The sequence below is a fragment of the Gadus chalcogrammus genome, chromosome 10 (assembly GCF_026213295.1).
Source record: "Gadus chalcogrammus isolate NIFS_2021 chromosome 10, NIFS_Gcha_1.0, whole genome shotgun sequence".
Taxonomy (NCBI): Eukaryota; Metazoa; Chordata; class Actinopteri; order Gadiformes; family Gadidae; genus Gadus; species Gadus chalcogrammus.
Genome location: NC_079421.1, coordinates 9150978 through 9223066, shown reverse-complemented (window position 1 = coordinate 9223066; position 72089 = coordinate 9150978). Strand labels below are relative to the sequence as shown.

General features: G+C 45.2%; 2 protein-coding genes across 2 annotated transcripts in view; one reads left to right on the top strand and one right to left on the bottom strand.

The window, feature by feature from the left end:
* Window positions 1–1621, bottom strand: part of LOC130390095 (magnesium transporter protein 1-like) — a 31482-nt gene extending 29861 nt beyond the window's left edge. Inside the window, exon 1 of the mRNA XM_056599812.1 lies at window positions 1347–1621. Within this exon, the coding sequence (XP_056455787.1) occupies window positions 1347–1427 (81 nt within the window). The 5' untranslated portion in view covers window positions 1428–1621. The remainder of the gene's footprint in view (window positions 1–1346) is intronic.
* A 14983-nt stretch (window positions 1622–16604) lies between these two features.
* Window positions 16605–43817, top strand: fbxo38 (F-box protein 38). Its single transcript, XM_056601154.1, has 22 exons — window positions 16605–16730; window positions 16820–16878; window positions 18138–18299; window positions 18420–18553; window positions 19343–19506; window positions 21005–21170; window positions 21836–22111; window positions 23379–23472; window positions 23567–23697; window positions 23831–24001; window positions 24113–24255; window positions 26070–26280; window positions 26572–26814; window positions 33988–34170; window positions 34721–35395; window positions 35769–35866; window positions 37902–38004; window positions 38173–38339; window positions 39517–39662; window positions 40266–40369; window positions 41514–41627; window positions 42029–43817. The coding sequence occupies exons 3-22, from the start codon at window positions 18166–18168 to the stop codon at window positions 42205–42207; spliced, it is 3636 nt and encodes a 1211-aa protein (XP_056457129.1). The 5' UTR covers window positions 16605–16730; window positions 16820–16878; window positions 18138–18165; the 3' UTR covers window positions 42208–43817.
* The last annotated feature ends 28272 nt before the right edge of the window (window positions 43818–72089 follow it).

Sequence of the window (72089 nt, the reverse complement as noted above, 5' to 3'; positions counted from 1 at the left end):
TGTTGACTAATGTAGGATAGTAAGCATAATTGGCCCTTAACACTAATATTCAGAAACAACACTGCCTCAAAAGGCTATTGGCCTAAGCAACACCAGTAGAGGCATATCATTTTCCCTGAAATTTTAAACATTGCAAACGTGCAAAAACATACATTTATTTATGTGGCATTCAGTCCAACGCTTAAAATATATCTGTTGCATTCAGTAGGCCAATGCTGTGGTAAAGTGTGTAAAGTATGAACAAGTGTTTCTTTCTGTTCAATAGATAGAACTTCATCAATCCCCTGTAGGAGAAATTTGTTATTGTTTGTCCCTATGAAACAATACGGTATGACGGTAACTCTAAAGTCAAACCGTCCAATCTGAAGGCTCTACTTAACCACTCCCCCTACTCACTTCCAACAATGCAAAGTGAACAGAACTGAGTAGGGGAGGGTGTAGCCTCACTAGTTTGTGAACGACCCAGAGAAACGCAACGCAAATTCAATGTGAACGAACATGCATGAGGCTTTGTAATGAAATCCAGTACGATTTTGAAATTCCTCCCGGACACTTTTTTTTAAAAAAAATGTCACAAAAAGAGGGCTTGTCCGGGCAAAAGAGGACGTCTGGTTACCCTACGTACGGGGAATCCATTTGATTCCTACCTGTTCCACTGTTAAATGGCGGCGCAAATTGGTGGGCGCTATACTGGCAATTTTTCTGCGTGAGAAATACGAAGTGTGGCGTGCGAGCGTGTGCATGGGTTGAATTGCATGTGTCTCACGCCGAATGCGTGAGACTTGAGAGCCCTGCATAATATGTGTAGCCTAACTGTCTTATTAGAAAACTGAATATAAATGGTGACCTTCAACCATATGAAAATCCGGGGAAATTAAATGTATCTAGCCTGACAAGTGAAGTGTCCCACAACGGTACCCGTCGCTAATGCACATTCAAAACCTGGGTAAAGTCGGCCTAGCGTCATGCCTCACCTGGAATGAACATTAATGGTAACCTTACGTAAAAACACATCTTCATATCACCAAGGATAGGGCTAAATGATTCAAAACCTGTTTTGCATTCCTCAGAATGTGTGTATCAATAATCTAGGCTCGGACTCGAGTAGATCAAATATAAACTGCGAGTTAGACCACTAAATATACAGATAGGTCCGTGTTATCTGAACACAAACATGAAGTTGACTTGAATTCCATAACTAAGGATATTATAGATTATATATTAACTACACTCGGTCGCGCTCTGATGTGCAGTAGTTGGAAGTAATCTATATCCGGAATATGTAATCGAATTCGCTGGGTTACGATTGAACGTTTCGAATTCATTACAAAAAAAGTAAACCTTACCTCTTTTTTCTTCTGCGCATCAGAAGGCATATCATAAAAACTAAAGAGCAAAAGCAATGGAAATACAAAACTAGGAAACATCTTCACCGCCGTCGGTCAAACAGCACACAGATAGATTATAAGCAGAGATTCCTGTCACATTTCCATTGGTCTCCTCGTTCTTCTTCACGTTATGCTACAACCACCAAAAAGGTGCCGTACCTCCCCCTACTGGTCTGAAGTTGCAGTACCTCCATCTACTGGGATAAAATCAGGCCCCCAGGATAGGCGCTTACTTCCGCAATCCACCAGTGCTCAGAGGCCAAGCCTGAGCTGTGTTCGAAATCGTTCCCTATCATGGATGTAGTGCACTAAATAGGGTGCACGCCATTTTGTAGGGTGTTCGAATTCTCAGTGGTCCACTATATAGGGCACTATATAGTGGACTTAAAATAGGGTACATACGATGTTCCCTACATGTTACTCCCGTATACCACAATGCAATGCGGTCGTGTTTTTCCGGAGGAGAAGAAGAAGCTGAATAACCGCGAAAACTAATACATTTAATGATGGAGTCTCCGGCTTTCGTTTAGAAATGTCAACAATTTATTTGGGATTTAACATAGAATATTTAACATTCAAAATTAATAAAAAAATACTTGAACAAGGAAATGTAACATTCAACATCAATACAACCTCCAGCTTTCCTCGTGAGTGCCTGGTATGTTTACATGATGTGGGCGCATCTGTCTGCGTCACACAAATACCCGGCGCATTTACTGACGCAAATGACGTTTAGAAATGTTCAGCGTAGTGTCCGAATTCTCGTTCCCTATTCCCTATATAGTGCACTAAATCATGTACACTATATAGGGAATAGGGAACGATTTCGAACACGGCTCTGGTATTGCAGCTGTTTAAGCTGGCAGTGGACGGGGGTCCGTCATTTCATGTGGCCCAGAAGTAGATATCGCCGTCCACTCCAATACAAGTGGGGAACAGGATTGTGTCTCCGCAAAAAATGTCTGGATATCAATCAAAGGCTCATAATTATCTTTCTACCCTGTTCTAAAAAAATGTAAGTTTTTTCTTTTCAAAACGCCTCCACAAGCGTTTTATTAGCAGTTGATGTTGGGTGGGCAGCTGAAAGGAGTCGTACTGAAACAAACGGCTCCTTGCTATGGACCTATTTTGAAGTGCACGGCTCCATTAACTTCCGAATTAAATTAAATTCCGAATTAACTTCCATTAACTCCATTAACTTCCAAAGTCAGAGATTTGTCCTTTTACTTAACATGAATGGTGTTGAACACGGATATATAACACACATATCATTGAAATAGCTGTAACAGGCACGGACGTATTGATTACCTGAATGATTATGGGAGACCTACGTCATTTTCATAATATTGTTAATTGTCTAATATTAACATTTCAGTTGCGTTGGTAGGTATTTCATTTTCATTTGCTTGTTTAGCTATGTATGACAGGGTTATGGTTAGCTATGTATGACAGTTGACAATGTTGGTGTATTACAATTCATTATTTGGGTAGGCTACTCCAACTTCGTTGCTGGTCGATATGTAAACATTTACTTTTATATAAATTATTGAATGCATTTTTCGTAAATAGTTAGTTGGAAGGAATCTGTTTCTTAAGCAATAACATTGAACTGAATTTTTTAGGCCTACATACGTTTACTATGATATGTTAGTTATGTTAGGGTTAAGTTAGATAATCTTTTTTGTTTCCTCATCAGATCCCAGTCCATCATGCTCCTCTACTTGTCTGCCGTGCCACCATCATGCCTCATGCATCACCTCTCAGCGCCTACCCAGCTGCATCTTATTCCATTTCGAAAAAGCGAGCATCTCACCAAGCAAAGTTTTGCTAATGCCTGCTCAAGTTATTTAAATACTTCATTCTATGGATATCTGAAAATATTTACAGATGGTTCTAAAGATCCCAAAGGACAATGTGGTATTGGAATATATATTCCAGAATTTGAAAAAGGATATGGATATAGAGTGGGTGACTTTATCAGTATACTCAATCGAGATGGCCACAATAATAACCGCTCTTAGATGGGTTGTTTTATAACAGATAATTCAATACGTGAAGATTTGGTGATAGAGGTAAAGCATCTTCTTTTAAATATTATAAGCCTTGGTTTAGTTATTCAGTTCTGTTGGATTCCAGCCCACCATGGAATATATGGCAATGAAATTGCTGATAAATTAGCTAAAAGATACTAACCTAATTAGAAGAATTTAACCTTAAGTATATATATATATATATATATTTTTTTTTTTTATTCATTTCTTTTGTTAGTTTGTTTTATTTTGTTTCGTTAGTTTGTTTTTTTCTTTGAATTTATTTTTATGATTTAAAGTATCATTTGCCAACGTCCTTGTCACAAACTCCTGTGTAGTAGTCAAGTAGGTGGCGGTATATGGGGAAAAACTATGATCCACCACTAAACTAGAAGAAGAAGAAGATCTCTGCATCCTGTACGTCACGGAATAGGTCACGTGTCTTGGCCCCATAACGCGGAAGCAAATCGCTCCTGTATGTTGCCCCATAGACATCATATAGGATGTCACATAGACATCATCATCCTATATGATGTCTATGTGTTGCCCTGCGCCACTGAGCAGTTTGCATAGGAATGAATGGGCGGCCATTTTCGGTCTGTGGTCCATCCTTTAATATGTCCATGGATAAAATGGACAACGGATTAAAAATGGCGCCTATTCATTCCTATGTAAACCATGGGAGAGAATCCCTCATCCTCATCCTGATCCTCATCGTCATCCGCCTATCCGGGGTCGGGTTGCGGGGGGAGCAGCTCAAGCAGGGGGCCCCAGACTTCCCTTTCCCGGGCCACATTGACCAGCTCTGACGGGGGGATCCCGAGGCGTTCCCAGGCCAGTGTTGAGATATAATCTCTCCACCTAGTCCTGGGTCTTCCCCGAGGTCTCCTCCCCACTGGACGTGCCTGAAACACCTCCCAAGGAAGGCGCCCAGTGGGCATCCTTACCAGATGCCCGAACCACCTCAGCTGACTCCTTTCTAAGTAAAGGAGCAGCGGCTCTAATCCGAGTTCCTCACGGATGGCTGAGCTTCTCACCCTATCCCTAAGGGAGACGCCAGCCACCCTTCTGAGAAAACTCATCTCGGCCGATTGTACCCGCGATCTCGTCCTTTCGCTCATCACCCAGCCCTCATGACCATAGGTGAGGATAGGAACGAAGATCGACCGGTAGATCGAGAGCTTTGCCTTGCGGCTCAGCTCTCTTTTCGTTACAACGGTGCGGTAAAGCGAACGCAATACCGCCCCCGCTGCTCCGATTCTCCGGCCAATCTCACGCTCCATAGTACCCTCACTCGCGAACAAGACCCCGAGGTACTTGAACTCCTTCACTTGGGCTAAGGACTCATTTCCTACCCGGAGTAAGCAATCCACCGGTTTCCTGCTAAGAGTCATGGCCTCAGATTTAGCGGTGCTGATCCTCATCCCAGCCGCTTCACACTCGGCCGCCAGCCGATCCAGTGAGTGCTGAAGGTCACAGGCCGATGATTCAATGAGGACCACATCATCTGCAAAAAGCAGTGACGAGATCCTCAGACCACCGAACTGCAACCCCTCCCCACCACGACTACGCCTCGATATCCTGTCCATGTATATCACAAACAGGATTGGTGACAAGGCGCAGCCCTGGCGGAGACCAGCACCCACTGAGAACGAAACTGACTGGCTGCCGAGAACACGAACACAGCTCTCGCTTTGGGAGTACAAAGATTGGATGGCCCTGAGGATAGACCCCCTTACCCCATACTCCCGCAGCACCTCCCACAGTTTCTCCCGGGGGACCCGGTCATACGCCTTCTCCAGATCCACAAAACACATGTAGACCGGATGGGCATACTCCCAGGCCCCCTCCAGGATCCTTGCGAGAGTGAAGAGCTGGTTCGTAGTTCCACGTCCGGGGCGAAAACCGCATTGTTCCTCTTCAATCTGAGGTTCGACGTTCGGCCGAACCCTCCTTTCCAGCACCTTGGAGTAGACTTTACCAGGGAGGCTGAGAAGTGTGATACCCCGGTAATTGGCACACACTCTCTGGTCCCCCTTTTTGAACAGGGGAACCACCACCCCGGTTTGCCACTCCTTTGGCACTGTACCCGACCCCCACGCGATGTTGAATAGGCGTGTCAACCATGACAGCCCCTCAACACCAAGAGCCTTTAGCATTTCTGGCTGGATCTCATCAATCCCTGGGGCTTTCCCACTGCGGAGATGTTTGACTACCTCAGTGACCTCCACCAGGGAAATTGACGACGAAACACCATCAACCTCGAGCTCTGCCTCCAACATAGAGGGCGTGTTATTCGGATTCAGGAGTTCCTCAAAGTGTTCCTTCCAACGTCCGACGACCTCCTCAGTTGAGGTCAACAGAGTCCCATCCTTACTGTGCACAGCTTGGATGGTTCCCCGTTTCCCCCTCCTGAGGTGCCGGATAGTCTTCCAGAAACACTTTGGTGCCGACCGAAAGTCCTTCTCCATGGCCTCTCCGAACTTCTCCCACACCCGCTGCTTAGCCTCCGACACAGCAGCTGCTGCAGCCCTTCGAGCCTGTCGGTACCCTGCAACCGAGTCAGGAGTCCTCCAGGATAACATATCCCGGAAGGCCTCCTTCTTCAGTCGGACGGCTTCCCTGACCACCGGTGTCCACCACGGTGTCCGAGGGTTACCGCCCCTTGAGGAGCCTAAGACCCTGAGGCCACAGCTAGCCACCGCAGCTTCAGCAATGGAGGCTTTGAACACCGCCCACTCCGGCTCAATGCCCCCAACCTCCACAGGAATGCCAGAAAAGCTCCGCCGGAGGTGTGAGTTGAAGATACCTAGGACGGGGGCCTCCTCCAGACGTTCCCAGTTCACCCGCACTACTCGTTTGGGCTTACCAGATCTGTCCGGAAATTTCCCCCATTCCCTGATCCAACTCGCAACCAGATGGTGGTCGGTTGACAGTTCCGCCCCTCTCTTTACCCGAGTGTCCAAAACATGCGGCCTCAGATCAGATGACACGATCACGAAATCGATCTTCGGCCTAGGGTACTCTGGTACCAGGTACACTTATGAGCACCCTTATGTTCGAACATGGTGTTTGTTATGGATAATCCATGACTAGCACAGAAGTCCAATAACAAACGACCGCTCGGGTTTAGATCAGGGAGGCCGTTCCTCCCCACCACGCCTCTCCAGGTGTCTCCATCGTTGCCCACGTGGGCGTTGAAGTCTCCCAGCAGAACTACGGAGTCCCCTACTGGAGCCCCATACAGGACTCCATTCAGGGTCTCCAAGAAGGCCGAGTACTCTGAGCTGCTGTTTGGTGCATACGCACAAACAACAGTCAGAGTTTTCCCCCCTACAACCCTTAGGCGCAGGGAGGCGACCCTCTCGTCTACCGGGGTAAACTCCAACACCGCGGCGCTCAGCCGGGGATTTATGAGTATCCCCACACCCGCCCGGCGCCTCACGCCCTCGGCAACTCTGGAGAAGAATAGAGTCCCTTATCCAGGAGTACGGTACCAGAGCTGAGACTGTGCGTGGAGGTAAGCCCCACCAGATCTAACTGATAGCGCTCCACCTCCCTCACAAGCTCCGGTTCCTTTCCCCACAGTGAGGTGACTTTCCACGTCCCCAGAGCCAGCTTCTGCCGCCCGGGTCTGGTCCGTCGAGACCCCTGACCTTCGCTGCCACCCATGTGGCTGCGCACCCGACCCCAACGGGTCTTCCCACAGGTGGTGGGCCCATGGGATGAAGAGAGGGGGGGTGCCACGTAGTTTGTTCGGGCTGTGCCCGACCGGGCTCCGTGGCAAACCCGGCCACCAGGCGCTCGCCATCGAGCCCTCCGTCTGGGCCTGGCTCCAGACGGGGGCCCCGGGCTTCCTCCGGGCCGGGTCACATCTCCTCTTTTTCCGTTATTCATTGGAGTTTTTTGAACCATTCTTAGTCTGGCCCCTCACCTGAGACCACTCTGCCATGAGAGACCCTACCAGGAGCACAAGGCTCCAGACAACACGGCTCTCAGGTTCACAGGGACACGCAAACCTCTCCACCACGATAAGGTGACGGTTCCAGGAGAGGGAGAGAATCCCAACGAGCCGTTTCTAGGCAGCTCGGTAACAGTGATTTGCGGTAGTCATTTACTCCCCCTTGTGGGAATTTTATGGTATTGTAACTTTGCCAACCATTTATATACCCCAAAACATATGTAAAGCGCAATAGGAGAAGGAAAAAACCGAAAAGCATAAAGGACCCCTTTAAAGTAACATTTAAAGGTTGGGTATGGAATTTGCTTTTTTGGCCATTTTTGCAAAATTACTTGAAATCCTTATCATAACCCGCTTACAGCCACTGAGTTAGAAGTACTGACATGAAAATTAAACAAGTCAATCATCTGTGGAACGGGCAGGGCTCGAAAAACTCAAGCCAATCATTTGGATTGCCACCTCGTTGCATTGGACAGTAAGTACGTCAATCAACGGTCGTACTGCACTCCCCCTCCCCCGCGCCCCGCGCGCGCAGTACTCGTGACCCAGAGCTCGTGACCCAGAGCAACTAGTTAATCCACATTTGGACCTAGCAGTAGAAGACAATTTCCATGGCAGACAAGACGCCACCATCCCCACCACCACCACCACCACCAGCAAAGAGAAGGAAAACTCTTTTTCAGAGAGTAATTGATAATAAAAACGCTGAAAGAGAAAAACTGAAATCAAGAATAATCCTAGGCGCTGCTTTCGAACGTTGGCGGCCACTGAAGGACGAGAAGGGTCTAAAAACGATGCTTGTGTGGCGGTTGACCTAGTTTCAAAGTTTATACCGTTTATACTCGGTAATACCGGTGTTGAGACGAGTGTATTACTCGTTGTGAAAATGTCCACACCGCAGAAACCCTAGTGAAAACCAGGACTTCCAATACAATTATATGAAACAAACATACATTTTCTAAAAATAGTAATGATTTATGTGACCGTTTAATGTTTATAACATCTGGTGCAACCATAGCCGCGAGAACGTATTCTCAGCAGGGGGTGCTGGAAAAAAAATAACTCAGCCTGCACTAGACTCGCAACTCGTTACATTGATAAAAAAGATATATAGCAGCCCAGCTCAATTACACCAGTGCATTCGCGCACAGTTGAAAATCGATCGTTGTGTTCACTTCCTTCACACCATGGTTCACATCCAGCTGCTCACAGAACAAGTTTAGCGCACCACCGCTACCCTCACACTTTTTCATATAACCTTTTTTCAGCACTAGGTCATCCTCATCCTCATCCTCATCGTCATCCGCTTATCCGGGGTCGGGTCGCGGGGGGAGCAGCTCAAGCAGGGGGCCCCAGACTTCCCTTTCCCGGGCCACATTGACCAGCTCTGACGGGGGGATCCCGAGGCGTTCCCAGGCCAGTGTTGAGATATAATCTCTCCACCTAGTCCTGGGTCTTCCCCGAGGTCTCCTCCCCACTGGACGTGCCTGAAACACCTCCCAAGGAAGGCGCCCAGTGGGCATCCTTACCAGATGCCCGAACCACCTCAGCTGACTCCTTTCTAAGTAAAGGAGCAGCGGCTCTAATCCGAGTTCCTCACGGATGGCTGAGCTTCTCACCCTATCCCTAAGGGAGACGCCAGCCACCCTTCTGAGAAAACTCATCTCGGCCGCTTGTACCCGCGATCTCGTCCTTTCGGTCATCACCCAGCCCTCATGACCATAGGTGAGGATAGGAACGAAGATCGACCGGTAGATCGAGAGCTTTGCCTTGCGGCTCAGCTCTCTTTTCGTTACAACGGTGCGGTAAAGCGAACGCAATACCGCCCCCGCTGCTCCGATTCTCCGGCCAATCTCACGCTCCATAGTACCCTCACTCCCGAACAAGACCCCGAGGTACTTGAACTCCTTCACTTGGGCTAAGGACTCATTTCCTACCCGGAGTAAGCAATCCACCGGTTTCCTGCTAAAAGTCATGGCCTCAGATTTAGCGGTGCTGATCCTCATCCCAGCCGCTTCACACTCGGCCGCCAGCCGATCCAGTGAGTGCTGAAGGTCACAGGCCGATGATCCAATGAGGACCACATCATCTGCAAAAAGCAGTGACGAGATCCTCAGACCACCGAACTGCAACCCCTCCCCACCACGACTACGCCTCGATATCCTGTCCATGTATATCACAAACAGGATTGGTGACAAGGCGCAGCCCTGGCGGAGACCAGCACCCACTGAGAACGAAACTGACTGGCTGCCGAGAACACGAACACAGCTCTCGCTTTGGGAGTACAAAGATTGGATGGCCCTGAGGATAGACCCCCTTACCCCATACTCCCGCAGCACCTCCCACAGTTTCTCCCGGGGGACCCGGTCATACGCCTTCTCCAGATCCACAAAACACATGTAGACCGGATGGGCATACTCCCAGGCCCCCTCCAGGATCCTTGCGAGAGTAAAGAGCTGGTCCGTAGTTCCACGTCCGGGGCGAAAACCGCATTGTTCCTCTTCAATCTGAGGTTCGACGATCGGCCGAACCCTCCTTTCCAGCACCTTGGAGTAGACTTTACCAGGGAGGCTGAGAAGTGTGATACCCCGATAATTGGCACACACTCTCTGGTCCCCCTTTTTGAACAGGGGAACCACCACCCCGGTTTGCCACTCCTTTGGCACTGTACCCGACTCCCACGCGATGTTGAATAGGCGTGTCAACCATGACAGCCCCTCAACACCCAGAGCCTTTAGCATTTCTGGCTGGATCTCATCAATCCCTGGGGCTTTGCCACTGCGGAGATGTTTGACTACCTCAGTGACCTCCACCAGGGAAATTGACGACGAAACACCATCAACCTCGAGCTCTGCCTCCAACATAGAGGGCGTGTTATTCGGATTCAGGAGTTCCTCAAAGTGTTCCTTCCAACGTCCGACGACCTCCTCAGTTGAGGTCAACAGAGTCCCATCCTTACTGTACACAGCTTGGATGGTTCCCCGTTTCCCCCTCCTGAGGTGCCGGATAGTCTTCCAGAAACACTTTGGTGCCGACCGAAAGTCCTTCTCCATGGCCTCTCCGAACTTCTCCCACACCCGCTGCTTAGCCTCCGACACGGCAGCCACTGCAGCCCTTCGAGCCTGTCGGTACCCTGCAACCGAGTCAGGAGTCCTCCAGGATATCATATCCCGGAAGGCCTCCTTCTTCAGTCGGACGGCTTCCCTGACCACCGGTGTCCACCACGGTGTCCGAGGGTTACCGCCCCTTGAGGAGCCTAAGACCCTGAGGCCACAGCTAGCCACCGCAGCTTCAGCAATGGAGGCTTTGAACACCGCCCACTCCGGCTCAATGCCCCCAACCTCCACAGGAATGCCAGAAAAGCTCCGCCGGAGGTGTGAGTTGAAGATACCTAGGACGGGGGCCTCCTCCAGACGTTCCCAGTTCACCCGCACTACTCGTTTGGGCTTACCAGGTCTATCCGGAAATTTCCCCCATTCCCTGATCCAACTCACAACCAGATGGTGGTCGGTTGACAGTTCCGCCCCTCTCTTTACCCGAGTGTCCAAAACATGCGGCCTCAGATCAGATGACACGATCACGAAATCGATCATCGATCTTCGGCCTAGGGTACTCTGGTACCAGGTACACTTATGAGCACCCTTATGTTCGAACATGGTGTTTGTTATGGATAATCCATGACTAGCACAGAAATCCAATAACAAACGACCGCTCGGGTTTAGATCAGGGAGGCCGTTCCTCCCCACCACGCCTCTCCAGGTGTCTCCATCGTTGCCCACGTGGGCGCTGAAGTCTCCCAGCAGAACTACGGAGTCCCCTACTGGAGCCCCATACAGGACTCCATTCAGGGTCTCCAAGAAGGCCGAGTACTCTGAGCTGCTGTTTGGTGCATACGCACAAACAACAGTCAGAGTTTTCCCCCCTACAACCCTTAGGCGCAGGGAGGCGACCCTCTCGTCTACCGGGGTAAACTCCAACACCGCGGCGCTCAGCCGGGGATTTATGAGTATCCCCACACCCGCCCGGCGCCTCACGCCCTCGGCAACTCCGGAGAAAAATAGAGTCCAACCCTTATCCAGGAGTACGGTACCAGAGCTGAGACTGTGCGTGGAGGTAAGCCCCACCAGATCTAACTGATAGCGCTCCACCTCCCTCACAAGCTCCGGTTCCTTTCCCCACAGCGAGGTGACGTTCCACGTCCCCAGAGCCAGCTTCTGCCGCCCGGGTCTGGTCCGTCGAGACCCCTGACCTTCGCTGCCACCCATGTGGCTGCGCACCCGACCCCAACGGGTCTTCCCATAGGTGGTGGGCCCATGGGATGAAGAGAGGGGGGGTGCCACGTAGTTTGTTCGGGCTGTACCCGACCGGGCTCCGTGGCAAACCCGGCCACCAGGCGCTCGCCATCGAGCCCTCCGTCTGGGCCTGGCTCCAGACGGGGGCCCCGGGCTTGCTCCGGGCCGGGTCACATCTCCTCTTTTTACGTTATTCATTGGAGTTTTTTGAACCATTCTTAGTCTGGCCCCTCACCTGAGACCACTCTGCCATGAGAGACCCTACCAGGAGCACAAGGCTCCAGACAACACAGCTCTCAGGTTCACAGGGACACGCAAACCTCTCCACCACGATAAGGTGACGGTTCCAGGAGAGGTCATATGAGCATTAAATAAATGCTGCGTCTCAAAATGCCTTGGACAGCAGCGAGGATGACTCGCTTTGCCACGGGCCGAAACAGTTCGGAGCGACCACAGCCAGAGCGAACACAGCGGGGCAGAGGAGTGTCAGGAATAGTCTTTGGTGTACACATCAGTACGGCATATTTTCACTACTGTTTAGTGGCAATGCAGTGTTTTATTCTATGCCTTTTTATTTTCGTGTATTATTTCAATGAATACAATTTATTTATTCATAAAAACAAGATCTGGTCTTCAAATCTTTTTTCCAAATATAGGTCGTCTTACAATGGGGTTTGTGTTTATATTCGGACCAATACGGTACAGCGGGCGCTCACATGACGTTAAGCATTTCCTGGTGCATAATGTGACGCTTCAGAACCTAAAATCCCGTTTCTCCCCGTTGACACGACAACACATAACCGGCGTTTTCAGAAATCTCCACTTTGGCCGGAGTTTTTAGAAATGATCGTTTTCTGTGATAAGACAGGGCTAGGGCCGGATCTACCATTAGGGCACACACGGCACTGTGCCCAGGGGCCCCAACCATTCCCAGCCAGTGGGGGGGCACCACACGAAAGAAACTTTTATTTTTTTTTATTTTTTTTATGAATATTTGTACTCTTAAAATAGTTATACATGGTATTATTAAATAGGGTATTCATTTAAAATTCATTATTAAAACGAATGTCATAAGAACAGCAATATAATGATTCTGAACAATATAGTGGCCTAATGTGACAGTTAACCCCCCTCCCATAACCTGTCAATTGAGCCAGTCCACCTATGGTGAAAAAAAAAAAACGCGGTAGAGATGAAAAATTGATGAAAAATTGACAGTCACAGACATGATGAGGCATCAACTGAGTGGTTTCGCTTTTTTCCTGATTTTTTTCGGGGAGGGGGGGGCTTCAGACATTTGTTCCCAGGGGCCTATGATTTGTTAATCCGGCCCTGGACAGGGCCTCGGACAGGGGGTGTTGCAGCACCCCCAAAACCCCTACTTCCCGTGGTACTGGGTGCAACTTACAGCTGAATGTAGTGCCATGTTGTTAAACGAAAACCTACGCTAGCCTGGCTCGCTCTCGCGCATCTCTGTTCGCGCTCGTGCATGATTGCGCGTCCAGGTACTTGGAATGGGTGGAGTCAGAGTCAGCGTTGAAGGAGAGGGGGTAGGACCATTTGAGTTGTGTATTTTCAAAATCTGCTGGCGTTTCGCAAATCGCATACCCAACCTTTAATAGCAAATAATTTGGAACACTGAACACATTTGAACAGAAAGAATACTATTAAAGTATAGCTAAATAAATAAATAAATAACCAAAGATTGCAGTTGGAGGATGCTTGCAGGTAGGCAAAAACCCTCAACAAGTTTGGTTGGTTTAGTCAAATATCCTATTAGTGCTTCTTATTAGGCTATGTAGCTTAAATAATGACATAATCAGGCCGTATAGAATGCAACATGTTTAATAGCCTAACTTTAAATAGATGGAAAAAAACATGAACGTCGCAATAACGAGGCATGTGTTACGAGCAGCGTATGCTTGTGCACGAGAATGGCAGTGTGCGTGTGTGTGTGTGTGAGTGACGTCAGCGAGTGAGTGGACGAGCGAGGAGAGCGAGCGGTAGCGTGAGTGGACGAGCGAGGAGATTTGCGTCAGTAAATGCGCCTGGCATTTGTGTGACGTGATGCGCCGACATCATCTAAACAAACCGGGCTGGAGGTTGTATTGATGTTGAATGTTACATTTCCTTGTTCAAGTTTTTTTAAATTAATTTTCAATGTTAAATATTCTATGTTAAATCCCAAATAAATTGATGACATTTCTAAACACAAGCCGGAGACTCCATCATTAAATGTATTCGTTTTCGCGGTTATTCAGCTTCTTCTCCCCTGGAAAAATATAACCGCATTGAATTGTGGTATACGGGAGTAACATGTAGGGAACATCGTATGTACCCTATTCCACTATATAGTGCCCTATATAGTGGACCACTGAGAATTCGAACACCCTACAAAATGGCGTGCACCCTATTTAGTGCACTACATCCATGATAGGGAACGATTTCGAACACAGCTATGTGTCTACCTCCATGGTGTCTAAAGCGAACGAGTCCGGTAGAATAAAGTATCCATCCTGTCAATAATCGGTCATCATTCCGAACTATAAGCAGACCAACTGCCGGTCAAATCACACAAAACAATAGAGACGGAGCACAAGGCATAGTTTAATAGTGCATTTATTTTTGAACAGCACATCCGATCAGTGACCTCTGTATTTTTTGTACATTCAGGGTGCACTCACACTAGGCCATCTGGCCGTTGGCCGTTTTCACACCCAACCGTGCTCAAATGGCCCCATTGTTCTCTGGCCTGCACTCTCACACTAGGCCATCTGGCCGTGGCCGTTGGCTATGGAAAGCCGAGAAGGCCACTAACTGGCCCTAGAATGGCGCGGTAAAAGTGCAAAACCGCACGGAATCCGCACGGAGTAAGGATTCCGTGCGGTTTGGCGTACGGTTTCCGTGCGGTTTGGCGTACGGTTTCCGTACGGATTCCGTACGGTTTTTGAATGACTAATAGCCGCGGCTATAAGTTATTCACTCCGGCTGTTGGTTATTCGCTCCGGCTATTAGGTATGCAGAACGAGCCCCTCCCTCTTCTTTGCTTGACCACTAAGTTTGAAGGCTGTCTAACCAATCTGTGTGTGTGTGTGTGTGTGTGTGTGTGTGTGTGTGTGTGTGTGTGTGTGTGTGTGTGTGTGTGTGTGTGTGTTTTCATGTAGGCTATAGATATAGATTGATTGTCTTGGCTTGCTTGCATCCATGAAATATTGTAATGTTATGGCCTAGCTGGCTACTGCATATCGAGAACAATCTGGGGATGAGGACATCCCCGAATATTGACGGGTATTTCGCACACTGCCAGCTCAATATATAGCCTAACACAGGGGTCTCAAACTCGCGGCCCGGGGGCCAATTGAGGCCCGCGGGATGATATTTTGTGGCCCCCTACTTGACCCCAAAGTTTAGTGCTAGTACGGCCCGCGCGTTGTTGTCAAACGCACATTTTTGCTGAGTCGCTTGCCACGCTTTTTTATCACTTGTGATAGGGTGACCAGATGTCCCGGTTTTGCCGGTATAGTCCCAATTTTGAGTTGCTTGTCCTGAGTCCAGACAAAAGCCAAAGGACGCTAAAATGTCCCGGTTTTCCACCAACCACTATGAAATGTCCCCTGTTGTCAGCGATGACATAGCCAACGTGATCTTATTATAGCCCGATCATTAACTTAGATTGGGTCAGTTGTGCTACCTTTTTTTGTGGAATACTTGAAGTGGCCCAGCCTGGCCCAGACTCTACTTCCAGTGGCCCCCAGGTAAGTTGAGTTTGAGACCCCTGGCCTAACATATACAAATATATCACTGTACTAGACACAAATGTATTTTCCACTAGCTAGTGGTGGTCATTACATTGTAGTGAAACTAGTAAAGACAACACAGCTTTATGTTACGGCGAAACATGGAGGCACTGCAGCTCTCGACAATGCGTGACAGGTTTAAGTTAGAAAATCTTTGTTTCCTCATCAAATCCCAGTCCATCATGCTTCTGTACTTGTCTGCCGTGCCACCATCATGCCTCATGCATCACCTCTCAGCGCCCTGCCCAGCTGCATCTTATTCCGTTACTCCAGCTCTTTCCAGCTCCTTCACATAAGTGACACACGCTCCACCCAAGTGTTTTTAATACTTCATTGGTAACCCTTCCTTTTACAGTCCCCTAATTACTAGGTATTTACCCGGTACATGCATGGTAAATCATAGTGTATTACTGGGTAATTACCACTGGTAAATACAGAGGTAGTTACCCAGCAAATACATGATAAATCATAGTGTATTACTGGGTAATTACCACTGGTAATAAGAAGGTAAATACAGAGGAATTATCCGGTAAATTATAGTGTATTACTGTGTAATTACCACTGGTAATAAGAAGGTAAATACAGAGGAATTACAGCTGAAGTACTAAGTAAAACCTTTTCACAAAACATGGAAGTACCTGGCAGGCCAAACTCCTCACCGATCTCTTTCCAAGCCTGGTTGGTTTTGTTTTTATCTCTGTATATGTCGATCCTCATGTTCCAAAGTACCGGTCTTCTAAAAACGGCCATTATCATACGCTCCCCCATCTTTTGTCCGTAAATAAATTCATGTCCGTACTTAAAACACTAGCGACTCCTTCCGTAAATTTACGGAAGCACGGATATGAAAAACATACGTATGTGGAAACGAGGCGTGAGTCCATGAGCCGAACACATCTGGTACTCACACCTGCTCAACCGTTAGAGCACATTTTACGTCACAATATCTTATTGAATGTTTAATTGAATAAAAAAACTTTTTTGACTTTAGGACTATCAATCGTTATCTTTCCAATATTAAATATGTGTATTATTTAAAGTACAAAGCTGCAGATAGCTGTATTCTATCAGTATTACTGCGTGTGGCCGGTAGGTAGAGCTATATCCCCGCCAGAGGGATATAGTGCTGTAGATAGAGTGCTGTAGTAAACAGCCGATGATCACTTTGCAGGGTTTCGACTTTATGTGCAGAGTTGCATTCTTTGTTTGTGGAGTATGACCGCTCATTAAATCCTTGACTGGACACGCAGCATGGATTAAAGGTAATACTAAAAACATTCACACTTCTAAAAAAAATGCCAGATTTGATTTGGGACTGGTTTAACTTGGGTCTTTTGCTGGTTATTTACAGGCTATCTAACGTAATGTTGGCTCATTAAGGTGTCCCTGCTGGACCGACTCGTTTATCAGGTATGAGGGGACGTGTCAGGTTGAGCATTTGGCCGGAGATGCTTGTGTTCCAGTCCTCAACTAGTTGACTGATGTAGTTAACTAGTAGTTTGGTGAACACTGCTACGCTAACAGAGTAGAGCTAGCATTGAAACGTCAGTTCTGCGATGAGAACAAATCTCTGGATCCGGAACAATCAAACCGGTTCACTGTCACACATGATGTGGTTCTAAACCACTTGGATGATATTCGTCTCTGATTCAATGGAGTATTGGACTCAAGCTTCTTAGCTCGGCGGGTTAGCTAGTCAGGAAGACTACTGTCTTCAATGCCTTTGTGTCGTGAAAGGCTCTCTAGGCTTTTATGTCTTCCCTTTACCTTTTTATATCTCATATCTTGCATTACCTTCTGTAAATCGATGTTAAATCTTATCGACCACTATTGTATTTAGCATGGCATCATGAGACAATCCCCATCTAGCCTCACTATATAATAGGTGGCTAGATTTGTATTTTGTATATATTTTTAAAACCAAGTGTTCTTTGTATGTATGTATGTATACATATGTATGTATGTATGTATACATATGTATGTATGTATGTATGTATACATATGTATGTATGTATGTATGTATGTATGTATGTATGTATGTATGTATGTATGTATGTATGTATACATACGTATGTATGTATGCATATGTATGTATACATACGTATGTATTGTATGCATACGTATGTATGCATACATATGTATGTATGCATACATATGAATGTATGCATACATATGTATGTATGCATACATATGAATGTATGCATACATATGAATGTATGCATACATATGAATGTATGTATGTATGTACGTACGTGTTATTATAAGACCTACCCAGTACCATTGCATTTATTTGTCATTATTGCTGCTATGTGCTATCAATTGCTGTTCTGGTTTACGCTGAAGCAATACTGTACAACCCATGGCGATCAGTTGTCACAAGTTGCCACTACTTTTGAATTATAAGCCAACTCTACTTCCTCTGCTGCTCGCATTGTGGTTTGATTTGAGCAGTCATGAAGTTACTTTGGCTCAAATGGAACCTGGGGATAGGACGGCCATAGTGCAGACTTTTAGTATGTTTAGTAGTATGTTGTAATTGTAGGTAAATACAAATCTGGGGCAATGTTTAAATTATAATGAAGAATATAAATTATGAGACTTTGAGAGACATTGGCCCTATTCACATTTATATCTGTCTAACCTTCAATCCACTTGTTTTATGTTTACAGTGTGATTTACGTCCTCTATCCAAAGGGGATGGGTCCACGGAGAAAGTCGACTAAGACTCAGCCTGTTGGCTCAAGCAATGCTCGTGAGCTGTTCCTCAGACAAGATGAGCCTAAAGACTACATCAACGAGCTGTCGCATGAGGTCCTCTGTCACGTCTTTAGGTACATTTTCAGAATCTGATCATAGGCCTTCTATAATATTCTGAATTATTCTATTTTGTTTACCTGTAGCATCTTTGTATCATTAATTTTTGCTCCCTATCGCTTTACTTATGTGTGTAGGTACCTCCCCATGAAAGACATAATGTGCATGGAGTGTCTGTCCAGAAAGCTCAGAGAGGCAGTCACTCTGTACCTCCGTGTGGTCAAAGTGATGGACCTCTGTGCCAGCCACTGGTGGGAGTACATGCCTTCAGGCAAGTGCTGCTAACACCTTACTAAAGCCATTATTGGCTAATACTCATCCTACCATGACACATAAGTAAATGTTTAGTTGTGGTTTCTATTTTCAAGCAGTGCTGACATCTCTTCTGCATGTGCGATGGTAGTGTTTTTATGATTCTAGTGACAAACACTGATTGTCCAGACTATATTAATGCTTTAACAATAATTGTTTCATAAATTAAATGGAGTTAGGTTGATAGGGAGGGGTTAACTTATCAAATTGATCTTTACTCGACTGACTGGACTATTTCACTCTCAGGAACCCAGATAGATTCAGCCTGTGACTCCCTTTTAAAGTACCTATATGGTCCTAAATAACGGCTGTATTGGGTCCACAATTGTCTTGATGAACATTTTATGTAAAATACAAAAAGCTTATATATATAGGTACATGTGCCACTTAACATATATATATGCATATATATATATGCATATAATCTTTTTATTTATTTTGTGCATTAATAAATATATAGCCTCAATTATAGGTATGCTAAACACAGCACACACACTCGGATCTACCTAAACTTTTAATGATTTTCTGCAGAATAATTCATAATTTTAAAGTTACAGATGATGACAACAAAATGGAAAATAAACAATCCATATCCGTCTATACATTATCAAAATAAGATATACTCTGAAAAGACTTCCTGCGGAACACTCTAGAACACTCTCATGTCTAGCAGTCAATATTTAAGAATGAAATGTTCCGTTTTATGATTTGCAGACATCTATTCAATCGTTATCTTTATCTCTTATAGGTTTCAATGACGTCAGCTTCATCTTCTTGCTAAAGAAGATGCCCGACTTGGAGCAGCTCTACGGTCTCCATCCGCGCTACCTGGAGCGGAGGCGGGTCAGAGGATACGAGGCCTTTAGTATTCCCGGGGTGTTGGAGGCCCTACAAGCCTGCCCAAACCTCCTGGTAAATACAATACAATTATATATGACATGATGGTTAAGTATGGTTTTGCTAGGCAATTAGAATAAAATAGTTGTGATATAACCAGTGGTGTAGTCTACGTGATACGCAGGTATACGCCGTATACCCACTAGGAACGCACCAGGATTTGCGTATACCCACTTAAAAATGTGCACGGATACGTATCAATGGAGTTGTGACAGATCTTTCACTTCTGTTTTTATTTTTCGCAAATACCGGTTGGGTATAACTGCAATAAAATACTCTAAGCAGGTGAAGTTATCTCCTTCACCATTCATAAAATTCCCCCTGCGCGCTCGCGCTCTGCCCTGTCTCTGTTATGAAGCGCGAAGCTGCCCCTGCATCTCTGCACGTTAGTTGGCGGGCCGAGCCCCTCCTTCTCGCGTGTGTGTGCGTGTGTGTGTCCAGTCCTCCCATATTAATGTGTAAACCACATAACAAGTAGTCAACAGAAGACAATGTTTTAATCCCACTTTATATCTCCTTGTTACTTTTAGATGAGAACCCCTGGCCAGCCTTTCGGACTGGGTGTCAGGCTAGGGAATTTAAAAACAGGCATCCTTGGTTATAGAGTGGAGGGAAAAAAAGTTAGCTAAATGTCAGCCAACATACAGTTGGTATACACAATTGAAATTCATAATGTTAATCATTATGCAAATGAGAGTATAGCTAATTCATGGTCATTTTTTAGGTGCAGTAATTTCACACTTTTACACAATTCAATTACTGTATGGTATGTTAGATAACAACAGTAAGAGCTCAAATTAGAGCAATTGAAAGAGTGAAACATTAGTCTCCTGTCATCTCCTTCTCATGCACTGGTTAGCCATGGTTGTAAACAGTTCATTAAATTATTTTGAGTAGATTTTGTCCTTGTTTAGCATGTGCTATTGCTACTATAGACATACAAAGGACAACTTTTCATTTTTGTCTTCTATTTGTTCATGCTGTTATTAAAACTGATAGACCTACTCAGCTTTCCATGATTGTTGATAATCGTTATACTCTTAAATCAGCGGGTGAGTGTGGTGCGACACCCCATAAGCGCCACACACGTACACCTACCGGTGGGACGGGTTTGTAGGAGGCTGGGAGGGAATCATCACAGTATACCCACTACAATAAAATAGACTACACCACTGGATATAACTAATGCTTTCTGTCAATGATACAGCTGCACCATTTTGAGGGGCTTGATAATTAATTAATTATTTGTCTCAATTGGCCATTGCATTACTCACATACTGATTTGCAGAAAATAGTTTAATTTCTTAATTTTCAATATTCAAGTGTTACAAGATTAGGGGGAAAATGTAGATGAAAATATAATAATCTTAAAGAATCTGAAAGAGTCTGTAGTGATATTAATAAACATACTTTATTCACATGCTTACCGATGCATCTAAATCGCTTGCTGTCAAATACAGATTTTGTTTAGGCAAATATAATGATGAATTTCTAAAATTTGGTCTTGTAATAGGGTGTAGAGACGTCCCACCTGGAGCTGGTGGAAGCCATATGGAACTACATGCCACAGGTCCACATTCTGGGAAAATTTCGCAATAGAAACGGTGCATTCCCCATTCCTGCAGAGAACAAACTGGCCATCCCAATCACTGCCAAGATCCAGACACTGCACCTAGTGGGTGAGTTGTAGAATGCAGTCCACAAGTTTGGATTCACTTATTCTTATAACAACTATTCTGATGCTTATGCAATAAGTAAGGGATAATGTAGAGAACGCCGGTCCTTTGTCGGTGTCTTGCCTCGCCCTGAAGTGGCTTATTTTCGATAATGACCGGCGACGTTCTATACATTATCCCGCTTATTACACAGCTACTTGCCTAAACGAAAAAATAACTTCATGGTGTGTCTTTTAAAAATGTATTTGTAACCAGCATTCGTAGCGTAATAGTTTGGCAAAGACGTTGACGTCGCTTAGCAACCGAAGACGCTGGGGTTGACAAGTTAGCGGACTACTTGCGGAGTGATACGATAGACGTCATTAGAGGCAAAAAATCCTTTGTGATTGACAGCGGTCAATTATACTTAGCAACAGTGAATTATAAAATATAATTCACTGCCCGAAGTTGTGAAGGGCCCATGCAAGTGAACGGAGCGTTCCACGGCATTGAGAAGAGCCATGTAATAATTATATATTATATAGACCATTTATCCAATCGGATGTTCAATAATTACATCTAGATGTAATTGATGCTTTGTGGTCAGTGATTATTTAGCAGATAAAGCTTTAGTTGGCAATGCAGCAGATAATCTTTTATTGTATTTTATTTGTCTATTTTTTTCCTAGGTGTAAACGTCCCAGAAATTCCCTGTGTGTCGATGTTGCGCCACCTCTACCTGAAATGGGTGCGTCTCACCAAACCGCAACCATTTAAAGACTTCCTCTGTGTTGGCCTTCGAACGTTTGTGATGCGTAACTGTGCGGGGCCGACCAACTCGCTGAAGTATGTCCCCCTGGTGACCGGCCTGGCCTCGGCCCGCAACCTGGAGCAGCTGGAGCTGGTCAGAGTCCCCTTCCTGGGGGGGCTTATCCAGCACGTGGTGGAGGACAGCTGGAGATCAGGTAGGGCCGGTCTGTCCTGTTTACCTTAAATATTTAAGATTCCCTTAGGGGCTTTCACACCGCGTTCCTTCCTAATTTGTTTGTTTTGTCATATGTTATGGCAGCGATGGGACTGGGCTGCATGGGACCAACGGTTCTGACTGATGTATTGTCATGTATTACAGAGAATCGGTAATGCATAATAAGACATCCAGTTTTCTTCTATATTGACGGTGAACGAACTCCCGGACAGCACAACTTTTCTGACGTAACATAATTTGCTAAGTTTGTTGTTTGTTTTTGCATTTTCCCACTTAAAAATATCACTGTGTAAACACAGGTCACTGAATTTATTTAATGAATAACCCTTAATCATTTAGAGTCACGAAGGGCTTCGGAGGCCACATTCAGGACACCCTAAGTACTACAATAGGTACTAACCCTAGGCCTTGAGTGTGTAGGGTGGAGGGTGCAATACAAACAGATCATGGGGCAGAATACCAAAGTATCACTGTCGGACTGAAACAGCAAAGAAGTTGTAATCCACAATGTAAGTGGATTTTGAAGAAGAAACATTGTGTGGCAGTTGTGTATGATGTAAGGTTGCCTCTGCACCATGCCGGTCTGCAGACCAGAATAGTTGAAAGGACATTTGAACTGTTCTTAACCTGAGTAAGCAAGAATGTAAAGAAAAATGTAGGTTGATCCTAGATTTATTAGTCATAGAGTAGTAGTACTAGTAGTACTAGTACTAGTCATAGAGTTAGATGGGAAGGTCTAGAGACAGAGAAAACGGAGGCAGCAAAGGCCCAGGGCAGGAATCAAACCCGGGTCGCTGCGGTGAGGACTGGGCCTAAATGGAATGCGCTCTACTGGTCGAACCCCCGCCACTCACCCAAATACTGATACTTTAAAGTTTAATGAATAAAAAAAGGCCCTCCAAACCGATTTCCCTGCTCCCAGCGTCGCTTCTCCATTACTCCTCCAGGTGGTGCTGAACACACGAATTAGGGAGACTGGAACCAAAGTTAACGAACCAAAGACGAGTCGCTGAAAAACCTCACTTTTGGCCGTGAATAAAGATCAAAATACAGTAATTTTGTATTCATCGCTAACCCTAACAATTTATTGATTATCACTGTATCACAATATTATGGGTATGGTGGGGGACCCTGTGATTCCTACTATTGAGTATACAACTTATTATAATTATTGTTCAGGCTATCGTGTAGTTTCCTGTGGTAGCTTGGGTACCCTGTTAACAACATAGTTTGTTTTGTACTTTCAGGGGGCTTTAGAAATCTTCACACCATAGTCTTTGGAGCTTGTAAGAATGCGCTAGAAGTAGACCTTGGCTACCTCATTATCACTGCTGCTCGCAGGTAGTAAGAACACCAATGCTACATTTCATTGCAAAATGCAGAGATTTAGATTAGCTGTTTAGTAATATTGGATCCACTGTTGAACATCCACTAGGCTTCATGAAGTGCGCATTCAGCCTTCTCTCACCAAAGACGGAGTGTTCTCCGCTCTTAAGATGGCTGAACTGGAGTTCCCCCAGTTTGAAACACTGCACCTTGGATACGTGGATGAGTTCCTCCTGCAATGTGAGTCATTTAGAAATGTATCATTACTGAATTGACCAGAAACCCTAATTAAACACCTATTTACCTTTTCATTATTTGATATGTTTAACCCCTGATTTACCATCCATGGTTCTTTTGATGAACTTTTTTTCAGGTAAAATGAACCACTCTGAGCTTGTGAAGTATGGTTTGGCTGATGTTGTCGAGAACCCCGGCATCATCACAGATATCGGCATGAAGGCGGTCAATGAAGTGTTCACCAACATCAAGTATCTGCTCATCTACAACTGCCCGCATCTGCACAACCCTCACCACTGGATCACAGGTAGGGAAGCACTAAAATGTACCACAATACACTCCCTGTTTGTTGATCATGCATTCTCTTCAAGTATACTTAGTTTCATGCACCTACGTTGTTTCTCTTATCTGACCTCAGACCAGTCGAGGTGGAGCCGGCTGGTGGATCTGACTCTGGTTCGCTGTCACGCCATTAAGTTGGATTCCTTCTCCCAGTTTATAGAATTATTACCAAGTCTGGAGTTCATCTGCCTTGACCAGATGTTCAGAGAACCTCCCAAGGTACAAACAGACAGACACACAGACACACAGACACACAGACACACAGACACACAGACACACAGACAGACACACAGACAGACACACAGACAGACAGAGTTCTGGACCCCGTTTCCCGAAAGCATCATTAGCCTAAGTGGATCGCGAAGTGCGTCGTGCGAGCATCGTACAGTTTTCACACCGTTTCCCGAAAGCATCGTTGGTGAAAATGCTCGTTGCTGACGAGGACTCCAGGGGTACACGTAGGATGCTATGCGCATCGTTAGCCTACTATAGCCTCAGTGGCGTCACCAGCGGACATTCCGTGTATTGGATGCGTTTTATTAAAACACATCCAATACCACGGAATGCCCAGCTGGCGCAAACCAAAAACAGTGGTTACTATCGACATATTACTCAAAGACTACTGTTAGATTTAAGCAGCAAAGATGGAGGCATGTTAGAAGTAGAACAACATAATTTATTGCAGCAATTTCTGTAGGCGTTTTTTGTTGCGATTGTTTGCATTAAGCACTGTAGGCGCTCCGGTGAGGCTGTGATGAAGTTCACTATTTATTGGAGACAGTAACGAACATCCCTGACCATAGTTAATCGCGTTTGTAGTCTACATTCAGACGTGAACTCATAATTGCATGCGGGTGTCTTCATTCATAAAAAAATTTAAACATTCAGGAGTTTGCAATAATACAAATTATTCTAAAAAGGTCTAGACTCCGTGTGCAGCCCCGCCTTTTCCAGTGAACCAAGAAAGCCTGCGCCTTGACGAACGGGGGATTTGACCCCCTCGGTTTTACACTGGAAACTTGAGATAAGAAGGTGATATCGCCGGGTGTGCCAAGCTGCAACCGAACTGGCTTGGCAGTGTAAAAAGACCTAGGCTATAGCCTACATCATCCTGCCCAACAATATGGGCAGGATCTAGACCAACCTCTCCTAATCGGATCAGCAATAGCCGTGTGTCAATGCCTAGCCTCTGCGTTTGAATGATAATGAATGAATGGAACGTTGCATTTTTAATGTCTACAAATATTCTAGACTAGAGAGTGCACGCCAATCAATGGAACCGGAATCATATATAGTTGGCTCTCTTTGCTGCGCAAAGCATGTTTCAGAAATCGGCACATTAAGATAAATGTAGTTGTCACACAAGCTATTTTTGATTTTTGTATTATGAAATTATTTCAGGTGGGAAAATGCCGTGAAAAAGATGTACGCACAGGGCATTCAGGATTAGGACTGATATCGGCCTAGGCCTAATCAATTGTGTTTTAATATCTTTAGCATTGATATTATTGCAGTCTATTCTTTTTGTAGGCTACTCTGCTGTTGGCCTTGATGGGGAGATATTTTAACGCTTTTTTACCCCATTTTCCTGCAACATTTCTGCGTCTCCCCCTCCTACGGAACCCATTTCAGCACCGTGTCAGTAGACAGTTACAATCCTACAAACGTCGTGAGTGCAGTGAATGCGCGTTCATGTTAAGAGGAGTTTCGGAAAACGCTCCAAAGAAATTTAAGAAATGAGAATGATCGTACGAGCGTGGGTCCATCGCTATCGGGAAACGGGGCCCTGGACTCCGCACATTTGTTTTGCTTTAAAGATGAGCCCACGTTTTGTGCGGAGACACGGTTGTGATCAGATAACAATAACAGCCCGAGTGGGGATTGTTATATGTCGACATCAATGATTTACTTTTTTTCTTATCACATGTTTGGTTATATGATGATAATTGTGTGTGTGTGTGTGTGTGTGTGTGTGTGTGTGTGTGTGTGTGTGTGTGTGTGTGTGTGTGTGTGTGTGTGTGTGTGTGTGTTAGGGTTGTGCCAGGGTGGGCCTGAGTGCAGGAACTGGTATTGGTGTTTCTTCAGCTCTCGTCAGCAATCAGAACTCCAACAATGACAACAACAACAATCATCACAACAACAACAACAACGACAACAATGATGGCCACCTTCCTCCTGCTCCTCCACCTGCCGCCAACAACAACATCTACAACCAACGAGCGCCACGCCCACACCAGCACAACGGCAAGGCGCACACTCGAGACCCGTCAGATACACAACCGTTACACAGCCGTTACATGACCGTGACATGACCGTTATATGACCATTACACGACCGTAACACATACGTTACACGACTGTTGCACAGCCGTTATCAGGCCTGGCTTCACATCTCTCCATAGACTCTAAAGACGTTCACCGCCTTTCTATTGTCAGATTGTAGAACAGTGGAATGTTCTCCTAAAGCAACAGACGAGAGGAGCCCGTCTGAAGGTTCTTCGTCTATGAATTAAAGTGTAAGATGTCTTGTCCACAGAGGGGCTGGAGGTGAATGGTTTGGTGGACGGGGAGGAGGGAGGAGAGGTGATGGAGGAGCGTGTGGAGGCGGAGGAGGGAGGAGAGGTGATGGAGGAGCGTGTGGAGGTGGGGCCCCACATGGAGCTGGGCGGGGAGGAGGAGGTGCCAATGGAGGACTTGAATATTTCTTCAGGACACACCAAAGCAGGTGACCTCACAGAAGTACCAGCAGCAGCTAGCCCTATTGACGAGGAGCAAGCAGGTATGGCGCCCGGGGTCATCGGGCAATAATGAGACCTGAGATTTCCTGATCCTCCAGACCTTAGATATCATCCAGATAGAAGCAAACCGTTTGTCTTTAACAAACGACTGTGATGGACAACCTTGTCCCTGTACATAAAGTAGGAGTTTGTCATGTGACCAGAGGGGGCCGTATGTGGTACGCAACAGTTGAAGCTTTCATTGTTGTATCATTCATGCAGCAACCACAGACTGTTGGGAGGCAAGATGAAACGGACTGATCTTGAAATGGGACTTGTTGGAACCAAACTCTTTGACTTTTTTATGTTGTAGTGACACTAAGATGCCAGTAGATGCTACATCGTACTGCACTGCTGCAAGAGTTTGCACTAAACATGCTTCTGACAGGCATTGGACAAATAGAGAAAAAAAATACACACTTTGAGTTCAACTTTGTTTTTTAGTATTGAGTACAATGCATGAGCTTGGCTACATTTTAGTTTGAGCTTTCTATGCATTAAGGATGCGTTTACATGATTACGGTCTGATCTGATTTTTGGAGGAAATCTGCGTGCATATGTTGACGCAAAAGTGTGTGGAATTCAATTGGGTATGCATGTCAGGCGGCTAGGTGGTGCTGTGATACACTCACACAACAACGCCATGTCTGAGCGAATGCGTAGAATCTTCCTACTTCTCTTATCTGCGCCGTGAAAACCAAAACATAATTACAGATCCTTCTCTGTTCAATAATACTATCTGTACATATCCCGTACATTTCGTGGAAAGACTCCTGTAAGTTTATTAGAGCTGCCAGAGCAGCTTGACGGTCCGACACATGGAAATAATCCAACACGTTTGTTTATTTCCCTGTACTGGGGCATGTTTGTGACGTAAACGTGTACGCGAAGTGAGCAGATCTGAGCAGAGTTTTGTGTCTTGGCAGTGTAGACGGAAACGCTACGGCGGAGCGTATTCAAGTTTTCCACTCTGGAGGGTGGTTTCATATTGTCACTTCCGATAAAATATTTTGTCGTTTTTACCCGAAAGTGTCCTCGTGTAAACGGGGCCGTCTTTCATTGGACTTTTGTATTGGACAGTTGTGGTCATTGTAGCACATGAATGCATTTTACTCATGTTTTAGCAATAAGTTGATCCTTTGGTCGCAAGCGACTAACAATAAGTAGTCTATAAAATGAAACAAAAATATATCCGTCAACAATGCCTGCTTGAATAGAGCCTAAATTTGTTGCGTCATTCACATGTAGGCTAGAAGTAAAGCAACTTCACTTGTTAGTATTTAGTAGTATTTGATTGCGTCTACTTGCCAGTAGAAGCAAAACGATCTGACTCTGTGGACGTCAGAACCCATCCATCACCAGTGAGCCTTTACCAACTGCTTGACCTATACATCAATTGAATTATGATGGGTTACATTGATAGATCTTGGCATGGGTGTAGGTAATAATAATAAGTCTCTTAAAACTCTTAAAAATGAAATCCAGTCTGCATTTGTCCGTCCCACCCCTGAAAATAATGGATTAAGAAGCCTTTTTGTTTTTAAGAGCACGTACAATTAAGGCACAGTCCTGATCGCAGCGATGGAAGTTTGATTCCTGCCATGGTCCTTTGCTGCATGTCCTCCCGTCTACCCCTCACACCTTCCTGTCTATGTCACTATAATGAAGGGTAACAATTGAAGAAAAAAAAATAAGACTTTGGAACATGGATTTGCTGGAACATGTGCATGTGAGCGCTTCAGCCCAGAGCGCTTCAGCCCATTAAGGTCTACAAGTGATCCGACAGGAAGGGATGTATCTAGGGGTCAAGGACCCTGGGCAGTCAGCTAGAGACCTGGGCTCTCTATGTAGAGAGGGCCTAAATGCCGCTTTTCCACCGCACATGTAGCTCGACTCGACACGACACGACTCGACACGACTCGACACGGTAGCAGCGCGGGTCCTTTTCCACCGCAAATAGTACCTCCGGGACGTGGGCGGGGTCGGCTGCGCGAAAGGGCCGTGACGTATTTTTGTACGCGACGCAAACAACACCTACGTAACCCACACATGGACAGAACCCACATAACAACAATGGAGAACATCGATGCGATGGTATTCGTGTTCGTATTATTAGCTGGCATGTTGAAGAAGTGGAAAATGTTGGCTGCGGCGCTGCTATGGCTGTTACCAGCATGGTTGCCATGTCGCTCTCGTGACTTCGTCACACTCTCTGGCCAATCAGTGGCCGGCCCTCTGCCGACGTCACCTTTTAGCATCGGCTCAGCCGCTTGGAACCTAGAGCGAGGCGGTACTAGAAAAAGCAGCCACTTCAGGTACCAGATACCATGTTTTCGCGGTGGAAACGCAAAAAAGGCGAGCTGAGTCGAGTCGAGTCGTGTCGAGCTGGTACCATGCAGTGGAAAAGCGGCATAAATGACCTGTAGCTCTACCAATGTGGGGGCTATAGCCTTACAGGAAGTGACCTTGGCGTCAGTTTTTAAATCCAGCTTCCGCTGCCGCCAAACTCCGTCAAACAGCTTTTCTAGCTTTGAACTGCAACTCTTCGAGATACATGTTCAACCTCCTGTTCTATGTGCTGTGATCTACCGTCCCCCGAAGTTTAATAATGATTTTATCCAGGATTTCTATGACTTTGTGGCGGGAATTGTCTTGAACACAGATCGCTTATTAATCATAGGCGATTTTAATATCCATGTGTGTTGCGACTCCCGGCCCTTAGTTAAAGACTTCTTGAATCTCATTGACTCTTTTAACCTCAAACAGTCCGTTACTGCCCCGACTGCTTAAATGTGTGTATTAGTGAAATTTGTGATGTGCCGATTTCAGACCATTTACCGGTGATGTTCACTCTGACTCTGCCTGGCGCTCAGGCTTCAACGCGCGCCCCGGCGCGCCGCCTGCGCGCGCCGCCTGCGCGCGCTGAATCCGTTGACTGTGTCACAGTTTTCCGTCGCTTTTATTGACTCTATGCCTCCCACAAGTGACTTAGAAAATATATCTGCGGAGGAGATACTCAGTTCTTTTAATTCTACCTGCTCTAATATTCTGGACTTGATTGCACCTTTTAAAGATAGACGCCCCAAACCTGTCACTGAGCCGTGGCTCAATGACTACACTCGTACTCACAGACGCACATGTAGGCGTGCCGAGAGAAAATGGAAGAGGGACAAACTCTATGTCTCCCTTGGGATTTTAAGAGAAAGTTTAGCAAAATACCAGAAAGCCGTTAAATCTGCGAAAACCCAATTCATATCCAACCTTGTGTCCAAAAACAGCCATAGGCCCCAGGTTCTTTTTGCCACTCTAAAAAATCTCATTAATCCCTGCAACTCTCCTGCTGTTGTGCCATCACTCCCTTTATGTGAACAATTTCTTGCGTTCTTTATCGATAAAATCTCTGCAATCAAATCTTCACCTCCTCTGTCCACCGTAGATCCAGCGGCATCTCCTGTATGCCCTACTGTCTTCGAGCAGTTCTACCCACTGTCGCTCTCTGAGCTATCGCAGGTGGTTACAAAATTGAGACCTTCACAATATCCGCTAGACAGTATTCCTGCCAGATTACTGAAAGACGTGTCTAACACTGTTGGCCCATACATTTTAACGTTAATAAACACCTGCCTTTCCTCAGGCTGTGTTCCATCTGTTTTTAAACATGCTATAGTCCAGCCAATTATAAAAAAACACAACCTCGACCCCTCTGTTCTCTCCAGCTTTAGGCCTATCTCTAAGCTTCCCTTCCTCTCTAAAGTGTTAGAAAAAGTGGTTTTAGAACAACTGCAGGTACACCTGGATCTTAATGACATAACAGAAAAGTTTCAGTCTGGATTTAAATCACGCCACAGCACAGAAACGGCACTTTAAAAAATATTTAATGATCTTCTTTTAACTGTTGACTCTGGGAGCTCTGCTGCGCTCGTGCTTTTAGACTTGACTGCTGCCTTTGACACAGTCGACCACCAGATTATTTTATCCCGCCTGGAACTCTGTGTTGGTATTACTGGAAATGTCCTAAAATGGTTCAAGTCATATCTGTCAAAGAGAACCTTCTCTGTTCATCTAGGTCAGTACTCCTCAGCTGCAGCCCCACTAGTCTGTGGGGTCCCCCAAGGCTCTATTTTATCTCCAATTCTTTTTGCGCTATATCTGCTGCCCCTAGGTTCCATTTTTAAAAAATACAACATTTCGTTCCACTGCTTCGCAGATGATCTACAAATATACCTGCCGTTAAAATCAAACAAAGAATCAACAAATGCATTGTCAAACTGTCTGAAAGATGTGAAAACCTGGTTGGAACTTAACTTCCTATCACTAAACAATAATAAAACCGAAATAATTGTTTTTGGCAAATCCGAATTGCTGGATGACATCGACAGTGTTCTTGGTCCCCTTGCCTCCTACAGCCGCCCTTCTGTCAGAAACCTCAGAGTTATTTTCGACTGGTTTTAAATTTAACAAGCAAATAAGCTCAGTCCTGAAGACAAGCTTCTTCCAGCTGCGACTCCTAGCGAAAGTAAAGCCGTATCTCCCACCAAAGGACTTTGAAAGAGTCATTCACCTGTTCATAATGTCCCGTCTAGACTACTGTAATTCTCTGTACTTTGGTGTGGACCAATGTCTGCTCCGTCGCCTGCAACTGGTCCAAAATGCTGCTGCACGTCTCCTCACTGGAGAAAGGCGATATGACCACATTACCCCTGTCCTGGCCTCTCTCCACTGGCTTCCTGTGGTTTTTAGAATTAAATTCAAAATTCTGTTGTTTACTTTTAAATCTCTACATGGGCTGGCACCTAAATATATGTCAGAGCTGGTCTGCATCCATGCTCCATCTAGAGAAATTCGATCAGCTCAGCAGATGCTGCTGGATGTACCCAGGTGCAGACAAAAAACAAAAGGCGACAGAGCCTTCGCTGTGGCCGCTCCTAATCTTTGGAACAGTCTCCCCCTGAGTCTGAGATCTGCCCAGTCTATAGACCAGTTCAAAACGCAACTAAAGACTCACTTTTTTACATTGGCTTTTAATACAGATTAAGATTCTATTTTATCTTATTCATTGTTGTTGCTAATATGCAATATTAAGCCTTCTTGTTCTTTGTTTTGTTTTTTATATTGTATTTGTGTACAGCACTTTGGTCAACTACTGTTGTTTTAAAATGTGCTATATAAATAAACTTGACTTGACTTGACCTTAGATAGTGCTCCATCTCCCCTAACCCCCCAGTGGCAGAGTGGTATCGGGGAGGCGGGAGGATTCATCTCCCCAGAGCTCCCCCAGTGGCAGAGTGGGATCGGGGAGGCGGGAGGATCTCTCCCAGTGGCAGAGTGGGATCGGGGAGCTGATGACCACTCTGGTTCAGGCTGGTAGAGAGGGTGCACTAACCCGTATCCTGGGAATGGTTTACAGATTGTGTTGGAAGTGAAGGACAGCAGAAGGAGAAAAGTTGGGCCGAGAAGGCAAGATTTAAGAAGGAAAAAGCACTGAAGGAGGATGCAGCGAAATGCTCTAAAATAACAGATATATTCGGATTCCTTGAATAAAGACGCTGCAGGTTAAAGGAGTTAATGCAGGGAGCTAGGAGTTGAGCATCAGTGGCCAAAGGGCTTATGATTACGTCACATTTCAAATAAAAGCTTTCCCCAATTTTTATTTTATCACTAGCTGTCCAGCTTGGCCATCGTGCTATAACAAATAAATGGGGGTACATTTACATTTAGGGCATTAAGCAGGCGGTTTTATCCAAAGCAACTTGGTAGCGAAAGGTTGCTAGCTTACCTATCCAAATGTTGTATGGAGGTAGCATGTATGTAGCCACAGAACTGAGTCAGCACAGTGATGCTGATGTGACAGGCTAGGAGGTGGCAGAGAGGTTTGCACATTGCACTGAGCATTGAGTGCAACAAAGGATAGGAAGCAGTTTCTAGGAGCAAGTTTTTATATTGCAGGGAATTATAGGACAAATGTTATAATTGCAACATATGGAGAAATATAGGAAAATATATGCTATAACATGTAGGTCTCAGAGTCCACTTGGTAAGTAGTTGATTTTACAGTTGTGTCCGTTTGCATTTGTTGGTTTGGAGGCAGGACGTGGCTGTGGGCGTGCAGGGTTTTATTGTTCAGTGGTACATAGTAAAGCAACCCCCCCCCCCATTAGGCGAGCCAGTCTGCATCATGAGCATCGAGGGATGACCCTACTACAGACCTGAGACCATGAGTCCCACTACAGACCTGCCTGCACCCCACGGATCCAACTCATACATCTGAGATTCAGACCTTGGCTCATAAAAATAAAAGGTCATGATCAAAATGGAACAGGCCAGGGGTGAAACCGCCGCTGTTCATTAACACTACTCCCTGCTATGAGCCTAGTAACTCTAACCCCAGTAGCTCTAACCCCAGTAGCTCTAACCCCAGTAGCTCTAACCCCAGTAGCTCTAACCCCAGTAGCTCTAACCCCAGTAGCTCTAACCCCAGTAGCTCTAACCCCAGTAACTCTAACCCCAGTAACTCTAACCCCAGTAGCTCTAACCCCAGTAGCTCTAACCCCAGTAGCTCTAACCCCAGTAGCTCTAACCCCAGTAGCTCTAACCCCAGTAGCTCTAACCCCAGTAGCTCTAACCCCAGTAACTCTAACCCCAGTAACTCTAACCCCAGTAACTCTAACCCCAGTAGCTCTAACCCAAGTAACTCTAACCCTAGTAACTCTCACCCTAGTAGTTCTAACCCTAGTAGTGCTGACCCTAGTAGCTCTAACCCTAGTAGCTCTATCCCTACTCTTATGCATGAGGTAAAAACCTTTGAAGACTGCTAGAGATGCCAGATTTATCCACCATTCCCCCGGGTCCAAGGGATTACACATTGGTATTTTTGACGGAACCTCTGAGTCTGCCCCCGCCAGAACCCGTAAACCAGAATTTGGAAAGAAAGGACGTTTCAGGGATAGGATGGGACTGACCTGATTATCCTATTCCATTGTGTGTGTGTGTGTGTGTGTGTGTGTGTGTGTGTGTGTGTGTGTGTGTGTGTGTGTGTGTGTGTGTGTGTGTGTGTGTGTGTGTGTGTGTGTGTGTGTGTGTGTGTGTGTGTTTGAGAGAGATATGTGACTCTGCTCAACTGCTAATTGGTTCAACCTTAACTTTGTACGTATTTCATATCTTCTCCCCATCCCCAGGTCCGAGTGGTTTAGTCCAGCAGAGTAGGCCAACATGTACCTCAGGCAGCAAGCCTCCCACCAACTCTGACTCTGACAGTGAAGAGGAGGAAGGCCTGACCTTGAGGCAGACGGCTGGCCCCGGGCCCCAGCAGACGGCCTCCTGTCCAGCCGTCGGTCCTGCTCGCAGCAGCGTTCCCAGCAGTGAGTCTGGTCTGTTTGGGGACAACGGAGGCACAATGTGAAAACACTGATGTGTCATGAGACCTCGCACAGTTTGAATGAAAACAAACAATTTTAAGACATGGCTAATGTGTTAATGCTTCAATAAAAAATAAAAATCAATACAGAGTCCCATTGCTCAAGACTAATCAGTCATCACATGGAACTAATTAGCTAATGCATTTTTTTACATTTATTTTTCATTATTGAGAATGAATTAAAAAAATAATAATAATAACGGCATGTTTATTTTATCTGGCTTCTTCATTGTCTTTAATATCTGATCTAAAGTTCTCATCAATATTGTGCAATAAAGGATTTGGTGCATAGAATTTGGGAATTGAGACATAATTGGGATAATTGTGTCCTTAATTTTAATGTAACGGATTAATGACTGTTGTCCATTATTTAACATCTCGATCACAATGCACCCTGAAATGCTGTTTCAACAGTGTTGCCATGGACATGTTGTTTTGGTTATAGCATACGGTGATAATCTCTTCAATGTCCTAATTAGGTTTGTTGTCTGCAGGTAAAGGAAAGACCCCCCTCCGGCGGGCGGGAAGCACGGCGGCCCCCTCCACGGTGAACCCCCCCCCCACGGTGAAGCCCCCCCCCCTGCCCGGTGAGGGCTGTTGTGAGAAGAGCTGCCAGGTGACCAGCGAGCAGATCAAGGCTGACATGAAGGCGGCCACCGAGAGCGGTAACCACCGGCTCGCTGGCGTCGCCAAGCAGGGCCCTGCGGCCGGGGGGGCCGGGGACGGTAGCACTCCCCCCCGACCTTCCGCTGACCCCGGAACGGGACACGGAGGGACGGGTGGACGCGGAGCGAGGCCGGGGGCTGCAGGGGGCAGACCCCGGGGGGGGGAGAGCGGTCCGGAAACGGGGAGGGACGCCGACCGGACCAACCGGGCTCAGGCCGGAGCCGTTGGCAGAGGAACGACCAACGGGACGGAGCGTGAGGGGGCAGGGGGCCCGGGGGCGGAGCAGGGGGCGGGGCGCAGTGGAGGGGCGGGGCCTGGAGCTCAGCCTACCGGCGGAGCATCAAGAGGAACGACCAACAGTCCTGGGGGCCAGACGCTCCACTCTGAGTCTCTGGGGGGATCTGACCAACCAGGGGACAGGTTGGAGGACATGTTTGTCCCCAGACGACCGCTAACACGATCGCGCAGCCGCATGTCCCTGGTGCCGCTCGTTGCTGAAGCAGGTTTGTGGGTTTTTCTAGTCTAGTTTATTGAGTGTTTTTTGCCCAAATATTTTTGTTGACGTGTACAATTTTCCTTGTAAAGGATCTCCCTTTTGCCAAACATAAACACTGCAAATTTATTTGATCATACAACTGAGTGGTTCTTCTGAGCAAGACCCGAAATGGGTTGTTTGCAGTTAGGAGGCGATCTGAGTGAGCTATGCCTAGACATTGATTACATTTGAATGTATTGTTATTCTTACATTTCATTATGTATGAATGTTTTGCAATGACTATTGCTTAATGTATAGGGGCTGATGGTAGGCTGGCATTTTCTTCACTTTTTTACTGTATACATTCTTAAAGTTTGAGGCTTATTGCTTTTCACCTACAGACTTATCGAGAGCCCGACCCCGCCCGACACGAAGGAAACGAATGACGGACAAATCGACCAGCACCTCAGACCCTGTCACAGAGGATGACCATGTACAGGTACAAACACCTCTCAACCAGTACGCACCTCTAAACCAGTAAACACACCTCTCAACCAATACCATGGTTTGCTGGCCATCGGCCATACCGGGCATTTTGCACGGTGGGCCGACGTGCTATTTGGGCAGACACTTTTAAAATATATATATATAGATTGGTCTGACAGGCCCATAAAACAACGGCCCAGTTGATACTAGGCTGGCACAATCACAATCAACCCAAGGGCTTCCTAACAAACGGGCATCGGCCCTGGCACACGCTAGTCTGCGTGCCTAGCAGTTAAGTCAAACTGCTAGGTATTACCAATTCTAAAGATTATGTTGAGGTCGACATGCTCGTGTTTATAAAAAAATAATCTTGTAAAGGAATACATTGTGACTTTTTTTGTTAATCTATGTTCTTGCTTTTCGTATTTAATCAAATAAATTCATGATATGGTACCCAAATGCATGATGGGTACCATATCTGCTCCTTGATTGTCATCAGACGTCAACCGTAGCAAACAGACTCGTTCACCCTCAATTGACAATATGGCCGATGAGCCATGCCCCAGGGCCCCAGGGCCCCAGGGCTCTTCGTAAAGTTGTTCCGCCTGTGATAGGTACACTTTTTGGAAGTATTTAATGTGTCCACTCTAACTGATTCCCGTTAACTCATTGCATGGCATAAGGTACGTGGTTTTAAATGGTTGCACCGCCCCTGACCAGTACACACACACCTCTCAACCAGTACACACACCTCTCAACCAGTACACACACCTCTAAACCAGTACACACGACTTTAAACCAGTACACACGACTCTAAACCAGTACACACGACTCTAAACCAGTACACACACCTCTGTCTCAACCAGTACACACACACACACCTCTGTCTCAACCAGTACACACACACACACACACACCTCTAAACCAGTACACACACACACACACACACCTCTAAACCAGTACACGCACACCTCTAAACCAGTACACACACACATCTAAACCAGTACACACACACATCTAAACCAGTACACACACACATCTAAACCAGTACACACACACCTCTGAACCAGTACACACACACACACACCTCTGAACCAGTACACACACACACACACACCTCTGAACCAGTACACACGCACACACCTCTGAACCAGTACACACACGCACACACCTCTAAACCAGTACACAAACACCTCTAAACCAGTACACAGCCTCCTGATCGGACAGGGTTATTGTTAATCTCGGGGGTTCTTTCCCATGTTGCCTTTGTTCGCTGCGTTGCCATCATCCAAGGAAGCAGAGGAATCTGGAAGCTCAGTTCTGGCATTTTCTTGAGGCCAACCTGTTTAGCCCACCTGGCCCAGATCAGACCAGTCACAACCAGTTCTCTAACATGGGGCAGGTTTACACTAACTGTTCAGAGGAACAACCAAGATGGCCTCCACTGATGTGCAGAACAGCAATTAACTAACTAGATGGTACATCGCCTTTTAAAAGAACCAACAACTGCACCTAAAGCCTTTGTTGCTCTACTACCGCAAGGAATGTTGACTCTTCTCATGCTCTGATTGGTCTGATCAGCTCATTAAATGTTTTTACTTACTCTCTCTTTTGACAACTTGTGTAACGCAGACAACGCAGCAATATCAACATGGGCAGTGTAAAAATGCCTTGTCTCCTACTCTGATTGGTCTATCAGCTCTTTCTCCCACTCTGATTGGTCTATTAGTTCTTTATCCCACTCTGATTGGTCTATTAGTTCTTTCTCCCACTCTGATTGGTCTATCAGCTCTTACTTGGTCTGTTAATAACACCGGGCCTTCGTGAACTCTGGATATAGAATACTAATAGATATATTATACTTTTCCAATCTCTACTTGCCTTTATAAAGCTATAAAGTACATTGTTTATATAAACTGCTGAAAAATGTATGTCATTGTACAATTTGAAACAAACTCAACAACCTTGGCCCTACACACACGCAGCCCAAAGGCTCACTCCGGTGAGCCTTTGAGGGCTCACTCCGGTCCCCCCCCCCCCCCCCCCAGGTCTTATCTCTCAAGGGCAAGAACCTGGTGGGCCTCACGCTGACCAACTGTGGCATCACAGACCTGCTGCTGAAGGACTGTCCCAAGATGATGTTCATTCATGGTGAGTGTGTTTTAAACACTATGACTGGTCCTACCTACACAGGTCTGACCATGCAAAGCCTGCTTCCCGTTGTACCTATTTTTTAAAGGCACAGCATACATGATGCCATTAGTGTGATGCTGGTTTCTTATTGAGTGTGTGTGTGGTGGGGGGCTCTGCTCCTCCCAGCGACTCGGTGTCGTGTGTTGAAACACCTGCGGGTGGAGAGCGCTCCCATCGTGAACCGGTTCGATTACGCCCAGTGCAAGAAGCTGGACATGGAGCAGGTCCTGGACCAGATCCTGAGGATGCCCCCCGAGAGGAACCGCATCATCTACATGCGGCCCATGCACCAGGTAGGAACCAGACCTCTATCATTGTTGTACCGTAGGAGGGCTCTTGGTATCATGACCCCACCGTAGGAGGGCTCTGTGTATCATGACCCCCCGTAGGAGGGCTCTGGGGCTCTGGGTATCATGACCCCCCCTGTAGGAGGGCTCTGGGTATCATGACCCCAATGTAGGAGGGCTCTGGGTATCATGACCCCCCCCCCCCCCCCCGTAGGAGGGCTCTGGGTATCATGACCCCCCCCCCCCCCCCCCGTAGGAGGGCTCTGGGAATCATATGACCCCACCGTAGAAGGGCTCTTGGCTCTAAACTCAGGGTAGGACTTACAACATACAACATAACGGATAGTAAAGAGGCACCACAAAATGAGTTGAGATGCGCCCAATGAAAGGTTAGTGCCCCCAGTAGAAGATGTTAGCCTTGAGCCCTTGTAGGAATCATGATCACCCTCATAACATATACTCTGAAAAAACTGTAGTTCTACAGGCCCCCATATCATATACTATGAAATAACTGTAGTCCGGCAGGCCCCCATATCATATACAATGAAATAACTGTAGTCCGACAGGCCCCCATATCATATACTATGAAATAACTGTAGTTCTACTGGCCCCCATATAACCACAGCCTGAGTCCCTCCGCAGACTGGTCACCTCTGGTTTACGTTCCATCCTCTCGTTAGTTCCAGTTTGAGATGATAGACGAGGAATGTTAGTGGAGGTACAGAAATATGTGAGCTGTACGACTGCAGTCATAGTTTGGACAAGGGGGGTTTAAAGCAAGACAAGATTTGGAGGACAGTTGGTGCTGTTTGTACAGTACATTACGTTACTGTATGCACAATTCACTTCAGACAAAACAATGAAACCCATCTATAGCAGAGACTCATCGTTCTCTATACACTCCTGTTGCTCTCGATGTGAGGCAGGTCAGTGTAGCCTCCCGGTCTACGGTGTATCCCCGTGCCCAAGAGGACCGGAGGTCTGACTCTGTTGGCTCACCCATCGCCAACGGTGGCTCTTCTCCCCCAGAAGGGGTATTGTCCAGCACATTGAACTTAAACTTAACTTAAACTTTAATCATGTTCTGAGAACCCTTTTCTTAACGTTTTGACCTTTCTGTTCCACCTCGTTATTCTGCCTTATTTCAGAACCTTTTTTTTACCTTTTTGGTTTATTGTTTCAGATCGATTCTCTGGCCCTGGAGCGTCTGCTTTTCCGGGGTCCTTACCCCTACCACATTGCTATAGTCCATGAGTTCAGCAACCCTCCAAATATTCGCAACAAGGTCAGAATACGAAGCTGGATGGACACCATAGCAAACATCAGCCAGTGAGTCTCAACATGGTCCCCTGGAATTATGTTATGGTATTCTCAAATATTAATCCTGGATGGCAAACATAATATTTATCAGCCTTCAGTGCTGATCATTCTTTTATTCAATGGTCATGATTATTATTGTCTTTTATAATGATGGAATGGAAAATAATGTAGAATCGATTTTCTTCCTTAATTTGAAACGCTAGTTATAAATTTGAATGTTGATTGAAGGCATGTAGGTATTTTTAATACTACCCTTTAGATTGGGTCTTAACGGTGACGTTGGTAACCCAAAGGTTACATCATGACGCTGTGATTGACAGGCAACCGTGAACCAATCAAAAGAGATGATGATTCCCCTGATTGTACAATGTCATTGTACTAATACTGGATGCATCTGTGATTCATTTAATTGTTCTATTTTTTTTCCAATAATTTTTAATGATAATAATATTTAGGTGGTTGGAAATTTGGGATCTTATTAGCTGGTTTTTAGAGGGATTTTCTAGCTGCCTTTATGTTTTCTAGGGTTGGCTGCATTCATCCAAACAAGAGCAGCTCATTGGTTAGAGGAACAATGCTGATGTGTTTCTCTCCTCCCCTTCCTGCCTCCAGGGAGCTGATCAAGTATGAGTTTTTTCCGGAGGCTACGAGGACTGAGGAGGACGTTAAGAAGAATCCAAGGTACCCCTGGGGTCGTGACATCTACACCCTGGAAGGTAAACCACCCAGTATTTGATCATTGAGGTGTGCTGGCTTGCTTGTCGCGCTTCTATCAAAGTAAGAGGATTTTGCTTGGCTTGAATGAATCAACAAATGTATTGTGTGTTATAACAAAGCAAGATAATTTGAACGGTTTTATTGACCTCCTCATTCATCAGCTCTACTGATGCTAACACTAAATTTGAATGAAATTGCACCGCAGTACTAGTGCTATTCAAGAGCATTCCAATAAATGCATTTTTATAAATAAAAATATGGAATTTGACTATATTACCCAAGTTGCAGCCTGTTATTATTAATGGTTATCATTGATAGTGTCACAAATGTTTCGAAAGGTATGTCTAAACGGCATAGTGACAGCGAAGCCAAATCAATGCGCAGCAAAATAGTCTCAGACCGATTTTGGTCGTACACCTTTGTGTGTAGGCCGATACAACAGTAATTTGTCAGAAAAATTTGGATATAGGCCGGGGTCTGGATAGCGTAATATAGGTTGAACTGACATAGACACACATAGACTGTATAATTCCGATCAAATTGATGTGTACATCGGGAGGGGTGTGTGCAGTGAGAAGGGGGGGTATTTACTGACGTCTGTGTTCTGGATGCTCTCGATAGCTTAGGATCGTTCCCTCTGACGGCTAAAAAAAAATACAAATAAAAAATGTCCCCCCAAGTAAATGGGATATGTGAATAACACCGCATAGCTTGGTGGCATGAGCCAATTGTTAAGAGTACAACCTCATAGTAGATCGATCTAGATCGATATTGAAATATGGTACTTTCATTAGGTCTCTACTGGATGTCTTGGCGTTACCGTCTCCGTCACTTTACGGCTTTCTCTTGTTTTGAACATTGATGGAAACAATTGAGATAATATTAATACAAAACCTCCCTTTTTTTTTTAGGTTTAGTCGTTTTGGGATATTTTAATGCAGAATTGATACAAATCATTCCTTTTAATGAACTAGATGGATATTTATATCATTGAACATTTAAATCAAATTCTTTCTTATCCTGGGTGCCCTTGTTTTCAATCTGCATATGAAAATGCTTTTTCCCTGACTGAAATGCCACTTTTCAATTCCAAATGTTGGGGTTCCTATGGGAGTGTGAAGCTGTGAGTGCTTGTTCTCCCAGGCGTGGTGGACGGCGCCCCCTACTGTATGGTGACAGACTTCCCCTGGCTGCGGACCCTGAGGACAGCCGACTCAAACGGATACTCTCGCTACGACTTTGAGGACGATGAGAGCAGTGAGTACTTCAAGCCTTCCCATTGGATGAGACCAGTGAGTACATCTGTGAGAAATGCACTACCTTGTAAAACCATGGCAATAAATAAGGCGGAAGTTTCCTGTTTGGATTGTTGGTTTTAAATAGACTAGAAAACTTGAATTGTATGTATTGTAAAAGCAATTATAAAATGATGACTTATAAGTATGAATTAGACATATGGAACTGAATTTACAACATAACTGCGAAATAGACAATTGTCTCACTAAGAAATGATGGCTCATCATTAATCATTTTAATAATTTTGTAATTATTGTTACATAAGCAAGGTTATTCCTTTATTAATTACTGTGTTGTTTTAAGAGACCCATGACCATGGTAACCAAAGTGACCACATTCATTTCTCTTTCCCTCCCTCCCAGCCACCATATACGCCCCACGACGCAAAGGCCAGCTCTCTGCGGACATCTGCATGGAGACGATCGGGGAGGAGATCTCTGAGCGGCGGCAGAGCAGGCGCGGGGTGTTCCAGAGGGTGGTGGTGCTCTTCCTCCATCATTGTGACACACCCGGGGAGCCCGTGGATGACGATTACATCTGATATCTTGGTGTCTAAAGACACTGCTTTGCAATCAAGGCCAGAAATTGCACCTGCTGACCAGACCTAATGCTTTGCCTTTTCTAGACATCGCACTGCTGTGAGATTCTGTACAAAAAATCTCCCATATCTTCATTCGATGAGGTACTTTTTATATGGTTTGTTTGTCGTTCTATTCACATCCTATTGTTGGTGTTAAGTGGCCCAATGTTACTGCAAGAGTGTTTGGGGGATTTACCTATAACAACTATGAACCTTTTGATACAAATATAAATGTCAAATGGGACCTCTCGAATGATATCCCATAATATGGAGTTGAATCATATTACCCTAACCACTGAGATTCTAAGAAGTGAAGGTAAACCTACTTGATTTGAATTGTGAGAATAAATTAAAAAGTATTCTGTGGACTTTGAATCGTGACAGACTTTCTGCTTCAACCACTGTGAACCAGATACAGGCCGTTTACATGTTAGTCTCTTCTGAACCAGCTTCTGAACCATTTTCTGAACCAGCTTCAGGCCGTCAGAGGAGCTACATGTTAGTCTCTTCTGGCAGAGAGACTAACATGGCCTTCATGGCAACCGTGTGGAAGGACCACAGTGAGGAGGAAGTTTGGCCCTTAACCCTAACCCTAACCCCTCAGTGGGGAGGGCTAGGCCCTTAACTCCACTCAGTGGGGAGGGCTGTTCTAAGAAGAGTAGTAGCACAATCATAACACAGACCTGCACTTTGAACAAACCCGGCAACATATGAGGACCTCTATCTTGCAGTGTTGCATGTCCTCTTGAAATCACTGAGAGAAGAGCATTCTCATGGAAAAAGTCCCAGTGTGTTTATTTGGTAACACAAATTAAAAAAAACATCAATGGAAAATATTACAATGAAATGATGGAATGCACAAAAAAACGAAATAACCAGCAATAATACTTTATTTAATGAACAATATTAATATAGTAATTTTCCATACATACACATCTATACATCATTTTTTTTTATAGTATTGGCAATTTGTCTATTTCAGGGATAAAGTACCACATGCAATATAATATCACAGCAGCAGTCACACCGGGTAGTGGTGTGACTGGTGACACTGGTTCAGAAACAACCTCATACCTCCTTTTGAGTTCTTGCTCTGATGGAGCCAGTGCTGGTTAGTCCCGACCAGCCCCTGATGACCAGGTTCCGGTCCACTGACCATACCGATTGCTTTATGGCTGTCTTTTAAGGAATCAATGCACTCTCATTGAGTTTAGGTTCAGTTTTATGTTTTATTAATATATGGGGATGTATTGTAATTTATCATATTTTAAATATTGGTGTTCACTGCTCATTTGAATATTGAATTCCGGCCCCTCTTAACAGCTTTGGGATAAATGTAACAGAGACCAGTTGGTTCATGTGCAGGTGGACCGCGTTTAGTGTTACTGTAGAGGACCCTCCTTATGACCCCGGGGGCGCTTGTTTGAGTCTGACCAATAACAAGCTTATTGTCATCGCTGAAACATGAGCAGCAAACCTGTGATCGTCAAAAGAGAAGAAACAGAAATGTTAGTTTGCTGAAATGCAGTCGAAGGGAAGGAAGCCAGAAGGGAAGAAGCCTCAGCTGAGGAGGAGACCAGACCTCATTAGAATCCACGGAGGAGGGCGGGACTAAGGGGTGCGGGGTCCACTAAGGAGGGTGGGGTCCACTGAGGAGGACGGGACTATGGAGGGCGGGGTCCACTAAGGAGGGCGCCGTCCAATGAGGAGGGCGGGACTAAGGAGGGCGGGATCAACTGAGGAGGGTGGGACTAAGGAGGGCGGGGTCCACTAAGGAGGGTGGGGTCCACTGAGGAGGGCGGGACTGAGGAGGAGGGGGGCCACTGAGGAGGGCGGGACTAAGGAGGAGGGCAGGACTGAGGAGGGCGGGACTAAGGAGGAGGGCGAGGTCTACTAAGGAGGGTGGGGTCCACTGAGGAGGGCGGGGTCCCCTGTGACAGCTACTCTACATGGAACTTGCGGTTGCTTCCTGGATTAAATAGGTGACCCGACATTCATGTCCTCTGTTAGAGCGAGGAGCATACAGTAAAGCATTCGCTTTATTGACACAGTTGTAATTTTAAACAAGCTAAACTTTTTTTCAGTTGGGGGAGGAGCCACCTGGTATGTGTTTCCCAGAGCCATAGAGAGAGAAGAGTTGCAACACTCTCTGATCTCGCCGGCAGGGTGGTTACGTGGTTCATGTGAGCCTGTATAGTCACAAAACACGCCGCGCTGCCGTGTTCTTCAATGGGACTGACAGAAGCGATTGCAATATTGAATGGTAAATATAAATTAAAAAACACATACCCAAGTACTTTTCTGACTATTGTTGCATAAGTTTTTGTAAATGTCAGTTTTACATTTGGAGTAGTATGGTGACAACTGCAAGCTACTTAGATACGTTTTTAAGTTTGAGGGAAAGCTTTACGTTCGTGTTAGCATGGGTAGCACTAGGCTACTGACTTTAGATGCTTAACCTTACTACATCTGTTCTGAAATCAAAGACGATTTAATGTGTTAATTTTTGCGCTTTTTTCTTGATTTTGCTTGTAATTCCGATTGATTTACCCGTGGTCAGAGAGCGATTAAGAAAGCAGAGTAGCAACATTCCATTTAGCACTTAGTTTCCAGGCAACTTCTTCTGATGAGGCAGGAGCTGATCACACAACCATGATACTTTTAAGACTAAGCAATACAAAAAGTATCACATGTATTAAAGAATAACAAATGAATGTTGGATGAATGAAATAGTATTTTTTTTATTAAACAATGGGTGAGACAACAAGAATCTCTGTGTGTGTGTGTTTGTGTGTGTGTGTGTCCAACTTGAAAAACAAGAACGAAGTGAAGGAACAGGGATGAATATTGTTTATATAAGTGTTAACAAGAGAGGAACACGGTGAGGAAAGGAGACAATTAAAAAAGCAATACAAGTAAAATGGACCACTGGTTATAAAACCCTCCAGCAAATGCAGATTCCACTGCCTAACATCTGCACGCTGCAAAGGAGGATGCACCATGTAAAGCTGGACGCAGTGTTTGAGATGCTGAGTGTTTAGAAAAAAATCCTCTCCACATAGTATATCAGGCTGAGGTTTGTGGAACCAAAAATCAAGTGGGAACAAGGACTAAGAACAACGAAGCAAACATACAGTAAGTGTGAACAAGAACAGCAAAGTTTCTTGTCAAAATACAATTTTGACAAGTAATCAAGAACAGTATCTTGAACAATTTGAATGGCATGAAACATAAAAAAGTGCAGCAAAGTATTAGCAATAGAAAGTAAGAGAGCAGCATTTCCATTTGTTTGTTCAAGTAGTTATAATTTCAGCTTTTTCGTATCAATAAATAAAATAATGTTAGTCATGTGTGGAACAAGAACAACAAATGTGTAAACAGGTGTGCGTGTATATCTAACTTGTAAAAAAAGAACAAAGTGAAGGAACAGGGAGGAATATTATAAGTTATTAATAAACAAAGAGAATACTCCACATACATCAGGCTGAGGTTAAGGATAGTGAAGTGCATCAGGTCGAAAGGAAGGGCAACAATCGCAGCAGTCGCCGCCGACACCACCAGCCACCAGCAGTTGCCACCACCAACAGCCATCGCCAGCCCAAACCGCCACCACTAGCAGCAGAAGTCGACACCACCAGCCAGCTCAAGCAGCCATCGCCTCAAGCAGCAGTGACCTGCAGCAGCAGTGTTTGCCGGCACCAGCCAGCTCAAGCCACCAGCAGCAGCAGCCACCGCCATCAGCATCCACCATCAGCAGCATCCACCATATAAGCCACATACACCATCAGCCGCATACATCATCAGCAGCCGCCACCACCAGCACCAGCAGCCACCACCTGCAGGAGAGTGAAAACAATCAGACAAGACCTTGATAGCCTGTAGGTCAATGAGTTTCCCCACACATGGCCAAATTGCTGCCAAGTTGGGGAAGGGGTGGACAGAAGCTTACATTATGAAAAAAAAGAATGACACTACTGTCTGTGTAATAACATTTGAAAGCTCGTCATTATGGCTTATATTTTTTGTGTGGAATAATTTCTATTCATATATGTAATCCAACAGCCTTTTCAAGGGTATAATTAAACAAAAGCAACCTTATTTCTACTAGCTATAGCATCAGACACACAGTACTCCATCACCGTAGCTAACACCGTCAGGTTCAGCAGATTAAACCCGTCGTTAATCAACCTTATTGATCCTAGTAATCCTACATCAATAACTAACTACATAAAAGTTGTCAGAGATCACTACTTAACTTCTGGTGCAGTGATACCTTCACAGCTGGCGAAATCGAGCTGACTAACGACTGAAATGACTGAAAATCGGTCGTCTACCAAGATAAAAAAATATATATAATTACGCTGTCCACATACAAATAAATATCAGTATATGCATCATAAAAGGCCCTCTAATATAATTTAGAGAGTTGACAATTCAAAAGAGGCAGCAATCAATTTACCCCCGGAGATACCTTCACAGATGGTGAAGTCGAGCTAACAAACTAGCAGGCAATCTGGGGCCGGTCGGTCCAACACCGGCATTAAGTTAGTTTAATATTCAACATTCATTTAACATTAAAAATACAAACCTATTATGCACTTCAACCATTTGAGTGAAATATGTCAAACCAACTGTGCAACATACAGATGAACGTCCCCCATGTGCCACAAGGCTTATTTTACAAATATATATTTTCATCGAATTTTTACATAAAAAAAAGGTCCTTGACCTTAAAAAAGGTCCTTGACCTCAAGATGTCAAACCAAGTGTATAACACAGATAATAATAACCCCCATGTGGCAACAGGCTTATTTTTAAAATACATATTTTCGGGAGTTTTTCACAATTTAAATAAATAAATAAATAAACTCATTATGCTCCTTGACCTTTTGAGCTCAAGATATCAAACCATCTGTATAACACAGATAATAATAACCCCCATGTGCCACAAGGCTTATTTTTCAAACAACGTGCTCTGGCTCGAAGGACGTCTTCCTCTGTGGCTGATGGTGTCTGGGGAGAGGGATTCTCTTGGAGATGCAGATGTTGTACAGAACTGTGCACGCAGCTATTAGGCCTACTGGCCTACTGTGCACGCAGCTATTACTATAGGTTCACATCAGTCTGATGTGAACGTATAGTAATAGCTGCGTGCACAGTTATTAATAATTAATTAATTATTAATTAATAATTCATGTCTGATTGAGATATGTGACGTTAGACTTGGAGCCTGGTAGGCCTATCCTGACATAAATATGTTCCCGCATAACCTGTGTGATTATCCTAAACTGTAGGGGATTTTATTTGCGGGCAATTTGCTTATGATGTTGTAACGAGTGAAGTCTACATTGGTCCTTCCCGAGTGTTTACTGGTGGTCAGGATTTGGCAGATGCAATTCTCCTCTGGGCGCTTTTTGTTTTTTTTGTTTTTTTAATGCAGCATAACATATGCTACCAGCAGCCCTTGCTCGTCTTCAAAAGGCTGATGCTCAGTACCTCGTTTCATTTCGTACCCTCTTTACAGTCTGGCATTGTTTGTCCGGTAAACTCTGTTGATGTCAAGATAAGTGTTAAATTGCCAACACTGTTCTTTGTCCTGTGTGTATGAGTATTAAATATCCCGAGCCAATACCCGTGTTTCCAACGCCGTTTTGCAAAACAAGCCAAAACACAAACTGTGGTTTTAAACTTTTATTGTTCGAATAGGATTTTCAACAACTGACAATACACTGTAGAGCATATTGTAATGCAGCGTTGAATGGATGAATAGCTTACATAAGGGTACCCAGCACTTTTGAAACCACACTCAAGCAAGCTTATGGTTATTGTCCCCACCACTTCGAAAAACAAACTGACGCCCTTGCATAGAAGCGAAGCGCAATGAGCAGTTGCAAGGATGGTGGTAGCGCTGCATTGGATTGGATGTAATTACTATAGAAACAGCCTGGAATTTCAACTCTATGCCTGCCCCTGACCATGCGTAGGCTCAAGTCGCTCATGACGTACAATTCAATTTTGCAGACGCATTTAAAGTAGCCGTATGCTTTTAGTACAGACAGCCATATCAAAGAGTGAACTCCCATACACTTTGGCCATATTGCAGAGACGGTTTTGCTTGTTGGATAAAGTGCTTCGACAGTCATTCCCCTCCAATATATATATATATATTTATTTATACAATGGGGGGCCTAAATCCAGCAATCTGATTGGTTCCTAACTGTTGTATAATGAGCGTATACATAACTGCTATGACGCCCGACCATTTTGTGAAAGTTTGCATATCACTCCACGCCTGGAAGTAGAAACAGTTACAAAGTAAAACATATGTTGAATGATGGAGAGGGTGTACATTTTGTTACTCCGGGAGTGAGCAAGGCGATGGAGAGACTAACGGAAGCTTAGGCACATGGCGAGTGAACTGCTCCATAGGATAAATTGCCGGCGAACCGCTCTAGCGGAGCCTTCTCTCGGAGGGACGCTAACGTGTGTTGCATAGCGACCGTCGTGCATTTTGAAGGCAGCCAGGAGGGACTACTTTTTTGTATTCTTTAATAAAACGGCTACTTTGACTTTCTTGGTTTCTTTTTAAATGTAGGCCTAGTGTGTCTATGACTTTCGTTTTGCCATAATAGTAACCGTTGTATAAAAGCAATAGATCACTTCAGTCAGTGGTATGTTCTCATTATACCACTGTGAAGGGGGGCGTGATCTATTGCTTAAATATATATATATATATAAAAAAAACTCCTAAAATGTAATTACAACCGAGAACAAGAAAACGTTGCGTGCTGTAGTAGGCTAGTTAAAATATGTTTCACTGATCTGCATCTGCAAATTATGATCTGCACTCATTCGTTGATCACTCAAACAAATTGACATTGCCGCACATGGCTTATTTGCATTCGAGCACCAACTGGCTGGCTCCGCAAGGCATATAATGCTGTGGAACATATTTATCTATCTATCTCTAGGCCTATAGCAAAAATCGTATGGCCCAAAACTGGCATGCCATTTTGGCAAAGCTGTGGAATTTCTCGGTTGTTTCTTTACTTTTTTTTTTATTGGAAAACAACAGAGAACATATGAACCGAGTCACAGTCAGAACATCATCAAACAAAGCATGTACAGACAGAAGAGCCAGCTTCAACATCATTAAGAAAGGATCTAAAACTGTTTATAGAAACCAGCTCCTTAAGTTTTAGCGCATTTTTCAGCTGGTTCCATGAAAAAGGAGCAGCATAACTATTTGGGCCAAATTAGGTTAGCCAAAAGAAAAACAAAAGGAGGCCAAAACCCAGCCAAAACCAATTTTGGAATACCAAGATGTAGCCAGAAGTATCCCAAAGAGTGGCCAAAACCCCCAGAACCGTGCCAAAAAGAAGCCATAACTGACCCAAAGTGATCCCATAACTGACCCAAAGTGATCCCATAACTGACCCAATTTGATCTCATAAATGACCCAAAGTGATCACATAACTGACCCAAACCTCATAAGTTACATTGTTAATTTATGTTCTATGTGTATAATGCACAAATAATGAAACAAAATATTTTAAAGTAGTATCTTTTATTAGATTTAATCAGTTTGCTCCTGGTTTGGCTGGCGTTAATTCCTCCCTCCCTCCCTTTTCCCAGCCCAATAAAAAAAACCTTTGTTTAATGGCATCCGCAATCTGCACATCCGTTGCGGATGAGCAGGATGGATTGCGCCTCACTGCATCTGAAATTGAAGGCACAAAGAAAGTTTGTGTCAGTGATTTTAACAGATATAACTGGATTCAAACAGCAATACTGTAATGCATGCTACAATCTTATTCCCAACTGTAAGCATTGCCAATATAACTCATCATGTGGGAGATAGGTGCATGCTCTGTGGCTGTGTGGGCTGTGTGTTGTCTCCCAGAAACATTTCAAAAGTGCTTTGAGTTCAGTTCAGACTGATGGTTTCAGCCTGATAGAATCCGCAGGTGCAGGATTCTTGGGAGAAGATTTATCAGAGCCTAGAACAGGATGCTTGTGATATGAACAGTTAAAATGCTTACCCATCACTACTGCCTTCAGATGTAGTTTTTCGAATGAAATCTTTCCATTCATCCCCCGCCATGAGATGTTCTCTGCAAGGTCATTTTTGACGGCCTGTTTGAGAATGCGCCACACTGTGTCTTTGGCATCAGCTCCCTCTGCCAATCCAAGAGTGATAATATACAATTAGATTATTACGGCCGTGTTTCATATTAATCGCATCGTTTTAGTTAAGAATAATTTTGAATTAACAATAATTATGGCCAGGTCTTTTTTAGCATGGTAGCCTATATCATAGGCTACTAAACTTTGGTAAAACGTCTTCTCTGTGCCAAAAATACCGCTGCTTTGGGTTTTCCTTTGATAGGCGCGTTGAGAGGAGGAAGGGCGAATCTGCTGTTTAGTGTACCAGCGCACCACTGGCATGAATGCGCACTTGTCTCTGTGCGTGTTTGTGTGCGTATGCGTGTGTGAACGAGAATGTCAGGGAGAAAGAGTGCTGAGGAGATGAATGAACGGAACGATAATTAAAATAAAAAATCGCAAAAAAAAAAGAAAAAAAGAAGCAGAATCAATTTGGCGCTCTGTGTTGATTCTGTGGCGCTGCGCCACACATTCGTCTATGTATGGTAAACAAAGAAAATCAAAAGCAGCTCCCCAATTCATGACGAAGGTCCCGCTGGCTTGCCAGGTCACCCTCCAGGGCCTCCTCCAGAGCCAGTTTATCCCCCAACGGAGAATAGGCAGCATTATGCCTGGAGGTGGTGGACATCCTCTGACCTCCCTGGATGGATCTGTGGAGGTCTTGGATCATGCGTATCATGGTCTTTTGCTGGTCCATCAGGATTTGTTGGTTAACCAACAGGTCACGCAGAAAAGCTGAAAAATAAAAAATAGCAACATTTAGTAGGCTTATAAAAAGGCAGTTTTAAATCCTCAACGCCTTTATTTTTGTATGTAGCCTACTTTTCTTTTTTTTATGTATTTATTTCGTTTTCTATTAATTTGCCCTGCTACCTATCCATCTATCTATTTATCTATTATATTCCAAGGATATATACTCATAGTGAATATATCACTCATATATCAAGTGAAGGCTGGAGGAGTGTAACACATTAATTCTTACTTCCACACATTTGATCACAGCCTCTGATAGCATGATGGCCCTGCTGAGTCCCTGTCCCTGGACTGACAGACTGGCCCTGATAAGGTGTCCCTATCCATTTCCACCTCTGACCCTGACTCTGCCATGTCACCTCCACCATAACTCGTGCCAATTGCTTGGCGAAGAGTTGACCCCAGGGTTAAGTGCTGGAGGTGGGCGTGAAAATATATATATTTTAAACACCTATGAATTGTTATTATTTCAACTTTCAACTTAATTTTCAATTATGATTGCCTAGTTTATTAATGAACAACAATTTACATATTTTATCATCTATCATCTCCACTAGAAAAACAACTTTTAAATTACATTTTACTCAAAACTAAAGACTTAAATTAATTCTGCAATTCTACCTCCGGAAAATCCTGAGGCTCCTCATTGGTCACAGGGACCTCATAACAACCACTCTGTGTGGGCTGCGCTATTATGAAGCGCCTGATGTTGGACGGTCCAGAGATCGCAGGGACCTTAGGTGATTTTGGAAGGCCTGTTTCTTTGGAGGACTGGGGTCAATTCCAGTCGGACGTGTCTATTTGGCCTTTATTAGAGACATACAAAACAAAAGACAAATATGAGTTCATAAAGAGACTGGCTTTGCAAAAATATGTTGGAACAAAAGGCACTTTGAGATGCATAAAAGTCATAATTGATTTTTCTTTTGGGTCTGCGGTCTGTTGTTGGTTCTTCGGCCTCTGATGCCAAATAAGTCTGGTTTTGAGCCAGTGGCAGCTTCTGGCGACATTCCAGATAGTTATATAAGAACTGTTGAATTGAATTGTTGAACAGAACTCGATTTAGGATTGTATTTATTGATATCATGACTGATCAGTTAATTATTTAAGGATTCATACCTGAAGAAAAAAAAAACTGGCATTGTTGAATAGACGCCATGTATCCTGGGGCTCTTCCAGCTGCCTTATGGCCCGATTGACTCCCTCAACCTTGTGGGGGGGGGGGGCACCTGCATGCCCCACTTTTGTACCATTGCGTGGGCACAACCTCCACCTCCTCGGAATTGTCAAAGCAGACAACGGAATACATAGTAGCTGGTCTTCTGCATGAGAATAAAAAACAAACTCTGTTAATCAGTTTAACTGCCTTGCCTGCCTAACCTACAAAGATTTAACAACAAGAACAATTCCGAAATTACTGAACATGTGTGCAAATGTGTGTGTGTGTGTGTGTGTGTGTGTGTGTGTGTGTGTGTGTGTGTCATGATTTATGCACTTAGGGAAATACAGGTGTATTCCACAAGTGTATATGTCTGATGTCGTGAGGGATGTCTATGAAGGATCTTACATCCAAGTCATTTGTGGTGACACCCTAACTGATCCCATTCAGCTGGATGTTGGTATTAAAACAGGATGCCCCTGGAGTGCGGTGAATTTCATCCTAGCAATCAATCACTGGATCAAGTGGATGCGCCAGTGCGCACCTGAAGGAGTCAGGTCACCAAATCCAGTGCAGGGATATGCACCAGGCCTGCCTTAAACTGCCATTGGGCCCTGGGGCTGAGAGGCCCCCTGAGAGGGGATCTTACAATGAAGATGTGTAACTTTTTTCCGACATTTTGGCGTTGTTGACGGGGGGGGGGGGGGGGGGTTGGATGAGAAATCCTGACGGGGGGGAGGGGGGGGAGACGACTGTGGCTGTGGTGTCAAGGGGCCACTGGCCCTCTTTTTTCTTGGCTGATGATAGGCCTCTGATCTTTGTAAGCCCCAAACAAAAAATCACATTGTCTTGGGCCTTCGCCGATCGGGGGGCCTATCATGGGCCAGTATAATTTTTTTTTTTTACTGCAGCTCATGATAGGCCCCCCGATCGGCGTAGACCCTGGGTCTCCAGCCCAGGCAAGCCCGTGCATTAAGGCGGCCTTGGATATGCTGATGATGTAGAGATCTCATCACGGGACGAGAGCGTAATCCACTCAATGCTCCACCGCACTGAGGAATTCATACAGTGGTCAAGATTGGAGGTAAAACACACCAAATGTGCTGCGTTCTATGAGAGGAGGAGCGGTGGAAATCGGTGGTATTAAGCCAAATCCGACAGACCCCCGTCCTTCACAATAATGCAGAACCCAATCCGCGTCTACTCAAGGCATGAAACATACCCATATCTAGGCCATAAATTCAATGTCGCTGGCGACTGGGAAGAACAGGTCAAAGAGCTGACTAATGACTACACTGTCAGACTTAACCTCATCAATTCATCCCCCCTCCCGATTCTAATGAAACTCCAGGCAATCAGAGAAGTTGGTCAATCAAAAATCCAACACCTGTTTGCAAACATCCATATACCTCAGAACATCCTAACAGAGATGACAAACAAGACGGTGAGCCTGGTGATGAAATGGCTTGGCTTAAACACCCACTCGACCCGTGACATCATCTTTCAAGCCCGCGGAGATGGAGGTCTCAGAGTCCCAAACATTGAGTGTGTCACCACCACCAGAACCAACCACCTCCTCAAGATGTTCAACTGCGACGACGTGACAGTCCGGGAAATGGCCCGCGAATCACTCCTCCTGCATATGCAGCAACGCAAAATCCCACCTGCGAAGGAGAATGAGCGGCAATTCCTCGGATTCAAAATAAAAGATAATGGAAAACTGGACATCAGGGGCCGTATTCACAAAGCATTTTATCTTACCGCTGCTCCTAACTCGAGTGCTCCTAACTTACTAAGGATAAATCACAAAGAGTGAACTAAGAGTGACGCGCCGTTGCTATGGATTACGTAAATTCTCGTGCACGAGTTTAGAAGCGGTCAGTTCGGTGATTGGTTGTTCAGACGAGCCCGCTGAATCACCGAAAAACAAGGAAATAGCCTAGGCTAGAAATGAATTCCTATTAAGTAGTTATAGTGCAGTTAGCAGAATACACGCATGATGACAATTCTGTGCAGACCACGATAATGACGTTGTAGCCTGCACGTTCAAGAGATAGAGAAAGCAAACAATAAAAATACATACAATTTAAAAGAAAATAAATGTTATGAACTACCCAAGTGTTGACTGATTTGTGCCAAGGTGTTTACCTAAAATGTGTTTTCAAAGTGATCCCTAAATGCCTGTCCACTCGGTTCCACACGGCCAAATTCCTTGTCATGTTGATCGGCATCATCATCATCATCATCATCATCATCATCATCATCATCATCGTCTGGCTGTGGAATGTTCCTCCGCTTGCAGAGGTTGTGTAGATTGGCACATACAGTGATTACTGTGCTTGCCCTCTCTGGGGTGAGGTGTATTTCGCCGTGGAGGACATGAAACCGACGTTTCATCTGCCCAATTCCTCTCTCCACAACATTTCGTGTATGTTTGTGTGCTCTAGCATATATGGAAGAAATCAGTAAACAATAATAAATATGGATCAACAAATAAAAGGCGTCAAAGAGCCAATACGATGTGTTTTACGCATAGGACTAAGCGTAATCTGCGTAATCATCACTCACATGTTATACTTTAACTGTGCTCCCGGTTGTGGATTGAGGTAGGGTGTCTAGAGCCACGTCTTGCATGGATAGTCACTGTCACCCAGCAAGTGACACCCAACTGGTACATCTCAAAAAGCTGCCTCAGACAGCTCACCATTAAAATGCGCGAATCATGGGTAGCTGAAGATCCAGGTCACTTTGCAACAACATCCAGTAGGCTATGTTAAAATTTGCATCAAAAACAACCTGCGTGTTGATGGAATGCACTTTCTTCCTATTGACGAACACGTCCTCGTCTTTTGATGGCGCAATTATTTTTATGTGCGTCCCGTCAATAGCACCGACCACACCGGGCATACCTGCAATTGCCATGAAGTTGGCTTTGATCCTGTGTAATTGTTGAATGTCCAAAGGTAAGTTTATGGCACGGCTGACTGATGGTTGCGATAATTTTAAATCGTCTGCATTGCAAAGTTGCATTTCCCCTGTTGCTAAATAACGTAGTGTGGCCAAACATTTTATTTCGGGACTAATCTGATTATTCCTGTTAGTCTGGGATGTTATTGCATCGCGCATTAACTCCACAACAAGTTGAATACCCTAACATTTCGTCTCGCAGGCATTTTACGATTCTTTGTGAATAGGTCTTACTGAGTTAGGAGTCCTCTTGAGGACTTTTAAGCTCTCCTAGACTTAGGTGCTACTTTTAGGCCTAAAATACTTTGTGAATTGCTTAGTGAAAAAAGTTAGGAGTCCTAAATTTAAGAGTGACACGCCCATTATTTTTAGGAGTTACTCCAAAATTCGCCAATTAGGACCTACTTTTAGCCCTAAGATCCTTTGTGAATACGGCCCCTGAAGGCTTCGGTGTGCGGTCAGACTGGATGGATCTCAAAGACCTGTGCCACCGCTCAGGAATAAATCTGAAGTGGGCGGGGCCTGATGGTAAACCTGTTGCACTGAACTCTGTTGTCACGGACCCGCTCATCAATGTATGCGCAACCTTTGAACAGGAAGATGGGCAACACGAGCTTTCAATCAAAACAGCGAGAGCCACAATGCTAAGAATGAAAGTAGAAGAGAGTGCACAGCATTGGACTAGCTTAAGCCTGCAGGGCAAACTGGCACTGCTACCCTTTGCAAACCACTCTGTGTCCCACTCTATCCTCTCAAACACGACCATTGGAGAGGACGTCCTTATCTTTTGCATTAAGGCCCGCTTACAGGTATTGCCAACAAAATACAACCTGGCAATCTGGTATCCGTCACAACACAACCCACACTGCATCCTACATCCCATCCCAGACAATAAAGAGACAATGGCTCATATCCTAAACGGCTGTAGCTTTTACAAAGGACTGTACATTGCCAGACATGACCGTCTGGTGGACTTGGTCTCACAAGAACTCAGACAAGTACAGGACAGAACAACACACATGTATAAGCACAGCACTGTGAAATTGAACTGGTTTGATCATAATTGTACTGATAACAACATACTGTGTAACATCCCAAACACCCCAGACATTGTTTTCATTAACCAAGCCAGAAAATCAGTTACCATCTTTGAAATAGGCTGTGCGTTTGATCTGTATATGGACACTTGCTTGCTTCACATCCAAGTTCATGAAATACCAGCCATTGGTAGAATGTATCACAGCTCTAGGAAATAACTTCCAATTAATCATACTTGTGTTGGAAGTCTGGGGCATGTACACAAACTTGTGCTCCGAGGTTTGCAGATAGGTGGACTGCAAAAGGCTGATGCGATAAGAGTTCTAAAATTCTGCTCAGTCTCACCGATCATAGGCAGCCTCCACATCTGGAAAAGACGTTGTGTTGTCTATCCCTGAATGCCATAGAAAACTTTGTTTTGCTTGTAGATCCAAATAAAAGAATATTAAACCTTTGTGTGTGTGTGTGTGTGTGTGTGTGTGTGTGTGTGTGTGCATGCATGCGTGCGTGCGTGCGTGCGCGTGTGTGTGCGGGCGTGCGTGCGCACAAAAAACCTCAATTGGCCCTTTTCATTTTTTGGCAAGTTGGGCCAACGGATTTGCAAGTTTAAAAGTGGGGGTAATCTGTGATACACATATTTATTTTCCCTGTCTCTGCATATTTCCCACGGCCCCACCGGTATAGCGCGTAGCCTATAGCCTGTTCGACTTTAATCGACATGGGTTTCGAAGGTAGCGCGGATAGACTCGGGATTTACCATAGCCAACCATAGCCTTATCTAAAACACCGTTATGCACGTTAAATGCAAGGCGTATTATCCACAAGAAGGCTAGAATATATTCTAGCTAGAAAGGAAATAATGATCGGCTCGCTGCATTTGGCTGCTCTATATCCAACCTCTCCTGGAACCGTCACCTTATCGTGGTGGAGAGGTTTGCGTGTCCCTGTGAACCTGAGAGCTGTGTTGTCTGGAGCCTTGTGCTCCTGGTAGGGTCTCTCATGGCAGAGTGGTCTCAGGTGAGGGGCCAGACTAAGAATGGTTCAAAAAACTCCAATGAATAACGTGAAAAGAGGAGATGTGACCCGGCCCGGAGGAAGCCCGGGGCCCCCGTCTGGAGCCAGGCCCAGACGGAGGGCTCGATGGCGAGCGCCTGGTGGCCGGGTTTGCCACGGAGCCCGGTCGGGCACAGCCCGAACAAACTACGTGGCACCCCCCCTCTCTTCATCCCATGGGCCCACCACCTGTGGGAAGACCCGTTGGGGTCGGGTGCGCAGCCACATGGGTGGCAGCGTAGGTCAGGGGTCTCGACGGACCAGACCCGGGCGGCAGAAGCTGGCTCTGGGGACGTGGAACGTCACCTCGCTGTGGGGAAAGGAACCGGAGCTTGTGAGGGAGGTGGAGCGCTATCAGTTAGATCTGGTGGGGCTTACCTCCACGCACAGTCTCAGCTCTGGTACCGTACTCCTGGATAAGGGTTGGACTCTATTCTTCTCCGGAGTTGCCGAGGGCGTGAGGCGCCGGGCGGGTGTGGGGATACTCATAAATCCCCGGCTGAGCGCCGCGGTGTTGGAGTTTACCCCGGTCGCAGGGTCCCCGCCTCCCTGCGCCTAAGGGTTGTAGGGGGGAAAACTCTGACTGTTGTTTGTGCGTATGCACCAAACAGCAGCTCAGAGTACTCGGCCTTCTTGGAGACCCTGAATGGAGTCCTGTATGGGGCTCCAGTAGGGGACTCCGTAGTTCTGCTGGGAGACTTCAGCGCCCACGTGGGCAACGATGGAGACACCTGGAGAGGCGTGGTGGGGAGGAACGGCCTCCCTGATCTAAACCCGAGCGGTCGTTTGTTATTGGACTTCTGTGCTAGTCATGGATTATCCATAACAAACACCATGTTCGAACATAAGGGTGCTCATAAGTGTACCTGGTACCAGAGTACCCTAGGCCGAAGATCGATGATCGATTTCGTGATCATATCATCTGATCTGAGGCCGCATGTTTTGGACACTCGGGTAAAGAGAGGGGCGGAACTGTCAACCGACCACCATCTGGTTGTGAGTTGGATCAGGGAATGGGGAAAATTTCCGGATAGACCTGGTAAGCCCAAACGAGTAGTGCGGGTGAACTGGGAACGTCTGGAGGAGGCCCCCGTCCTAGGTATCTTCAACTCACACCTCCGGCGGAGCTTTTCTGGCATTCCTGTGGAGGTTGGGGGCATTGAGCCGGAGTGGGCGGTGTTCAAAGCCTCCATTGCTGAAGCTGCGGTGGCTAGCTGTGGCCTCAGGGTCTTAGGCTCCTCTAGGGGCGGTAACCCTCGGACACCGTGGTGGACACCGGTGGTCAGGGAAGCCGTCCGACTGAAGAAGGAGGCCTTCCGGGATATGATATCCTGGAGGACTCCTGACTCGGTTGCAGGGTACCGACAGGCTCGAAGGGCTGCAGCGGCTGCCGTGTCGGAGGCTAAGCAGCGGGTGTGGGAGAAGTTCGGAGAGGCCATGGAGAAGGACTTTCGGTCGGCACCAAAGTGTTTCTGGAAGACTATCCGGCACCTCAGGAGGGGGAAACGGGGAACCATCCAAGCTGTGTACAGTAAGGATGGGACTCTGTTGACCTCAACTGAGGAGGTCGTCGGACGTTGGAAGGAACACTTTGAGGAACTCCTGAATCCGAATAACACGCCCTCTATGTTGGAGGCAGAGCTCGAGGTTGATGGTGTTTCGTCGTCAATTTCCCTGGTGGAGGTCACTGAGGTAGTCAAACATCTCCGCAGTGGCAAAGCCCCAGGGATTGATGAGATCCAGCAAGAAATGCTAAAGGCTCTGGGTGTTGAGGGGCTGTCATGGTTGACACGCCTATTCAACATCGCGTGGGAGTCGGGTACAGTACCAAAGGAGTGGCAAACCGGGGTGGTGGTTCCCCTGTTCAAAAAGGGGGACCAGAGAGTGTGTGCCAATTACCGGGGTATCACACTTCTCAGCCTCCCTGGTAAAGTCTACTCCAAGGTGCTGGAAAGGAGGGTTCGGCCGATCGTCGAACCTCAGATAGAAGAGGAACAATGCGGTTTTCGCCCCGGACGTGGAACTACGGACCAGCTCTTCACTCTCGCAAGGATCCTGGAGGGGGCCTGGGAGTATGCCCATCCGGTCTACATGTGTTTTGTGGATCTGGAGAAGGCGTATGACCAGGTCCCCCGGGAGAAACTGTGGGAGGTGCTGCAGGAGTATGGGGTAAGGGGGTCTATCCTCAGGGCCATCCAATCTTTGTACTCCCAAAGCGAGAGCTGTGTTCGTGTTCTCGGCAGCCAGTCAGTTTCGTTCTCAGTGGGTGCTGGTCTCCGCCAGGGCTGCGCCTTTTCACCAATCCTGTTTGTGATATACATGGACAGGATATCGAGGCGTAGTCGTGGTGGGGAGGGGTTGCAGTTCGGTGGTCTGAGGATCTCGTCACTGCTTTTTGCAGATGATGTGGTCCTCATTGGATCATCGGCCTGTGACCTTCAGCACTCACTGGATCGGCTGGCGGCCGAGTGTGAAGCGGCTGGGATGAGGATCAGCACCGCTAAATCTGAGGCCATGACTCTTAGCAGGAAACCGGTGGATTGCTTACTCCGGGTAGGAAATGAGTCCTTAGCCCAAGTGAAGGAGTTCAAGTACCTCGGGGTCTTGTTCGCGAGTGAGGGTACTATGGAGCGTGAGATTGGCCGGAGAATCGGAGCAGCGGGGGCGGTATTGCGTTCGCTTTACCGCACCGTTGTAACGAAAAGAGAGCTGAGCCGCAAGGCAAAGCTCTCGATCTACCGGTCGATCTTCCTTCCTATCCTCACCTATGGTCATGAGGGCTGGGTGATGACCGAAAGGACGAGATCGCGGGTACAAGCGGCCGAGATGAGTTTTCTCAGAAGGGTGGCTGGCGTCTCCCTTAGGGATAGGCTGAGAAGCTCAGCCATCCGTGAGGAACTCGGATTAGAGCCGCTGCTCCTTTACTTAGAAAGGAGTCAGCTGAGGTGGTTCGGGCATTTGGTAAGGATGCCCACTGGGCGCCTTCCTTGGGAGGTGTTTCAGGCACGTCCAGTGGGGAGGGGACCTCGGGGAAGACCCAGGACTAGGTGGAGAGATTATATCTCAACACTGGCCTGGGAACGCCTCGGGATCCCCCCGTCAGAGCTGGTCAATGTGGCCCGGGAAAGAGAAGTCTGGGGCCCCCTGCTTGAGCTGCTCCCCCCGCGACCCGACCCCGGATAAGCGGATGACGATGAGGATGAGGATATATCCAACCATATAGTCTAGGCCTACATTTAGTCATTTAGCAGACGCTTTAACGTAGGCTACATAAACAATTAAATTGAACGTTGTGAAGTGCACAACTAAGGCGTTTCAAACTGATAAAACGACTATGGGTAACTTGATGTGAGTTATAACAATTCCTTTTTTCAGAAAGAGAATAAATGTAGGCTATGCAACTTACCTTAAGTTATCACGCCAGCAAACTGATATTGGAGGGCTCTTCTCTGGGCATGAATCTTTAAAATTCCCGGTCTTGGCACAGCCTTATGGCAAGCCGGATAGATGCCAAAGCGCACCCGTAACGGCCTGATTCCACCGGACGCGTTAAAGGCCTCCACACACCGGCGCCGCAGCGTCGCGTCAAAAAGTCTGCCCCCTATTATTCCGGGTGTACTAGCACACACCGGCGCCGACTAGCCGCGCGGCAGCGTTCCGCGCCGCGCCGCCCAACTACTCTTCGAGACAATGTTCTATTCCCGAGCGTCGCCGCCCCTGAAAAAGCGCTTTGTAAAAGCTGGTTTGTGCATCCCGGGTCCCGTAGGCACCTCCATATCTACCCCTCACCACTGGATGTCGCCCTCTTTCGTTTGTGATAAACAATTACGAGAATGGACGATGAGAGACTGGTCGTCGAGGTGGAAAAATATGTCGAATTGTATGACCAAAGTTCCCGTCATTACAAAGACAACTCCAAAAAGGTCATTGCCTGGCGAGCCATAGCTCTGGAGATTGGATCTTCAGGTGAGAAATCAACAATGGTGGACTAAGTACCCAAACCATTAACCATAATGGGAAATAGACTAAATCAAGTCACATATAATCACACCATGTAGGTAGAAACCAGATTACTTGTAATATATATATTTTTATTTAAGGCAAGGCAACTTCATTCATATAGCACTTTTAATACATGAAGCAGACTCAAAGTGCTTCACATAGAAACATTCTCATACAATAAAATAGATAAGTAAAAGGAAACACAGGCAAGCTCAAAAATGCATTGTCATGTATTAACTGTCTCTCTGGTATCAGATCATGTATTAACTGTCTCTCTGGATTTAGGGAAAAATAACATTAAGTGTCTCGAGCACTCAAATAAAATACACTGGCTACTGAATCCAGCACAGCAATAACATCACTGTATTTATCCCGAGGGATAAAAAAAAAGTATTTATATGCAAAAGAGTATACCAGAGAGGGATAATAACTAGATTATAGGTCATCATATAGGCTGCACCATATGGTTCTGCCATTGCACACTTAGTAGCGAATTGAAATATTGGCGTGCCTCTCAGGATCTGCACGGAGCTCCTGGACCAGATTATGGCATACCCCCTGTTCTTGTCTCCGTTCATTGATGGGGTGCACCCAAACCCTTCGTCTTCTCCTTGCTCCTTGCAGGAGAAGAAGGGCAGCCCCCCTCTGTCTGGCAACAGTTATTTGTTCTGTTGAAATAAAAAAAACTCAATAAAATGTAAAAGAGCTTGCTCAATTAAAATGGATAACTACTGGCTGCATACATGTAAATGTGTGGCTATGTTAAGGATAGATAGATGGATAGATAGATAGATACTGTATTGGTCCCAATGGGGATCAATAAAGCCATCCAGGAGCTCAATACAATAAATACACACAATAACAATTGGCCTTAAAAGGTGACTGCACTATATACTAAAAAGGCTTAATAGAAGGTCCTGCAGTTATTGAGATTGTTGATGCAGTAGATGAATAATTGCAAAATATAAAATAAATAAGAAATGACAGTAAATAAAACGATAAAGTGCCCTACAAACTAAGTTGATCTGATGCTTGAAAACATACTTTCACTGCGCAGATTAGCCTACATTTTTCCAATTATTCAGCCAAAAAGATGGAAAATAAATAAACTAGGCTACAATAGGCTACTCACCCATTGCGTTTCGTGTCTTTGCTGCGGTTGATTGACAGGTGACTTCCTGATTTTATACTGCAGCGCGGCCGTCGCGCCGCCTCCTGTTGGTGCTAGGGGCGTGCTTTTGACGCGCGTAAAATACGCGACGCTGCGCTGCGGCGCCGGTGTGTGGAGGCCTTTATTCCGGGTGTACTAGCACACACCGGCGCCGACTAGCCGCGCGGCAGCGTTCCGCGCCGCGCCGCCCAACTACTCTTCGAGACAATGTTCTATTCCCGAGCGTCGCCGCCCCTGAAAAAGCGCTTTGTAAAAGCTGGTTTGTTCATCCCGGGTCCCGTAGGCACCTCCATATCTACCCCTCACCACTGGATGTCGCCCTCTTTCGTTTGTGATAAACAATTACGAGAATGGACGATGAGAGACTGGTCGTCGAGGTGGAAAAATATGTCGAATTGTATGACCAAAGTTCCCGTCATTACAAAGACAACTCCAAAAAGGTCATTGCCTGGCGAGCCATAGCTCTGGAGATTGGATCTTCAGGTGAGAAATCAACAATGGTGGACTAAGTACCCAAACCATTAATCATAATGGGAAATAGACGAAATCAAGTCACATATAATCACACCATGACGTCTTTGTCTGTGGGAGAAACCAGATTACTTGTAATATTTTTTTTTTTATTTAAGGCAAGGCAACTTCATTCATATAGCACTTTTAATACATGAAGCAGACTCAAAGTGCTTCACATAGAAACATTCTCATACAATAAAATAGATAAGTAAAAGGAAACACAGGCAAAACTCAAAAATGCATTGTCATGTATTAACTGTCTCTCTGTTATCAGAACATGTATTAACTGTCTCTCTGGATTTAGGGAAAAATAACATTAAGTGTCTCGAGCACTCAAATAAAATACACTGGCTACTGAATCCAGCACAGCAATAACATCACTGTATTTATCCCGAGGGATAAAAAAAAAGTATATATATGCAAAAGAGTATACCAGAGAGGGATAATAACTAGAGGTCATCATATAGGCTGCACCATATGGTTCTGCCATTGCACACTTAGTAGCGAATTGAAATATTGGCGTGCCTCTCAGGATCTGCACGGAGCTCCTGGACCAGATTGTGGCATACCCCCTGTTCTTGTCTCCGTTCATTGATGGGGTGCACCCAAACCCTTCGTCTTCTCCTTGCTCCTTGCAGGAGAAGAAGGGCAGCCCCCCTCTGTCTGGCAACAGTTATTTGTTCTGTTGAAATAAAAAAAACTCAATAAAATGTAAAAGAGCTTGCTCAATTAAAATGGCTAACTACTGGCTGCATACATGTAAATGTGTGGCTATGTTAAGGATAGATAGATGGATAGATAGATAGATACTGTATTGGTCCCAATGGGGATCAATAAAGCCATCCAGGAGCTCAATACAATAAATACACACAATAACAATTGGCCTTAAAAGGTGACTGCACTATATACTAAAAAGGCTTAATAGAAGGTCCTGCAGATATTGAGATTGTTGATGCAGTAGATGAATAATTGCAAAATATAAAATAAATAAGAAATGACAGTCAATAAAACGATAAAGTGCCCTACAAACTAAGTTGATCTGATGCTTGAAAACATACTTTCACTGCGCAGATTAGCCTACATTTTTCCAACTATTCAGCCAAAAAGATGGAAAATAAATAAACTAGGCTACAATAGGCTACTCACCCATTGCGTTTCGTGTCTTTGCTGCGGTTGATTGACAGGTGACTTCCTGATTTTATACTGCAGCGCGGCCGTCGCGCCGCCTCCTGTTGGTGCTAGGGGCGTGCTTTTGACGCGCGTAAAATACGCGACGCTGCGCTGCGGCGCCGGTGTGTGGAGGCCTTTATTCCTATTTTTGCCGCGAGCCGCTGCTGAACCGCGTCAATTTCAACAGAGCAGATCGATCAGGGCAGGAAGTGAAAAAGTAAAAGTCATAGAGCATTCCGCTCAATTTTCAAAATAAAACACAATAAATAAAACAATAAATAAATGGAAGGTGAGTAGGCCTACATTAGGTTTAGGATTATCGCGGGATCTCGTGATCTCGCGTGAATACGGCTGGCTCGCAAGGCAGCGTTGCGCTGCCGTAACGCGCCCGGTGGAAATGCAAGCAGGGCAAAGTCGCGGCCAAGACGTGCCGCAGCCGTAACGTTGCCGTAACGCGTCCGGTGGAATCCCGGTGTTAGAGGAGCTTATCATGTCTCAAAACAAGCCCAAAGAGGCCAAATGTATGCCTAAACAAAGCCAAAATGATTTTCTATCTGATATAGGCTATCCATTTATCAATGCGTGCCAAGTTTTAATGTGATGCATTTTGTGTAGGCCTATGTCCAGTCAAACTTGTCTCCCTTGTTCTGTGTGGTCTTGTAGCTACTGTCCTGTGTGAGCCGAATCACCTAAATCAGGGGTGCCCAACCAGTCGATCGCGGTCTACCAGTAGATCGCCGACAGATCCCAAGTCGATCGCGAGGGGTGAAGAATTTTTTTTTTTATTTTTTAATAAAATAAAATTTGCGCGGGACATATACGCGCGGTAGCGCATGTGCTGTTAACAGCAGTTGAAAGCCGTCAACAGTAGTTACACACTGCTAAACGTTGGCATGGCTGAGGGGAAACGAGCTAAGACCCCCCCCCCCCCCGCTTGAAGGTAGGTTTGCTGGTAGATCTAGGGAGGTTGGCTACTTGAAAAGTAGATCTTGGGTCAAAAAAGGTTGGGCACCCCTGACCTAAATGAATTCCCGACGATTTGTGTCGTTTGGTAAAGACTTGACTAGGCTATCTATCTATCTAGACTAATTAAAAATGATTCACCTCAGGCTCCGTGAATAGTGGGGAATAGCAGGAATAGAGGGATAAAAGAGATAGGCTAGGCCTATATAAGAGATATATCCCTTGTCATTTATCCCTAGCCTTGTCGATTAGTTTGTGTGGTTATGTACCGTGGTGAAGTTAGTTTGATGTTGGTTATTCGACAGATATTCAACAGATATTCGGCTATTAATTTCCTTTATAAAAATTGCTTTTTGCTCAATAGCTTCCGAGTTATGGGACCCAGAGGCCCCAGACCAATGTAGATAGGGATGGGAATTGATAAGAATTTCACGATTCCGATTCCGATTCTGCTTATCGATTCTCTTATCGATTCTCATTGGGTGAGAAAATAAGTATAAATGTGTTTGTTTGTATTAAATCTCTTTAATATCTGATCAGAAGTGCTTCTAGTATTAGGAAATTGTACATTTTCAAATCAATTGGTCTAGACGAAAAAATATATGTTTGGCTTTTTAAGCCCAAATGCCATCATTATGTGCCATACAACTAAAAACACAGACTGAAAACAGCCAAGTAAGAGCTTGTGCCTTTTGGAATGCTAACAGTGCTCATTTGCATTCAACTTGTAACAAAATTCAACTGACATAAACAAAATGAAGCATTGATTAGACAGAGATTTATTAGATGGGCCTACCTAATAAGCCGTTGGAACACACAAGACCGAAAACCATAGCAATGCCGGTAAACAAACCCCGAGAAGCCCACCCCTATGAGAGCTCCCCACGCTACGGCCATCCGGAGGCGACAGAGCTGTTGGCCGTGATATTATATATACAATTATAATATATTATAGACTATTATATATAGAGCTCCGGGAGTCGCAAACTGCAACAATCACTTTCTCCTCCATGCCGGTTTTCACCCCGGACTGCACTGAGTTTGACGGCTGAACGCTGATTGGCTGTTACGTTACACATGTCACTCAGTTATCACGCTGTTGAACGCTGATTGGCTGTCATCACGACAAAAACTTGTCGCCGGTTTTCTCCCGCGAAAGATTCGCCCTTATACGCGTCTCTACGTTCACTTTATATGGGATCTTGTCGCCCCGTCGCGTTTGGTGTGAACGCACAATGCGATTCTTCCTCGGCGGCGACATGTTTGCTAGCCTGGTTGTGATGGAAAATCTACATGTTGCATTGTTTTGGTCTATATGAATTTAAGTTTTGTTGCTATTCTGTGTAATTTTATATAGTGTCTGCCTTCTGGGCTCCTTTTGGGTCATTTAAAGTGTAAACCGTCAAGGGTAGAGTGATGCATTTTTATTGCCTGCCCTTTTCTAATGTATCTTGTCATGTAAATCACCCTCCATGCAATCCTTTGATGTGTGGGCCTGTTTTCTCGACCCCCTGGCTAGCGTCAACCAAGCCAGGGGTTTAGATGACACGGCCGCTACCCCCTCCAATGGCATTCCCCACAGCTGCAGTTGTAAAGATAACCATCTGGTACACAAAGGCTTTTGGTATTGGGGGACCACCCCCTAATAAACCCAAACGAATAAGAACTCATCGATTGGAAGACTCAGTGGACTTGTCTGAGCGTACCTTCAGAGAATGAAGTAACACGCAAAGAGGAGCTCCCATCTGGGGCCCCAGATTATTGTAATGTATGCCTGTTATGTTGTTTGTTGATGCATGTTGTGATGTATCTTTGTTCGTACTTTTAATACAAATATATATAACCACTAATTGTCAACAGTATTGTGTGCTTTTTGCATCTAAATATCTCATCTGCTTAGACGCAATATCTGATACAGAAATTGCCACGACATGGTTCTACTAGACTCTCGTACTTCACTTCATTTCATTTCATTTGTACAGAGAGTCTGGACCTAATCAATTGACAAACGTTAACTCACTTGAAGGCGGGTGTCTGTTGAAGTCTAAAATGATTGGATCTGCCCAGTGCCACTCTGGATCTGCCATAACCAATCGCTAACGTTTGGTTGTGACGTATGTCATGCGCCGGGAATCACGCGCAGGTTGTACACAAACCAAACACCTTGCGCGTCTGCACGAAAATGTCCGTCAATGACAGCTGCAGGTTTTGTTCGTCGAATTTAATTTATCAGGGAAAAATTGCACATTGTAAATCAACTACCGACCTACAACAACAACTCAAACTGGCGTACGACTTCATCGTCATTGTTCTCAGACACGCCCTCTGTTCGCTGATTGGTGGCCGCTGTGGCGGCACAAGAAAACCAAATTACATACAGCAGGTCCAGACCTAGTACTGAAGGGAAATTCAAATTGAGCGGAAGTACTTAGTACATGTTTGCTGCGTTCTGAACTCAAATCAAAGCAGCGTGTGTGTGACGTCGCGACGCATTTGCCGCGACCGGAACCGATTAGCGGAATCGTTAAGCAGGCTTGCTAATGATTCCAAGGAATCGGTTGACTCGGAACCGGTTCTGAACAAGAACCGGTTCTCGATTCCCATCCCTAAATGTAGACCTGTCCAACTATGTGGTACTAACAACACACACCTCACTAAAAATGTATGTTTTGCACCTGCAATTTTATTTGAATTTTTAAAAAATCCCATTAATTTCCTATGGAAAACGGCTTTTTGCTCAATAGCTTCCGAGTTATGGGACCCAGAGGCCCCAGACCAATGTAGACCTGTCCAACTATGTGGTACTAACACACACCTCACTAAAAATGTATGTTTTGCACCTCCAATTTTATTTGAATTTTAAAAAAATCCCATTCATTTCCTATGGAAAACGGCTTTTTGCTCAATAGCTTCCGAGTTATGGGACCCAGAGGCCCCAGACCAATGTGGACCTGTCCTACTATGTGGTAATAACAACACACACCTCACTAAAAATTAATATTTTGCACCTCCAATTTTATTTGAATTTTTTAAAAATCCCATTAATTTCCTATGGAAAACGGCTTTTTGCTCAATAGCTTCCGAGTTATGGGACCATGAGACCCCAGACCAATGTGGACCTGTCCTACTATGTGGTAATAACAACACACACCTCACTAAAAAATAATATTTTGCACCTCCAATTTTATTTGAATTTTTTAAAAATCCCATTCATTTCCTATGGAAAACGGCTTTTTGCTCAATAGCTTCCGAGTTATGGGACCCAGAGGCCCCAGACCAATGTAGACCTGTCCTACTACGTGGTAATAACAACACACACCTCACTAACAATAAATATTTTGCACCACCTATTTTATTTGAATTTTTTAAAAATCCCATTCATTTCCTATGGAAAACTGCTTTTTGCTCAATAGCTTCCGAGATATGGGACCCAGAGGCCCCAGACCAATGTAGACCTGTCCGACTATGTGGTACTAACAACAAACACCTCACTTAAAATTAATATTTTGCACCTCCAATTTTATTTGAATTCTTAAAAAATCCCATTCATTTCCTATGGAAAACGGCTTTTTGCTCGATAGCTTCCGAGTTATGGGACCATGAGGCCCCAGACCAATGTGGACCTGTCCTACTATGTGTTAATAACAACACACACCTCACTAAAAATTTATATTTTGCACCTCCAATTTTATTAGTATTTTTTTTAAAATCCAATTAATTTCCTATGGAAAACGGCTTTTTGCTCAATACCTTCCGAGTTATGGGACCCAGAGGCCCCAGACCAATGTAGACCTGTCTACTATGTGGTACTAACAACACACACCTCACTAAAAATTAATATTTTGCACCTCCAATTTTATTAGAATTTTTAAAAAATCCCATTAATTTCCTATGGAAAACGGCTTTTTGCTCAATAGCTTCCGAGTTATGGGACCCAGAGGCCCCAGACCAATTTAGACCTGTCCGACTATGTGGTACTAACAACACACACCTCACTAAAAATTAATGTTTTGCACCTCCAATTTTATTTAAATATTTTAAGAATCCCATTCATTTCCTATGGGAAATTGCTTTTTGCTCAATAGCATCCGAGTTATGGGACCCAGACACCCCAGACCAATGTAGACCTGTCCAACAATGTGGTAATAACAACACACACCTCCCTAACAATAAATATTTTGCACCACCTATTTTATTTGAATTTTTTTCAATCCCATTAATTTCCTATGGAAAACGGCTTTTTGCTCAATAGCTTCCGAGTTATGGGACCCAGAGGCCCCAGACCAATGTAGACCTGTCCTACTATGTGGTAATAACAACACACACCTCACTAAAAATTTATATTTTGCACCACCTATTTTATTTGAATTTTTTTTAAATCCCATTAATTTCCTATGGAAAACGGCTTTTTGCTCAATAGCTTCCGAGTTATGGGACCATGAGGCCCCAGACCAATGTGGACCCGTCCTACTATGTGGTAATAAATCCGCTGTGAACGCTGGCGCGATTAGCAGCCGCTGCTCTCCCGTTCCTTCCTTTGACTGTTTTTAACTGTTTTAATTGTTGTTGTTTTTTTTTTACCGATGCCCACTGACTCAGCTACTGCAAGTCATATTTTGCATCTATACTCCTGCTAGATTTTATTCTGTTACCCAGCGTGTGTCTTAGCCTGGACTAGCTTTACCTGTTGCACCGGGCTGTTGGGCTGCCCTCACCTCCGCTGCCTGAAGTCTTCCCGTGGATTATCAACAATGTTGATCGACACGTATTTTGTGTGGCATGTGCTCGGCTGGACTTCCCTGTCCTTCATATTCAATCTCTCGTCAGTGGCAGTACTCCAATACACAGCCGCTGAGTTCCTGCAGCTATGTTTCCACCTGCCAGATCCACCACCGGCTTTCCACCGCCATGAATTCCCTCGGCCCTACTGTCGGAAATATGTTCATCGCGGATCCCGACGGAGCTTCCACATCGACGACAGCAACCAGATCCATTCCTTCTGGTCCTCTTCTTGTCATCCCCCAGGAATCACCGGACGTAAAGCTGATCGCAGTGTGTTAGCCAGCCTAGCCAGAGGGGTGTTCCACGAACGGAGGTTTAACAAACACTGAGTTAACGCTGAACTCTAGGTTGATTGACCCTGTGCCGACCAACCCAGAGTTTTCGGTTCCACAGCAGCGGTCATGCATTAGTTCAATCAACTCGGGGTTGGTTAACACAGGGTTGTGCGCGTCCACGCCAAACTTAAAAAGACGTGATGTATGGATCATGGAAACCCTGATCGATATGGCGAAACGGGCCGCTTATTTCAATGAAATGGAACTCCAGGTTCTCCTGGAGAGCTATGACGAGGAGAAGGACATTATCACAAGAAAAGCTAACGCTAAAACCTCTGGAACCCGGAGAACCAAAGCCTGGCAGCGGATCGCTGACCGCGTAAATGCGTTCGTTACACGTCAAAAGCATGATCCTTAATATTTGAGCCATGAATAGGCCTATATAAATATCCCAGTTAAGCATTCTTAAAGATCCTACCACATAACCCCTTTCTTCTGAAACAATATGTACTCCGATTGCTTCCAAGCGGTCAGAGGATCAAGTATAAAAATGAAGTATAAAAAACATACAAACTGGTAAGCTTTTCCCACCATCGTATTGGTATAAATTTAAATAAGCCATTTTTTTAAGCCAATCGTGAAAAGGCCGACAGTCGGCAGACTGGATCTGGCCCTCAAATTGTCTTGACCCCGGTGGAGGAGCTGTTAATAAACATAAATTCAGGGCGCCCTGGCATGGAGGGGGTACCTGGAGGTACCTACCACCTCAGAGAGTCATGGGCCATACCCCACACTGGTTGAATGTAGGTTTTTGTGTTTTCTTGTATTTTAGATTTTTTTTGCCTTCGAAATAACACATGCAAACCGTGTGCTTGCCACAACGCATACTATTCCAAATGTTTCTTTTTTTGGTAACTGGGTAGAAAACCTAAAAGTGACAATTCATCAACTTCACAAATCAAGATGGATCAGTGCTTGTAATGAAGCCGCCGGCTACGATCGAACATTCTCCAGTGGATGCAAGTCCGTTAGGACTATTTTATACTTTATGTTGTAAATGCCTCTCGGCATAGTACTCAGACAATATTGCTCTTTGTATGATAGGAGGCCGATACAAATCTTGGATGGGTCATCTGAAACGACTGTGATGTGCTCAGCATCTCCAGCATTATAGCCTAGATAAAACTACCATTTGAAAAAAACGGAGGGCTACGCAAATAGTCTGGAGTGAACTGAGGCCAGGTCCTCGATTGGTAGTGTTGGCTATGTAAGGCTATTTAAATATATTAAAGATTTGCGCGAGAATCTATATCTCTCCACTCCAGCAAAAAGTCATCCAATATGCCAAGATGTCGAGCCGTGGTCTTATCAATCGCTCCCGGTGGATTGCACGTATAATTTGCGCTCTGATATCAGCAGTTCTCTCATCAAAAGGGCATGCCATTGTGAACCAACCCGGTCTCACGAAAAGACGTGACACTGTCACGTTATTTAATCTATTGAAACGTGATCAGGATCACGTATTTTCAAATTTTTCATGTTTACAAGCACAAATTTCAAACCCATGTATTTCAATTGGAAGTATTTGTCGTGTCACCAGCACGACTTCCAAACTAAGGTTCTGTGCGGGAGCGTTCTCCCTAATGTCCCTTAAGGAGCTCCGTACAGTACATTTATTGTTAAAAATTGTGAACAATATGACAGCTTTAGGCCACCCGTTTCTACTTTCACCTTTGATTCTGAGAAATTGTGACAATTCACGGATATAGGCTATTAAATGCAGGTGCGCTGCTCAGGCAAACCGCGAAAGAAAAAAGGGTAGCTGCTTCAT

Coding starts and splice junctions, on each gene's coding strand:
- fbxo38 (XM_056601154.1), top strand. CDS start 18,166: ATGGGTCCACGGAGAAAGTCGACTAAGACTCAGCCTGTTGGCTCAAGC. Junction 35,396..35,768: donor GCCGCTCGTTGCTGAAGCAG/GTTTGTGGGTTT, acceptor TTTCACCTACAG/ACTTATCGAGAGCCCGACCC. Junction 38,340..39,516: donor ACATGCGGCCCATGCACCAG/GTAGGAACCAGA, acceptor TTATTGTTTCAG/ATCGATTCTCTGGCCCTGGA.